This window comes from Rhinolophus sinicus, linkage group LG04 (assembly GCF_036562045.2).
Source record: "Rhinolophus sinicus isolate RSC01 linkage group LG04, ASM3656204v1, whole genome shotgun sequence".
Classification (NCBI taxonomy): Eukaryota; Metazoa; Chordata; class Mammalia; order Chiroptera; family Rhinolophidae; genus Rhinolophus; species Rhinolophus sinicus.
The window spans coordinates 174,220,170-174,292,258 of NC_133754.1; the positions used below are offsets into that span (position 1 = coordinate 174,220,170).

At 42.5% G+C, this 72,089-nt stretch overlaps 1 pseudogene; it reads left to right on the plus strand.

Moving 5' to 3' along the window:
• The first annotated feature begins 29,052 nt into the window (after window positions 1-29,052).
• LOC109447132 (BOS complex subunit TMEM147) lies at window positions 29,053-56,303 on the plus strand (annotated as a pseudogene).
• Window positions 56,304-72,089: the final 15,786 nt, after the last annotated feature.

Genomic DNA, 72,089 nt, shown 5'->3' on the forward strand with positions numbered 1-72,089 from the left:
GAATTAAATAAATGGAGAGATATTTTATATTCACAGACTGGAAGATTCAATATTGTTAAAATGTCAGTTTTTCACAACTTGATCTGTAAATTCAACACAGTTGCAATCAAAATCCCAGCAGAGTACTATGTAGATACTGCAAAACTCATTCTAAAGTTTATATAGGCAAAAGACCTAGAAAAACCAACATGATACTAAAGAAGAACAAAGTTGGAAGACTTACAACCTGACTTCAAGTCTTAATCATAAAACTTACAGTATGAGAAAGTACATCTACAGTAATCAAGGCAGTATGTTATTGGTGGGAGAAAGATACATCGAGTGATGGAACAGAAAAAGCCTAAAATTGACCCACGCAAATACAGTCAACTCATCTTTGACAAAAGTGCAAAGGCAATTTAATGAAGAAAGCATAGTCTTTTCAATAAGTAGTGCTGAATTAATTTGACATCTATATATGAAAAAATGAACCTAGGCACAGATCTTCTGCCATCCACAAAAATTAACTGAAAATGTATCATATACCTAAATTTAAATGTAAAATTATAAAACATCTAGAAGCAAGAGAAACCTACATAACCTTGGGTTTGAAGATAAATTTTTAGACCCAATAATAAAGGAATGATCCATGGAAGAAAAAATTGATAAGTTGGATTCCACTAAAATTAAAATTTTTTCTTTTGTGTAAGACTTTTGGAAAACGAAAAGACACACCACAGCCTGGGGGAAAAAATATTTGCAAAACACACATTTAAACTTGGATCCAAAATATATTTAAAAAAAAAATCTTGAAAATGTAACAATAAGAAAACAAACGGATTTTTAAAAAGCACAAAGATCTAAATAAACCTCATCAAGGAAGATATACACATATCAAGTAAGCATATGAAAAGATGCTCAACATAATTTATCATTACGGGAATGCAAATTAAAGCAGCCAGACACCACGATACACCTATTAAAATGGCTACAATCCAAAAAGCTTACAGTGCCAATCTCTGGCAAGAATGTTGAACCACAGAAATGCTCATTCATTGTTGGTAGGAATGCAAAATCATACAACCACTTTAGAAGACAGTTTGGCAGTTTCTTACAGAGCTAAGCAGTCTTGCCATACGCTTCAGCAATCTCACTCTTGGTATTTACCCAACTGCTTTGAAAACGTATGCCACCCAATGACTAGCATGTGAATATGTGTAGCATCTTTACTGATAATCGCCAACAACTGACGGCAAGCAAGATGTCCTTCAGTATGTGAATGCACAATCAAACAGAAGCATCTGTACGATGCAGCAATCTTCAGCGATGAAAGGCAATGAGCTACCAGCCATTCAAAGATATGGATGCATCTTAATACTGACAGTCCAAAAAGGCTACATACTGCATGATTCCATTTATATGATATTGTGGAACAGGCAAAACTACAGAAACGGTAAACAGATAAGTTGTTGCCAGGGATTTGAATTAGGAGGAGGAGCAAATAGGTGCAGCACAGGATGTATTTTAGGACAGGGTAACTGTTCTGTGTGATACGCTAATGGTGCACATATGACTCTAGGTATTTGTCAAAACATATAGCACTTGACAGCACAAAGAGAGAACTTTAATATATGCAAAATTTAGAAATAATGTAGGAATTCAGAGACTCCCAGGATGGAATGCAGAATGTGACAAAATAATCTAACTATATTATAAATACACGGAACAACCTCACCGAAGGAAGGGAGTGCGGGAAAAAGGTGCTGACCTCAGTAACTTTGGAAACGAGTGGAGTCCATAAGACAAAAGGCAAAAGAAGCTGTAGGACGTAAGCACTCCTACATCAGCACGCCACTCTGGTTGAAAAAGTTGTTTCCAGTTTAGATACAAATGTACAACTCTGAAACCACTATATGTGTACACTGGAACTGAAAAATTAAAGACATGATGGAAGATAGCAAGAGCCTGGTTTCTCACTGTTGGTGGGGCAGATGATGGACAAGCAAGGAGAAAAAGCTAGAAGGATGCAAGTGGTAATGGATTAGAGCTGGCAACGCTAGGATGAACCCATGCTTTGTCTCATGTAGATACAGATAGCTACATACAGAACTATTTATAGATGTGTGTACATACATGGGTTAGTCACATATACATTTCCTGGCTGTGTCAGCTGAGGGGCTTTATAACAAATGGCACCCAAGTAATCTGGCAATGAAGTTCGCGAACGTTGTGCACCCATGTTGCTAACCTTTTTTGATATCATAGAGATTATTCATTATGAATTTGTACCAACTGGACAAACAGTTCACCAAGTTTACTATTTGGGAGTGCCAAAGCTGCCTGAAAAAGTTAGACAACCTGAATTTTTTGCCAACAGTTCATGGCTCTTGCATCACGACAATGCACCAGCTCACATGGCACTGTCTGTGAGGGAGTTTTTAGCCAGTAAACAAATAACTGTATTGGAACACCCTCCCTACTCACCTGATCTGGCCCCCAATGACTTCTTTCTTTACCCGAAGATAAAGGAAATACTGAAAGGAAGATATTTTGATGCCATTCAGGTCATCAAGGGTAATACAACAACAGCTCTGATGGCCATTCCAGAAAAAGAGTTCCAAAATCGCTTTGAAGGGTGGACTAGGCTCTAGTGTCAGTGCATAGCTTCCCAAGGGGAGTATTTCATAGGTGGCTGTAGTGATATTTGGCTATGAGGTATGTAGCACTTTTTCTAGGATGAATTCGCAAACTGAGTTGTCAGACCTTCGTGTGTAGTGCCCACATCTTGGTTTCTAATACCATTCCCCAGCAAAAGTAACTGTGGCTCCTTGGAGAAAAGTCTGATTGAAGCCTGAGGCAGGAAATACAGAAGGTGAAACTGGAGCATCTCATAGTACCAAAAATGAAAAAACACACACACACACACAGAAATGGAAATATGTCAAAGGGACAGAGGAGCTAATTGCAAGAGCTCCAAATGATCAATGCTGGAAAAATTTGAGGAATGCAAAGTTTTAAGTAGTATTGGATTATAGCCTAAGGTATAAAATAAACATCCATGAGTCCACACTGATTTAAATAATTGAGTAGATAAATAAATGGGAGAATGTAGACGAATCTCCCATGCAGAAGAATTCAAAAGAATTTTGGTGTTTACTCTGTCATTAATTATCCCCTCTTCCTTAAAGGTGGGCTGTGTGTAATGACTTCCTTTCCAAGATGCAGTATGAAAAGGGGAAAAAGCAGGAAACTGTATAATAGAGAACCTGAAAAACACTGTCTTCACCGTGTGATCAAGCTGAGCATTATCAGTAATAAGTCATGTTGATAATACGTCCTTGACATGAGGTGATGAAAATGACATTTTTGTGTCATTGTCAACTTCCCCCCCCAAAAAAAAACAGATAATCCCAGTCCAACCATGAGGAAAATAAGCATCACACAAATCCTGATTGAGGGACATTCTGCCAAATATCTGCATGGTATTCCTCAAAACTCTCCAGTTCATCAAAAACAAGGAGAGTCTGAGAAATAGCTCGGGGAAAGGAGTCTAAGAGAACCTGAGGAAGACATGTCATGTGGAAACCTGAAACAGAAAAAGGATATTAAGTAAAAACTAAGGAAGCCTGGATAATATTACAGATGTTAATTAATAACACTGTATTGATATTAGTTCATTAATTCTGACATACTAATGTGAGATGCTAAGAGTGAGGCAACCTGGGCGTGGCTTGTATCGGAACCCTGCTATCTTTGCATCCTTTCTGTAAACCTGAAAGTATCCTAAGATTGAACAAGTTTATTAAAGAAAACACTGGGCGCTGCAGCAAGCGTGGTGAGAAGAATATTTTTAGGAAGAGGAGGAAGCCAAGGAAATCAGCAGAGTGTATGGATATTGGGCGTTAGCGCTAGAAAAGTCTGGGTTTCAAAATCCCTCCTGCTACTTTCCAGATGTGCTGTTCAGCATCTAAATAACCTCTGTTGCCTTATATGCTAATTGGATGTCAAGTAATGATTACAGTTGAATTAGCCACATGGCACACACGCCGAATGCCTGTAGCTGTCGCTGGCACTGCCGTTCTCATTATGACACGAGTCTTCTTGGTTTGATGACTACCCTTGATGACTACCAACACCCACTGGGTAGAGGTCTGCGGTGTGTTTGGGACATTACTGCACTCAGGTCCTTCCTCGTATCCAACTCAAATCCAGCCCGCTGTCATTCAAACATGCCTCCTCTTGGGAAGACAGAAAACACATGCTCTCCTGCCACAATTATTCAGTCAGAGTTCTCTGCAGACCTGGGGCTTCTTTTCTATCTTTTGTGTTTATATAAACTTAAAAAACATAGTATTACAATTGAAGGAGACTTGAGGCTGGGATGTTCATTATGCACTTTATAAATAACTTCTTTATTTTCCCTTTGTACACTATTTTCATTATAGAAAACTCGTAAAATGCTAATAATAAAAAATAATTAAACACCACCTCCAAAGCCGATGGTCACAAAGTTTTATAACCCACTTTAGAAAACTATACGTCTTGTGAACATGTGGTCATGTTTGTCTCCCTACATGTTGTCACACAAATGATTTCCAATTGCTGCATAGAATTGCACATATAATGACTGTGTCATCGTTTATTAGTTCAATTGCCTACTTTTGAGTGTTTGGGGGGCTTCCTTTTATTTGTTTTTTTGATATTATAAATAGTTTGATGATGAACATTCTGTAGTGCAATCTTTGTGTTTGCTTTTAATTATGTCCTTGGCGTGTTATTTGTCATTGTTGCTAAAGCATCACAAGAATCGTAAAGCCAGGATTGTTCTTAGGCCAGAAGAAGCGGGAAGGGGTGGGGGGCAGAGGGTTCAGAATTAATACTGAGGTAATTCCACATCAAACAAAACAAAACTTGAATTTATGCAAAGTTGGACTTTGTGTCTCAGTATCCACACTTCTGCTTTATTCCGGAGGCAAAGATTTTAATAGCTGGGTTATTCCTACAGAGCCAAGTGCCCTTTGTAATTCCATGTACTTGGGTATGAATTCCAGTTATGCCAAACAGTAGCAGCATGACTCATTATATTCATCTCTAAAATGGGGGTAGTCTTACGAGAACTGAAAAAGCGAATTCATGTAAAGCCCCAGCGCCTCATAAAGGCTCAGGAAACAGTGGACTGCCTCCACCCAAGAGACGCATGAATTTTGCCACAGCCTACAGCAAGGCATTTTTTCCCCCTCAACTGTGGTCAATTTATCATATCCAGCCAATATTTTCCTTCTGAGAAAAGCACAGGATGTATTTCTCCATCTTCTTTCTGTCTCCTCACAGCCCCAGGCCTTTCTGAGACTCCGAAGGCCACAAAGTCGCTTCCATTATAATCAGGACTAGAAGAATATCTGTTTCTGACAAACAGGGTTTTGATTCATCAGGGGTCCCCTGATACCTCCATGTCCAAACTGCTTTATCTGGCATTTTCTTAGCTCAGGTATGGGCAAGAAAGAACAAGGCAAGATGCTATGAGGGGTGTAAATCTAATAAGACCTACACCATTCAACTCCTGCTTATCATTTCCCCTCCACGCTGCTCCTTTTGGAGTATCCCAGTTTTCAACAGCCTCGCTTTTGCATCAGGAGGGGCCTGAAGAGAAGGACGGAAGCTGGGTCATCTATCTTATCAGGGTTCCATCCAATGGCTCTGCTACTTTACCAGCTTTGGGATCTTGGGCGAGTTCATTCATCCCCCTCAGCTTCAGTTTCCTCGTGCACAATAAGGACAAAGGCAGCACAGTTTCATGATGAACGTAAAAATGCAGAAAATGGTGCCCAGCACATAGTAGCATTTCCCCATTTATTGGTCCTCTTACCCATCACATTTTTCCTTACGACACCTGGGTTCAAGTGACCCTAGGAGAGAGAGAATTATTCATCGGTACATCCCTCCATGGTGTCTTCCAGAGTGCTTTGGCTATAACAGCTACCTAACAATCTACCTCACTACACTTATTTCTACCCAACCAGGCTTCTTCATGTATCCATTCACTCATCTTGTGCCAGGAAGTATGCTGGGCACTGAGGATGCCAGAATGAACAAGACATTCTCGGTCCTCAGGGAGCTCACAGCCTAGGGTGGGAGACAGACAAGTAAACATGAAATTATAATTGAGCAACAGAGGATTCATGTTACGGCAGAGGGATGTGCCTTAAGGGCTTGCTAGGACACAGAGGTGGGACACCTGACCAGGGCTTGTGGGGGACGGCATCCCGAGAAAGGGGACAGCTGAGCTGTTGGAGGAGTCCATACGAATTAGGTTGAAATGCATCATTTAGTCTTGACGCCCACTCTGAAAAATAGATATTTCTGTTTTACAAATGTGGAACTTAAGGCTCAAAGAGATTGAGTTATCCCAGATCACCACGAAGCATGACAGCCCAATGAAAGGTAAGGAAACATGGTTCCCAAGCTCATGGTCTTCCCCCCACACCATGCTGCCTCTGCAAAGATTGAGAACATATCCTTGATCATGAAAGTTCAGGCACACGTCAGGGTAGCTGCTGCCTACTTAAAGGCATATGTATGCTTTTCGGCTTCCTCTCCAACTCCCCCCACCCCCTTTTTTTCATGTCGAAGCGCTTCTTTTTCTCCAGATATGCTGGGGATTTAGAGAAGGCAGGGACAGGGACGCAGCTTTGCTGCCACCGCCCAGCCGCCGATGTGGGCTCCAGGAGCCTCAGCCACCCCCAGTCATCATTCTTTCTTCCAGGGACAGAGTTATGGCCCCCGGGAGAGGTCTGTTCCACCAGAGTAGTCAGTTACTAATGAGCTTCATGCTGCTTTTCCGCCCCCAGCTCCCCAGCCAGTCTCCACCCCCATGTCTCCTTAGTCACCTTCGTCTGGCAGCTGCAGACTGCTGGGAGTGTGTGTGGGTGTCTGTGTATGTGTGTGGGGGGGTACTCGGCCCAGAAGTGAGGACATGTCCCTAGATCCCTTGTGTGTCCACTGGGTGTGAGCCAACGACAGAGAAGAGGGGTTTCGCCTCTTGGATCACGGCCAAGGACGGACAAGTCTGGCCTCAGTACATCAAGCCTCGTGGCTCCCTCCCTTCTGGGGAAAAGCCAGTTTCTCTGATGCCCACCAAATTCTGGTCTTTCTCTGCCAGAATCTGCTAAGCCTATTCTTACTGCATGGTAAGGTTGCATAATATTACATGGATTTAAATTGGGACCATCAATATCATAATAGCTTCCGTCTATCAGAAACTTGCTACTAGATGCCAGATACTCTGATACACTTTATCTGAATGACTTCACGTACTGCTCATCATAACACATGAGGTAGACAAAATTATTATCGCTACTCTATACATGAGGAAACTGAGGCGCAGGGAAGTTAAGTAATTTGGCCATCTTCCCACAATTTAAAGTGATATATCTAAGATTTCACCCCAGCATCCTGATGGCAGGGCCTGTACCCCTAACTACCAAGATGTGGGGAAGGGAGCTAATGTTTGAGCACTTGCCTTGTGCCAAGCATTGGGCTAACTCCTATGCATAGATTATTTTAGTGGCTCCTTCTAACCAGCTAAGGAAATAAGTACTAATATTGTCCCTATTTTACAAATGAGGACACTGAGATTCTGAGAGGTTAAGACATTTTCTAGGTCTCAAAGGGAGCAAGTGGCACATCTGGGGTTACAGTCTCAGGAAACCTGCCTCCTGGGTCCACCCTTGTGGCCATCACACCATATTGTCTGTGTCGGGTTGAATTAGTGTCCCCCCAAAATTCATGTCTCCTGGGAACTTCAGAATATGACCTTATTTGGAAATAGGGTTTTTGCAGATGTAATCTGTTAAGATGAGGTCATACTGGCTTACGGTAGATCTTAAATACAATGACTCACATCTTTATGTATAAGAGAAAGGAGAGGATAATTCAGACACAAAGACATCGCCACACACAGTAGGATAAAAAAGACAGAGGCAGAAATTGGAGTGGTGTAGCTACAAGCCAAGGAATGCCAAGGATTGCTGGCAACCACACAAATCTAGAAATAGGCAAGGGGGGATTCTTCCCTAGAGCCTATGGCAGGAACGTGGCCTTGCCAACACCTTGGCTTTGGACTTCTAGTCTCCAGACCTGCGAGAATACATTTCTGTTGTTTCAAACCACCAAACGTGTGATATATTTGTTATGGCAGCCCTAGGATACTAACATACCATCAGAGTACCATGTTGTCTCCTTGAAAACAGGACACTGGGCTTCATGCTTCCTTGGAGTTCTTTTTGGCTCCAAGAAGCATGATTCTATGATTCTTAATTAAACCAACGGAGAGTTCTAGAGCTCCTGAGGTGAAAATCGGGGGAAAACCATGGCAGCCAACGGGGCCTGGTACCATGAATCATCCTTTCATCAATAGTTGCATGGTGTTCTCTGGAGCAGGGGAAATGGACCTGAATTTTCCAACAGCAAGGCCTTGGATGGGTCAGTTAACCTCTTAGCCTAAATGTTCATATCTATGAACAATTATATCCTTGACATTGTGAGGACTGAATAAGGTAGTGGATATATAGTGTCTGGCACATGGAAAAGCAAAAACTATATGCATTAGTCCTCACCCCCACTGCCAGGAGTTTCTTTGAAGGTGGTGTTATTTTTGTAAGGATGTTTCTAACAGGAGAGGGGCTAAGGCTATTTGGGGTAAGAAGTGAGGTGTCCAAGGCAGCGTCAGTGGGTCTTATGGAGATGTCTGCACAGCAGACCTTTGCTGGTGGGGTGGGGGTGTTAGGCAGAGTTCAGAGGTCAATTCATCAAAACATTTGCTCTCTCTCTACTATGTCCTGGGCACTGGGCTAGATGCCACGGTAGGGGAGGAACCCCCAGAAGCTGTGTGCCAGATGGGGCTGCTTGCTCTGTGGTGGAGTCTAGCTGTATTTTTCTATATTTAGATTCTCTTTGTCAAACAAGAAGACTTGTTTGACAGGACTATCGTTTTTCATGTCTGAAAAACCACTCATCCACGGAGCTTGGGTTTGGGGGAGAAGGAAGGGGGAGGAGATCTGGCTTCTCCCCCACTCTGAACAGATGGGATCAGAACAGGACCCTTCCACATCCCCAGCCAAGACACCCAAGTCTTGGCAGTTATCCCAGGACACAGACAATGGGGTCTGATGGTGGCTTCTCAGGCCTGGCTTTCCCCGGGCAGGAGGCTTCCTTTGGGGCTGGCAACACTATTTCTTCAAACTCAGAAAAGTGATTTGGGGAGAGGGAAGAGGAGACTGTATTGAGGCAACTCCTGACAGGTTACCCTGGAAAATTGGGACACAGCTTGTGGGATGCCCTCCTCGGGTCCCTGCCATCTTACCTCTCTGTCTCTGCCAGGACCATTGTCTAGGGAGACAGAGGCAGAAGTGGCCTAGGAACATTGATCTTCTGTGTGCCGAAAAGAGAGGATGGCACACAGGGTGAGGGGTGAGGTAAGGAGGGTCAGGCTGCTGAGATGGGTCGCTGGTTAGAATCTGGCGTTTCTCTTTATTGGTCAGGCAGGTTATGGAGAGAATGGGTAAGAACAGTTGACCTCTGAGGACAGCTAAAATAGAAAAGATTTAGCATTTGGTAGGGGAAAGGGTCCCTCTCCCCATACATCTTAGACACAGACCTGTACAATGAAAGAATAGGATCCTGAAGATGTTTTCAGAGCTGCTTGAGCCCAGACTTCTGCCTTCAGAAAGATGAATTTCGAAACCACCCATGGAGGATGGTTGAACATAATCCCCCCATTCATCTCCTGTTGGCTCCTATTGCAGTTTAAGCCACTTTCATTCCACATAAGCCCTCGGCTTCCTCCCTTGCTAAGGAGATGACTTACTCTGTTCTTTATCAAAATTAAGTTCCTCTGGTTCCATCTCCCTCCACTTCCTTCCTCTGAAAATGTGTCGAACTTCCGCCCAGACGATTGTAAACTCCTCAAGGGCAGGTGACCTGTCTTACTCTTTGTCTGTGTCTCCATCGTCTGGCATAAAAGCAAGGGGAGAGAGTGGAGAGGGAAAGGGAGGGGGAAGATATACAGCTACACAGAAAGAACTGCAACAGAGTGGCAGAGAGGCTTACTGAAAGACAGACAGACGGAACACTAGGTATAGAAAATCCTGTTAGGGGCCCTGCTTGGGGCGCAGTGCTAGGCACATCAAATGCATTTTGGGGGAAAGGGGGTCACTTCATTGGGTTTTCTGCTCAAATTATGAAGGGCAATAAATGCTGGTTTGTAAGAAATCCACCAAACAACTCAGTTATGAAACCGGCAATCTTCCCTTCCACGTGCATCTCCTACCTCCCCGCCCCCCACACATCTGATTTTAAATAAATGATTTTTAATAAATGTCAACAATTAAGTGTGTTAGTTTTTGTCCCACCTGGCTTTTCCAAATGCTTGTATAAATAGAAGCTTCTTTTTATTCTATGTCTGTACAGTAAAACAACATCCTCCTATACCTATTTACTCTGCATCTTGCCTGTTTCACTAACAATATATCACAGGCATCCCTTTCAGTCAATACGTACAGATGTAATTCATTCTTTTAATAACTGAACAACTCTCCACAGAGCAGGCACGTAAGAATTATTCCACTACGGGTGGACATTCAGCTTGTTTCCAGACTGTGTTTTATGTTATGATAAACACTTATCTAATAACCATTCTAGGCTATTTGTGTAGAGTGGTGTTTTTATTTCTATATGCTGGATGCCTCTAAGTGGGAAAGCTGTGGTTAAGGTACACAGTTTTAAAATTTTTATTAGATACTTCCAGCTTAATTTCTAAAAAATGCTACAACAATTTTGTTCTCTCCAGCAATATGAGACAGCTTTGATTTCCCTACCCCCTCGTCAGAAAGTAAATGGAATTAATCTTTAATTTTCATGCATCGGATGGGCGAAGATGTTATTTCATTGTTGTTTTGATGTGTATTTCTCTAACAACTAGCGGAGCCTGATCCGAGTATCAGCTTGCATTGGCCATTAGGGTTTTCTCTTCTAATATTTGGCTGACACATGCTTTGCTTCCTGAATGTTCTACTTTTCTCTTTTTCAGTCAATTTACAATTGATTTTTTAAAAATGCATATTATATAAATATTATTTAATTTTCAGAATGATGGTTTCCAAAAATGTGCCAAGGTGGCCAGGGGCCCACAGAAAACTGAGAGAGTCACCAAGGCATCTTTCACACTTAAAGAGAAACTCAGTGATGTTTGACATCTGCCAAGCACCCCCAAAGCCCTAGGATGAGGGAGTTCACTTTCTCAGCATCGGAGCACACTACAATCCTTTCAATGACGTCATATATATGTGATGCTGGGTCTTAGGGGGTTGCTGTAATTTTAAAAAACAGAAAATGATCATTGTGAAACAGGAAATGAGGATTATGGTGTTGAATCTGGTCCCCGGTTTCGAGAAGTTGGGCAGTGCCCATAGGCCAATACTTTTTAAGAGTAAGTAATGGTGCCTATTTAAGAATGAAATGATAACATGATCTTCCCTTCAAATACTGTGTATTAACTGTTAAAAAACAAAATTCAACCGAGTAAATTTGATGATCTAATTGGCCTTATTAAGAGCGATTCGTGAACCAGGCAGCAGCCTATCTCACAACTAGAAGGGCACTTGGAGGAATTGTACAACATGGAAGGTTCTCCGAGGTAGAAGGGTGGGTGGGTCAAGGGAGCTTTTCACAAAATAAAAGAAAGCTTTCTTTTTAGACCAGGACATTTTTGTCCTTTTTTGGGGGGAGAGGGAAAGGTAAAGGTTTTTATCATGCCGATTGTCTCGTCTTTGGGGGGTAAGGGGAGTACAGAGGGTCCATGTGAAAGATTACCTCATTGGTATTGACCAAAAAATCCCACACTGGTTGATTAGCAACATATTTCTGGGAGAGGCTGAAACAGTAGTTAGGTCGGGTATTAAATCTAGGTTTGGTATCATGGACTTTAGCACAAGGGATACTATTTGGGGTTTTATCTTTAACGGGACATACATACTGCCTACATTATTTGAATCCAGCGATGCAATAAATGGAACTGCTGGGTATCTTGTTTGGCCTAGGGGTCATGTGAAAAAATTACTAAGACACTAAAGAATCTGTGAATCAAGGAAGTTTGGAGATCTCTGCTTTGGAAGAATCCAGTGAGTTGGGTGATGTCATCTTCGTTTTGCATCTTTTTCACTAATGCAGAAAGTGCGGCTCAAAGAGGTGAATTGATTTATTCAAGACTAGAGAATTAAAAAGGGACAGAATAAGGATCTGATCCAAATCTGCCTTGCTCCTATCCTGAGACTTTCCCACTCTAGAAACTGGATATGATTCATTCATTGATCCAAGTCTTTATTGTGCCTGGGGTCTTACAGAAAGGTGACCCTTCTTTCTGAAGGGCAACCCAGCAACATGGCCTTTGGTCTGCGAGTGATTTGATTACCCCTCCTCTCTCGTATATCTGTGACCTCTCTTTCCCTCCATAACCCATGAAAATGTTCAATTTTTATCTTTAAAAAAGTTGGGGGCAAAGTCCCTGTACCTCGATAATCCTTTAAGCCATTTTGCTACCATGATCCTTTGACCACAAACTTCCCCAATTTTCTGTTTGATATCTGTCCTTCCTCACTTGCCATTGTGCTTCTACCACTCACTGTAATCCAGCCTCCTGCACCTCTGCTGAAATGGAACTCACCAAGGCTATGGAATGATTTTAGAAAATTACTATGATGTCCAAGGCTTTTTTCAGGATCTCCATCCCATGAGCCTTGGCACATAATGGAATTGCATGCACGGGACGCTCAATGTGTGCCTGGGACATAACTGGCACTGCAGGTCTGCCTCCAGCATCTTTTCTCAGCTCCAGGCGCCTGCTGGTTTCCAGTTGCCTTATGTGCCCCCCTAAGTGAATGAAGTGAAAGGATTATCTTTGTATATCGGTTTACCCAATTGCCTCTGAACTCCACACATCCCAACCCTAATGCTCCTTCTTACCCACCTCCCACTCGTTTCCTTTCTCTGCTGTTTAGTAGAAGTGGAGGAATTTTAAATCTATTTACAGCTTACTTTGAATAAGCACTTATGTGACCGCGGGCAAGTCATTTTACCTCTCTGAGCCTGTTTGTTCATTTGTAAAATAAATAATAATACACTGTATGGCTCTTACAAGGATTAAATGGTAGATTTCATGGAAAGTATCTAATAGGGCTTGGCACTTAGTAGGATTTGAAACATGAAAACAATGTGTTAATTTATTATCATCATCATCATCATCACCATCATCACACGATTGTGGCAAATAGGTCTTTTCCACAATAGACCCATTCCTCTTTTTCCTATTGAAAGAAAATGTGCGTTAGTGGAAAGAACAGTGGGTTTGGAGTCAGGGAGACCTACATTCAAAAAACCAACCAGACACCTGCTCTATGGCTTGGAGTAAAGGACTTCATCTCTCGGAGGGCACCCTCCTCCAAAGAGGGGAATTGCATTATTCAGCCATAATGCAGTGTCCAATGAGACAATAGGCGAGAAGACACTTTATAACTTCATATATTGCAATACAAAGGCAAGTTTTAGCTTATGGTCTGCTGTTGTGTCCAGAGGGCTACCATTCTCACAGGAGAGACACTGGAGGCCATCTTTGACATCCAGCCTCTGCCCCTCCCACCGCCCACCTTCTAGTTCCTCATCTTGCTTGTGCTGGTCAGAGACGAATGTGCGCTGGATAAAGAAGCACTTTCCCTGCTTTGTGTTTACTCTGGGCTCCAATTCCTACTTAACCCCCAGCAGGGAAAGAGTGAGCCCCGCTGGTGCTATCCCACCATTTCTTCCTGACACCATATGACGTCTACTTGTCTGATAAGGTTTTCTAACAAGGTTCGTATACATTCCGAGTATCTCCATATCTTAATGGAAAATTCTCCTGCAACTTTTCAGGCATTTTATCTGTGATTAAATATTAACATTGCCAACCAGCATATTTTTCATTGGCGTGTGTGCAATATTATAAGATCCTCTCATGTTGTCTATTGATGTGTCTTTCCTGAAGCTCCTGCCAGAACAGGAAGCTGATTGGAAACACAAAGGGCATTAAAAAGAGGACAAGGAAACCTTGAAGATGGGGGTGGGGAAGGAGAAAGAATGCAGACAGATCCCTGGACGACTGCAAGAGCAGCTGGGAGCTGCTCTTCTTTATTATGGCCTGACTGGTAACTACCACACAATGTTCCCAGATATCCCTTCTCCAACTGATGGCCTCCAGAGGTTTATTTATAGGATTCACAACACAGGGGGAGCAAAATGCAACTGTCAGGCAGATATTATAACCAGAATCTCTTTTTAATGCAAAATCTTTAACTCACAACTTATCCATCTCCAGAAAAAGGTTTCCCTGTCCAAATCCCTTGCATTAGAACTTGGTGAAATGTACAGAGGAGAGGAAGGAGTTCGCTTTAACTGATAGCATTCACCGCTTTTTACGGTGCTATTCGTCTAAGTGACAAAGCCAGAAGGCAAACCTATACTTCTTTTTGACTTTTTATTGCTTTTCATCCCAATGGGAACCAGCAGACAGACAGAAGAAAAAAAAAATCTTTCAAATGGTGAAATGTGCTTAAGATTTTGTTGTTGTTTTTTTCAGAAGGAAGAGAAAAGAAATGACCAACAAAGACAATTCAAGTTTGTTACAGTCTAGAGAAAAATGTCATTGAAGTTTGGCTTCTGAAAATTCTGTGTGACTTCTGTGGATCCACCTAGACCTGAAGGGTACACGTGGAGGAGGGGCAAAAAGGAAAGCTACTGAGACTTGCATTTTGCCTTAATATATTTAGCACACAGAACTATGTACAGAGAGAGCTACTGTACACGGTGGTGAGGTCTCCATCACCAGAGAGATTCAAGCATATGCCACTTGGTGGAGATATTGTAGAAAGAATTCAAACACTGGAGAGAAGTTTGGGTAGATGGCCTGTGAAAACCTTTCCAGGCCTGACAGGCTATGATTCCCTAAGGTCAACTGAAAGAAATAAAAAGGTGAGGGGCCTTTGGTAATGAAAGTACAGGAATTTTCTCTCTCTTTGATCCAAATAGAACTCAGTCCTGATCACTTGACCGAGTGAGAGGGCCTATAACCCATTTTATAATGGGAGTGGCTCATGGTAATAATATAAGTAACAACCATAGTGATAACAGCTGATTTCTAGTTAGTGCTGGCTCTGTGCTGTGCATTGTCTTAAGCGCTTTCTAGGCATTATCTACTTTACTCCCCAGAATAACCTTATAAGGGAGAAACTGATTATTCCTCCCAAGTTGGAGTTGAGGAAACTGAAATTTAGAGAGGTCGTGTAAGGTCACTAGAACCTCCAGTACAGATGGGAAAACTGTAGTCTCAGAGCATGTCTGAGGCGGATGACTCCAGCGGATAAGGGGATTTGCACTGGGACCCTTACGTTCTAGTATCAAGTGTCAGTGTGTGTCCATTACTGTCCTAGGTACATTATTTTATTTCGTCTCACAACCCAGAGAGAGTATAGTATTTTTGTTTTCCTCTGAGAGATGAGGAAATGGAAGATCAGGGAGTTTAAGTAACTTGCCCAATATTGCACAGCAAGATAGTGGTAAAGCTTGACATTTTCAGATGAATTCCTCTTAGTACGCAGAGACCTTCCATACTTCAGTAAGATCTCAGGAAAGCCTCTTAACATCTTTTAACCTTGGTTTTCTCATTTGAAAGAGAAAGATTGTGAAGCAAGAGGCATTGTAGGTGTCCCTGGCTTGTAAATTGTTCAGGGCTTTTAGAGGTCCTAACAATCCCAATTAAAGTCCATTGTGAATTCAATGTATTGCAAGCACTGGGTCTCCTAATCATAGGCCCGAGGGGATCTTGTTACTATCTTTCTTGTTCCTTAGAGAAGCAGCTGGAGGCCAGGGCTCAGAGACTCTGAGGGAGGGTAAGTATTCGCCAAGTGCCAAGGCCTTGGTGGCTAACAGCTCTGTACCTGTAAGCAGCTGAGTGTACATGCTGGTCTCTCTGCCTGGCATTGTAGTTGATGGGTGTCAGAAAGCAGAGTCCAGAGAAACATGCCCTTGGAGTGAACCTGACATAATGAGACCAGGGCTCCCAACTCACTGTCTGGGTTTTCTCCAGCACAGATGAGGGGGTCTCTCTGTCCGAGTTTGCACCTGCACAGTATTGGGGGTAAAGCTGCTCTATGTGCCTCAGCCTAGAAGACGCTTCCATGGTGGCCTTTTGCCCTTAAACCTCTCCTGTGTGTTTCCCGTCTGGAGGACACAATCTGATTGCTGAGGTCTGTAAAGACATGGCTTCTTTTCTGTTTGGTAGACCTAAAATTGTTCCTTAATACATTCCATGTTGGACATTTTTCCCCCTCAAAATATGGGGTCTGTGGAGGGAAAAGCCAAGGGCTCGAGGTTTGCAAAGTACTTGCAATGTTCTACAGCACATGGGACCCTTGAGCCAGGAGAAGACTTGGCATGAGACCTTGGGAAGTCATTTTTATTTAATGATCCCTTTTCTAATGAACATATTGAAATGCATTTAGAGAAGCACCTGCCAGACAGAAGCACAGGGAACTGACATGCCTACAGCAGACAGTCAAGCCATCCTGGAGTGAAGGAGCCAGGCAGAGAAGCCTTCCTGAAGGAGGTGTGATGAAACTGAAACTTGAAGGATGAGTCAAAGTTGACAGGTAAACAGGTGGAGAGAAGGGCATTCTGCAGAGAGAACAGTTTGTTCAAAGACACGGAGGGACAGTGAAAAGGCCCAGTGCTTTCAGGGACCAGACTCCATTATGTACAGTAGGGCAAAAGGGATGGTGAGGCCAGGTCACGAGGAGCCTTGCTTGACAACAGAAGAGTGTGCCATATTCTAACAGCAGTGGGGAGCATCAGAGAATGCCAATCAACCAGGGCGTGGAAGGGGTACATATGTTACTAGAAAGGCCACTTTGGTTGCAGTTTGAAGGGCCGATGGAAGGGGGCGTTAGAGGCTGAGACCAGCTAGAACTCTAGTGAGTAAGTCCAACAGAGAAGAGATGAAGCACAATCTAAGGCAGCAGTGATGAAGAAGAGGAATTACAGGGTACAGCTTGCTTCTGAGGGCTCCACCTTCCTCGTCTGTAAAATGTGGGGATCTCTGTGGTCCAAATCCTTCATCATTTCCCTACTAAGTTTTCCTTCTGCAACTTTCTTTCCGTAGACCCCCAATGTTTTAGGAGAGTATGTCTATTAAGTTACGTTCACGAAGGGATAATTAGTTTTCCAATAAGTACTGATTTTAGTTGATATAATTCCCACCAAAAGCAATTAAAGGCTGACTTTATTGGGAAATATATGATTCCCGTTAGCATTTTTGAAATATTGAAAAGAGTTCATGGACTGCCGTTATACCTGCTGGGCTCTTCTTGCCAGGGAGTGTGAATCAGAGAGTTTGGGAACCACTGGAGATTTCATCTGTAAGGTTCCCCTCTGAAATTGTACGAGTCTAGGAAATAACCCTCTTCAACAAGTACTTTGCAAGTTGTAAATCATTCTGTAAGTGTGAGGGATCGTTATAACTCATCAAGATTATGTAGATTGTTCCAAAATATTAAGACTTCAGACATAGGCGGCAATGAGGTGGGAGTTACTCTCATTTAACTGGAGAAACTGGAGGCTGAAAGAGGCTGAATGATGGGTTTTCAGACGTCAGCAAATTAGCAAACATAGCAGCAATTGCTCCCTCTGCTTGATTTCCTTGGGCAACTCCTGATTTTAAAGAATGTTTGAAGTTATGCTCTGTGTACCTTCTAGTAGGAAGTGATTCATTTCTTGGTGCAAAGGAACGAGGAATCAAATACTGGTGCTACTAGGACACTCAAAGGGGCCTTGTGGGGACTCCACAGTTGAACTGACCTCAAGGTTGGAAAGAGAAGATATTGCCCTGCACCCCATCCCAAAGGGAAGGGCAGAGACAGGAAGGAGTTGGACAGATGCTGACGGAGCACAATCATGGACCTTTACAGAATGGTATTCAGCCCCCAAGTGGGAGGAGACTGAGGATGAGATTAAACACCAGTAAGTGGAGAGAGTGACATTAAAGCCCTATACTAACGTGAAATGGTTATGGAAGAAACAGATGGAGTCTGAATTTAAGTACCCAGGGGTATCTACGTGTGTACAACATGCTTTAAATGGAAAAAGGACATCGTGGGCTACTACATCTACTATGATCCCATTCATATGTTAAAGAAATAGCAGCTTTGCCATAGTTTCCTTATCTGTAAATTGGGGTAAAAATAACACATATGCAATAGTGTTGTTGTGGAGATTAAATGAGGTGACACACATAAGTGTTTAGAACCCTACCGGGCATGTAGTAAGCACCACGGAAGGGTTTGCTCTCATATGTGTGACTGGATCTACACATTTCTATGCCTGTGAGTGAAGACTGCAGACTGGAAAAACTATGCAGCTAAGAGCAAACCGTGAAAAGAAGTGGGATATGGGCACTGCAGGACGCCCTTTCTCTGCCCTGACTATTTGCATATTTTTATTTGGTATTTCTTGTGGTGTGCATTTCTTTTGAATGAGGCAGTATTCAGGTATGACATATTAAGAAACAGGTTTGGCGTATTAGAAACTGACTGCAGAACACATGGTTCTGGAAATGGAAAGCCAACAAATGAAATATATTCATTCATTCATTCATTCATTCATTCATTCAGCCTTCTTTTAACAAATACCTATCACTTGCCTATTTTATTCCGGGTACTCTTTTAGGCACTGGAGATAAAGCTGTAAACAAAACAGACACACCATTCCTGCTTTCTGGTGAAATGTAGAGACACAGTGAATAAATAAGTAAAATATGACTAGGTTAGATGGAGGTATGCTCTGTGGGAAAGGGAATGGGAGGGCCAAGAGGGAGGAGGGTTAGGATTTTAAATGGGTTGGACAGGAGAGGCCTGAGGTGCTGGAAGGGGCTACCAGCTCTTTGGGTGAATAGCATTCCCAGCATGATTTCATTTAACCCTCTCAATACCTCTCACCAGAACCTGGGAGGAGGTATGATTAACATCCTCATTTCCAGGTGGGCGTCTGAAGCTCACAGAGGGGGAGCTGGCCTGGCTAGGAAGTGCCAGACTCTGGCCTCAGCCTAGCGCTCTTCCTAATGTGCTTGTGGTTTTCTTTCCCCTGAACCAGTCTTGAGAAAAATATTGGGAGCTGAGTGTAGAGCAGTTTGGGGACGATCTAAGCCTGCTCGGGAGCTGTGGCTGTGGTGGAATGAGTCCTCTGGTGCCAGCTTTCCTCTCTGGCCATATTAGAAGGCGACACAGAATTTCTCTTTCCCTCTGTCTCCTCCTTCCTTTTTTATTTCTGGCCTCTCTGGTCCTGAGCATAGATAGAACACAGAGGTACAGATGGACCATAACTCACTTCAAGACTTCACACAGGCCTCTGTCTCTTACGTCTTGGCTCTCCCAAAGTCCTCCTGACACACTGATGCATGAGTGGGAGGCAGGGGTGACACGGAACAGCATGGGATTTGCAGACAAAAGACCAGGCAGCTTTCCATCTGTATGGGTATGGCCAACCCACTCTAAGCCTCAATTTTCCATTTTACCTGCCCTAACTCATAGATTTATATAACAGATAAAAAGAGAAGCAAAATAACTGAATTCTGGTTACCGGTTCTAACGTGTGTGCTTCTGACTGCCTGGCTAGAGATCAGTGGTGTGGTTCCAATGACTCCCTCCCTGGGTCCGGTTTCTGTGCTGGAGCGACTCACAGAACTCACGGAAACATCTAATTACTAGATTCCTGGTTTGTTATAAAGGATATAACTCAGGAACAGCCATATAGAAGCGACACAGAGCAAGGGATGGGGAAAGGGGTGTGGAGCTTCCATGACCTTTCCAGGCCCTCCACTCTCCCTAAATCTCCACATATTCACCAACCCAGAAGCTCTCTGAACCCCCTCCTTTTGGATTTTTATGGAAGCTTCATTACATCAGCATGGCTGATTAAAACATTGGCTATTAGGGATTGATTTAATCTTTGGTCCGTCTCCCCTCCCTGGAAATCCAGGAAAGGGTTGGAACCGTTTATTTGTGGTTGGTTCCCCTAATAACCAGCCCCATCCTTAGGTGCTTTCCAAAAGTCATCTCACTAACATAAACCCAGTCATGGTATAAAGGGGCTTGTTATGAATAACAAGACACCCATTTCACCTTTAGGGCTCTGAAGTGATTTCAGGAACTAAGGACAACAGACCAGATATCATGACAAAAAGTTCTCCCATTGCTTGTATCGCCCAGGCAATTCCATGGTTTCGAGAGCTGTGAGCCAGGAACCTTGGACCAAATATATATGAGAAATACATTTTGGTCATCAGAACGACCAAATATCTATTTCTTACAAATCACAATATCGCTGCAACTTTATTAGCAATAATATGATATACAGATATTAGATATTTAGATGGCTAATAAATGTTCCATTTGTTAGAGGTCTGCACTAAGGATCAAGGTCTAGACAATAAAGATAGCAAGAACAATTGAAACAAGAGCTCATTTAGAAATCCAAAAGCCCAGATAATAGCACGACCATTTCATTTTCTAAAACAAAAATCTAATGCTGTCTGGTGAGAGAGAAAACAATAAACGTTGTATTTCCCTTGGAAGCAAAACACAGTAAATGCAGTTCTAGATACACCATCCCACGCCCACTCCGCTTTCCTCAGCCAGGACACCACCAGTTCAGACTGGGGTTCATCAGCGCTCCAGTCTTCTGTCATTCACTTGTGTGCAGCCATAGAAAAGTAGCCAGAACGAGGTTCATAAAATACTAATGTAAACATGCTACCCCTCTGCTGAAAACCCCGCCCCTCCATGGGGTTTTCAAACTTCCCAACATGGCTCCAAAAAGCTCTTGATGATTAAGTCCCTGCAAACGTCTTCAGACCTGTCTCTTCTCATCATTATTCAGCCCCATTTTCTCCAGACCAATTACCAACTCCAGCCAAGCTGAGCTCTTTGCAGTTTCCCCAATGGGCCGTGCTCCTTCTCATCACCCAGATTTCCCCACACGCCACAGCTCTTGCCTAGACACTGCCTCTGTCCCCGCCCCCACGACTGCCCAGCATTGCCAAGGCCAGGTGGGTCGCCCCCCTCCTCTGTGCTTTGCCGTCCACAGCACTTGTCACCTGTCCTAATGGTTAGCCTCAGTACCTCCAATTAGAGCATAAGCTCTGTGAGGGGAGGGGTCATGTCTGTCTGCAACATTTTGTAATACCCAGAACCTACCACAGTTTCTAACATAGAGTGGGTGTTGGTAAAAATAGGAAATGGATATAAATAACCATTTATTGACTTCTTCCAGTGTAGCAGCTACTGTGCTAAGCATGTGACACAGTTCCCATTTAATTGTCTTAATAAGGGCACTGGTCCTTCACAAAAGACCCTGTTCGGAGAGAGAAAACTAGGTGCTATGTGGTGCTGGCATTAACCTTTTAGTAGCTGGACTGTCTGTTGGTCCAGTGGGTCCCAGAGAGGAGGCGGGGCTGTTCAGGCGTGTGTGCATGTGTGTGCACGCCACCAGCCGCTATTTAACAAAAGCAATGGGATTCTTTAACAAAATATTTTAGCTAACATAGGTATATTCAGTGTGACCATATCATTTATTGTCCAAACTGGGCCATTTGGAATTGAAAGAGTGCACTATTAGTAAGGAACTAAATCAACGATTCAAAGTGAAACTTTAGCATATGCCTCAGACTCACTTTGGAGGGCCTGGGAAACGTAAACTGCTGAGCTGCACTTCGGAGTTTCTAGGTCAGTGGGTCTGGGAGGGACATGAAAATATGTATTTATGGCAAGTTATTGAATGATTCTAAAAAGGATGAGGGGGCTGCTGAGAGACAGAGATAAAAGGAAAGAGACATACAAAGAAAAATAATTACCGAGTCCAGAAAAAAATGAAATGATTTCATTTCTCTGTTTCACTTTCTCAGATTTTCCTGCCTTAATTCATCTAGTTTTAAAGCAGTTCTTACAATGCACTTGTCTTACGAGGAGGTAGTGTAATTGAGTAATTCTTAAATTTTATTTCCGGGTAAACTAGTTCCAAACTATGATAATAAGTGATTCCTGAGGGAAAACAAGAACTTCTGTGGGTCAGATAACATTTCTAGTTTAAAGGCACTGAGAAGGTCTGCATAACGAAAGTTGCATAATTAAAAACTCGATTTTATTTGTTCTGTGCACACTTTTTCATTTTTTTTCCCCTAGAGCACATTTATTACCATTTCACAGAACTAGACTTCCCTGGCACCTAATTTGGGAAACGACTGTGGAAATGAAAACATTTTACAAAAGGTAAAGAGACATGTAGGCCACAAAACACTAACATTTGTGTGATATTTGTATAGTTTGTAATGTACTTTAAAATGCATGGGATACTTTGATTCTCTCAGACACCCGGGAACCTGATGAGAAAGCATAATAGATCTGCAAATCAAGACGCAGAGAAGTTGTCCAAAATTACCCCACGGAGAAGTGATGGAAGCAAGATTTGAAGTGAGGTTCACCAGCTCCCTGATACCAGGCAGGATGCAGAAAAAAGCATGGAATCGAAAAATTTAAGTCAAAACATCAGGCAAAAGAGAAAATATGTACATGTTTGTGGCAAAAGAGACTATTTTGAAAAAGCAGGCCCCGTCATAGCCAAGCGGATGCCAAGAGAAGTTATAAAACGTTGATCTGATATTAGTGGGGTAATGAGAAGAGGGGAAAAAAAGACTGTTCTCAGTCAGAGCCCTGTGAGGATCAGGGAGCAGGTTGTGGCTGGATGAGGTTTGAGTGATATTCTGTAATGAGTTGGCAAATAGATGCTGATATTTCTTTTAACTGCCTGGAACACGTCCCCGGCTCTGTGCCCCTATCCTGCTCAAGCCAAACTTGAGGTCCCAGCTGCTGTCACACTTTGGGCCTTTTGCTGTCTCTCTTGTCATTTCTGATCAGGTTGTGCAGACACCTGATGGAACCATTCGAGAGCTCAGGTTGCCCCAGTAACCACATAATGTTGATGAGATGCTGCAGCTGATGCTTCCCCATCTGAGTGCCTGCCATCGGGTCCCCTTGGGCCCTTGCTTTTTTCAGGATGAAAGAAATGGGACCAGAAGGTAAGATAAAAGGGAATATTGCAAAAGGAGGAAGACACAGATGGGTTACATGAATGCCTCTATCATTTGTTCATACTATTACATCGGGTTGGAACATTTGATATTATTCCATCTCTCCCACTTTAGAGATGGGAAAAGCAAGGCATAGAGAAAGGAAGTGACCAGTCTGATGTCTCAGAGTGAGTCAGAGGCAGAAAGAAGGCCAAGCTGAGACCTTCAGCCTCCTTGTACAGTGCTCTTTCAGCTACACCAAACTTCTATTCAAAATATTTATGGCCAATTCTTTTCAAGTTGTATTATCCAGAGATCTAAGGTTTAAAAAAAAAAAGTTAGAAAAAGAGAGAGTAGAAGAGACAGGATGGGTGGGACGGGCGTCTATGAGAGCCAAACTCCTTCTTTACCATCATGCACACACACTTCAACCAAAACAGGTCCTATGTTGTGTAATATGATTTTGCATAAGATTTCATTTGGCTAGAGTGACCTCAAAGGGAATCTGAAAACAGTTGCTCCAGAGGAACTCATAGAAAACTCATTTTCCAAGTTTGGATAGGTTTGGATTTCCTTGTGTGATGCATTTAGTGTGAACACGGGCAGAACTTATCCTGGCATTCTGAGCTGGCCACTGGAAAAGTAGAACCTTCCATTACCGTGTTTCCCCAAAAATAAGACCTAGCTGGACAATCAGCTCTAATGCGTCTTTTGGAGCAAAAAATAATATAAGACCCAGTGTTATGTTATATTGTATTGTATTGTATTGTATTGTATTGTATTGTATTGTATTGTATTGTATTGTATTGTATTGCATTGCATTGCATTGCATTGTATTATACTGGGTCTTATAGTATAGTAAAGTAAGACTGGGTCTTATATTAATTTTTGCTCCAAAAGACACATTAGAGCCAATTGTCCAGCTAGGTCTTATTTTCGGGGAAACGTGGTATTCATTCAACAAGGCTCTGGTCAAGCATGGAGCACGGAGCAGTGGATAAAACAGACACAATTCTAGCTCTGGAGTGCTTACCATGCACAGAACTGGTGATATTCTCCCTGATTCTGCCACCAACAGCAATCCCTTACAAAGACTGAGTGACTTCTGAGATTACAAAGGACCCCTACTCCTCATATCTCACTGGAGGATATTATGCCCACTTCCTAAAGAGAAGCTCATGGTCACAGAGCCAAAATCGGCAGAGCACGCCTCTGAGTCTTATTGAGAAATGATATCTGACCCTTATAAACCTAGAGTCTAGCACAGTTTTTGGCACACACATCTGACTGAACAGTGTGGGAACAGAAGTGATGATGGCAATGATGATTAATACCTTGTGTCAGTCAGGGTTCTATGGAGAAATCAAACCCATTTTACAGGTGGAAAAACTGAAGCCTAGAGAAGTGGAGTTATATATCTGAGTGTCATATGTGGCCGCCACTATGCCATATAAAAAGACCTAGCAGTGACATGTGTACACGGGGGGGTTTTGGAAGACTTCCTGGAGGAGGTGATATCTAAGCTCAGATTTGGGTAGATGAATCTGGAGTTTATCATGCATGATAGAGAGAAGGGTATTCCTGTCAGAGGTAACAGTGTTCAAAGCACAATGATGGTGTGAGAGTAGAGGAAGAACTGAAGCACCAGGGAGTTAGACAAGGGTCGCATCCTGAAGAACTCAAGTACGATAGTAAGGAATTTGGAGGGTGGGCATCCAGGGCGGGTCGGAGGTTTGAGACAGGGCTAACATGATTTTCCTTGAGTAGCAAAGGTGATTGTGAGGTGTTACAAATCCAGTGAACATAATATTCTCTCCACGCAATGGATTCTGACAGTTACATATCTGTTATCAAAGCACTTAGCACCAACTCTCCCGACTCATCATTACTGCACCGCACAGGTCAGAAAGGATCACGGCCGGGGCACACCCATGGCCCCATCATCCTGGACAAATACAGGCATGCTGGGGAGATACTGTGGGTTTGGTTCCAGACCCACCGCAATAAAATGAGGATTGCAATAAAGCAGGTCATAATCTTTTTGCTGGTAGAGGTTCTTTCCCTCAATTTGTAAAAAATGCAACATCTGTGAAGCGCGATAAAGTGGAGCACAATTAAACAAGGTGTGCTTCTAGAATAATATCCTCCTTTTGCCGGTGGGAGCTTGGGCCAGAGAGGACAAGGGACCTACCTCAGGACACTGAGATAGATGATGTGAAAGCCTGTGTTACTTCACCAGGGGTTCTGCCCGTCCTCCTCCACAGGAGGCGTTTGACAATGTCTGGAGGCACTTTCATTTGTCAAAACTAGGACGAGCTGCTGGCATCAGATGGATAGAGGCAAGGATGCTGCTAAGCGTGCTGCGATGCACAGGAAAGAATTATCCATCTCATGAGGTCCACCATCTTCCATGGGCCCTTAGAAACATCTGGTTTCCTTTCAGTTGAGTAAATCGAAATCCAGAGATGAGTGACTTCTCCAAAGTTACACAGTGGAACTGGGACTGCTGTCATAGCTGCTCTAATGTCCAGTTCAGCCCTAACATTGAGTGCCTCTCATGAGACTGAGCATAAACAGGTAAGTAGGCAGCGTCTGACAGGAAACGACAGAGATGCTACCCCGAATGGCCAGAGGAAGTTGTCTTAGCCAAATCTGTATAGCACTCACTGATACCTTGAATTAGAGGGAAAACAGGCTCTAGAGGAGCAAACAGTCATATCACACATGAACTCAACAGGTATTTATGAGGCGCCGGTTCCTGTGGAAACACTGAGGATCCAACAATGAACACGACATCGTCCCTGCACTTTCAGGAAACAGAACGGCAAAGGAGCACACTCCCCATGACACAAACAGTCGGGATTCAGTACTTGAGCATCTAGGCTCTGGACTCAGGTTAACTGATTTCACGGACTTCCTCACTGTGTCCTAGCTGGGGGAGCTTAGGCCAGTAACTGAACCTCTCTAAACGTCACTTTTCTCACGTGTAAAACAGGAATAATAGTGGTGCCTCCCTCATCGGATTGTCTTGAGGACTGAAGGAGGCAATCAATAGTACACATTCAGCATGGAGCCGGGAAGAGCAAGTACTAATAGAAGTAACTCGTGGCGGTAGGAGGGACAAGTACTACAGACAGGAACCCTGAATTCTTGTCTGGCTTCTCCCAGGCTCAGCTAAGTGATCCGAGATACGTTAGTGTCCATTTCTGGGTCTCAGGGAAATGAGCAGATTGGACGGGCTCTTTGTGGGCTCTGCAGCTTGTCCTCCGTCCCTAAGTAACCCCTGGGTCCAGCAGTGTCCTTCTCTTCTAGGACCCAGCCATCCTTCCCACCCCATGTTGATGTCATGCAGGCCCCCACCCCACCCCCAACCCAGCCAAGGTGGGCTGCCTGGATTCCTGTGATTGAGCAAAGCGGAGGCGGTGACACAGCTGTGGTTCCAGCTTCCCCATGTCCCCGGCTCTGGAATGCAGATCTGTGCCAGCCTGCAGGGGGCATGAACAAAGTCATCAGAGGGAAGAGGGTAGTGGTTTTTGTTTTGTTTTTTTAACAAAATGATGCATTGCCCCTCTAGCTGTGAGTTCAGGACACTTTCACCCCATGCTAGCCAATCACAGGGGATGCCCATGCTTTTGCCCAGCTTCATAGAGCTTAGAAAAAGGTGCTGAAACCAAAGAGGCTGTCTCCGGGCTATGGCTTTAGGGCAATGGAAAGAGGGCGATGACACAGGCAGTAAGTGACGGTGGCAGAATTAGAACTTTGGTTAGGATGGAAAAGGTGCTGATGGAAGCTTAATGCTAGGTGTGACCAGGGACTGTGGACTTTCTGGAAGGTGGTTTTCATATGTACAATTAAATCAGGAGCTTTTAAATTGTGTCCTGCAGAGTCATGGGGTTCCCCTGGAGCCGCTCCACAGCCTTCCCACCCCCACCCTCACCCTATGCAGTTCTGGTTCTCTGCCCTGCTTCAACTGGAGTGACTCTCCTTGTATCTATTTCATATATTAAAATCTCAAGAGTTAACATAATTATTGTGTTATTATTATGAGCCAAGCATTGCACTAAACACTCAATAGGTGTGAAGTCTTTTAGCTTCGTAACAACTTGATGAAATATTTACAATTATTACTATTTTACATTTTATTAAACGGAGGCTTACAGCCAAGATAAATCATTTGTCCCAAGTCACAAGGCTAAAAACAGCTTTGCCAGAACTAGAAATCAGACCTGTCTGTCTACAGAGCCCATTTTCTTAACCACAATGCTACATGGCCCCGCATGCTGGGTTTCTGCGTAAGCTTTCATTTTCAAAAAGTGTTCCATGGTTATTTTAAAAGGAATAAAATAAAAGTTTAAAAGTGACTGATTAGATGTTCTGAGATCCCTTCCAGCCCCAAATTTCCAACTTTTATGATTTATAGAAGGAAGGAAGCATAAGCCTTTTTACAAAGGTTGGTGGTGGGAGACAATGGACGAGCTCTGGGATAATAATAGTAGCTAATACCTGAGCACTTAATAGGCCAGGTGATGCTCTAAATCCTTCATACACATTAACTCTTTTAATCCTTGCACCGACCCTCTGCAATAGGTATTGTTACTATTATTCCTACTTCTAAATAAGAAAACAGATAACAAGATTATAACTCACCCAAGATCACACAAATGGAACAGGCCAGGTTCCAGAGCCTGTGCTCTTTACTCCTATGCTCTGTTGATATGACTGGGGGAAAACCACTTTCTTAATATCAGCATTTATTTTTTTTTACCATCACACCTATGCAAATTTATGCAAATATACATGCAGAACAGCTGCTGCTCTGGCATCAGTGCCAACTTCCCATCAGGAATGTTGATGCAACAAAATTTGGCCATTGTCACTGATTGAGCTAACACAGTGGTAGACATTTCAACAATTCTTCACATTTCTCAGGCTGGGAAGAAATAAATACACATTATATATGCCTATATAGGCTGCAATTTTGCCTTTTCTTTCTTAGAGATATTTTTCCAACTATGGATCGTTGCTAGCCATTGAAAACGAGGTAATGTCTAGTACTGCATTTTCTTACTGCTTGCTGCATTTGGGCCCTGCCGCAGTCCTGTGAAGAAGGTAAAACACACTTCCGAGAAGCAGCAGGCAGGGTGTAGGGGCTTTTTTAGGGTACCTCCTGAAGTGGTTGACATGGTTTTCTTTCTATGTCTCCTAGCCCCCTCACCATGGATTTTACCTAACACGAAAGTACTTCTTTCTTCATTGGATGCAGGAACGTTAGTGTTCAGTTTGTCCCACAGAAAGATAGGAAAAGAACACTGCCTCACCTGTCCCTTTAAACACAGACATGGAGATTCACAGTGGAAGCCCAGCAGCCTAATAAAGAGAGAAACTGAGATTCACTGAGCAGCTACTACACCTGACAGGGTGCCCTGTGCTTTGGAGAGGCTGGCCGTCTCATCCGTCACGCAAAGAATGAAAAGGGGTTCTATGAATAATTACCTTCGGACCACAGGCATACACTGAGACCATCAGAGTAAACTGGGATGTGCGTTCACCTTTGCTGAAGAGCTGTTATTCATTTCATATTCACCATCGCCCCGTAGTGGAGGTGACTTTCTCTGTTCTTAATCTCAGGAAGGTGAAGCATGCTCAGGGTCACAGACCAAATGCATGGCAGAGCTGTCTGTCTCATTTTACATCCCTGCGTCAAGGCTGACATCAGAGACGGGGACCCCGGACACTCTAGCCACACAAGAGCTGACGCTCGAGGTGGCTTAGTCGTCAAGCCTTTCTTCTCCCCACCATATTCCCAGCCATTGTCCTTGGCCGTCTGATCTGGGGCGGGGCGCGATGACAGTACTGCTCCAGCAGAGGGCAGTGTTGCCATGCCGGCCAAGGTGGAGGGCTCCAGGAGCCAGGAAGGAGGCCCAGGCTACGCAGGCCCCCTGACCTGTGCAGTACCCCTAAAACAGAGGGCCTCAAGGGCTGCTTGGCAGCCAGCTGCTTCCCTGACTCCTATTCCCTTAACGCTCACCATGGATAAACCTGTTGTCCCCCTCACCTGGCTATTGGCTCCAAATATACAACACCTGAACAAATTCAAGAGCTCAGTGCCACCTGGGGTGGAACGACACCCAGGGAGAATTTCCAGATTGGAAACAGGAACTGTTGCCATTTTCTTGTTTGCTCAGAATTACTCCTGAGCTAGGAGCGCTGTTGACATATGTGTTACCACTTAATCTTTCATAAGAAATCTTTTTCATGGGGGAGCTGAATTCTGGATCCATGCCAGGTTTAGATAATTACATTTCCTCAGAAGACTAAAGTTATGAGCGTTGCATTCTTTTTCCAGCAAGACTTAGGGGTTTGAAGGATGCAGGTTAGGGGCTGGTAGGGAGCGTGTGTGACAAAATGGTCCATGGAAAAAGGAAGACCAGGGTTTGATGTGGAAAAATAAACCTCAAGTGTCATCCACTAATAGTTTTTTGTTTTCGTTTTCCCCTTCCCTTGGCCTTATTCAGAGTGGCAATCATTTGTCTATAACTAGGAATTCGATTTTTGCTCTTTAAAAAGAAACCTGATTTACTGGGGGAGTGAAACAAAGCAGAAAATGATAAGGGAAAGGAAAAATAAATAACAATCTAAATGGAAAAAGGAGAAAGAAAAAAAATGCTTTTAACAATTTCTCTCATCCATAATAGATGGGACAGCATTTTTCATTAAGTTCAGTATTTTGTCAGGAGGGGTGAAAATGCCTTGTGATCCTCAAACTAAGAATTGCTGGTGAATTTATACCCTCCTGCTGGCGTAGATCTTAATCAACTGGAAAACCTCAAAATGACAAATAAAAGACAGCTTTGCTCTCTGAGGTTCATTAGCTCAGGCCAGGATTGAGAAGACAGGCTAGAAACAGAGGAGCTTTGTGGGTCATCCTCCCCCGCCCCCTCCCTCGCCCCATCTTCTCCCTGTAGTAGCCGGTGGCCTTTCTCGATTGTTCCCTGGAGTTTGTGCTTCTCGGAGTTGGTGGCTGAGGCTGACAGGGCAGGTGGGGAGTAGGAAGAGGCTCTCGGGTGTGTGGGCTCAGGCAGAGCCCAAAGTTCCTCATCTCTGCTTTCAAGGATGTCGGCTAGTGTCATGAGAATCACAGCAAATCCAAGCCGAGCTCCATCTCCTCACCGTCCTTCTCAGCCCAGCTCCACTTCCCATGCTCCCTCCTCATGTTCAAAAGGCACAACCATCTTTTGGACAGCTGATCAGAAACCCCAGAGACACCTAGTCTTCCCCTCTCTCCTTCTTTGACCAGTTTTCAAACCCTATCAAAACATCTTCCGACTCTCTTACACATCTCTTCTCTCAAGCTCCAGGTCTGGTCCTCAGTATCTTGCCCCTTAATAATGTGTTTGCTGTTTCCTCTGCCTCTCTATGCATGACAACCAAAGTAAATAAACCGCTTGAAGTCCATTTCTGATGTTATCATCTATCTCTAAAACCCTTCATCAGCTCACAGCTGCCTGCAGAATCAAGTCCAGTTCCATAGCTGGGCATTCAAGGTCCTCTGTGACCTGGCTCGCACTTGCCCGTCAGGCTTCTGTCCAGATCCTGTGTCTCTGTAGTCCCTGTACCCAGCCCTACAGAGCCTCCCTCCCATTAATCCCCAGCACCTTCTTCTCCATAACCATTGTGTTTTCTCAACTCATTGAACATCCTCACATGCCTCCCTTGGCCAGGCTGAGCCTGTCCAAATTCCATCTACTCATCATGCTTCAACGTAAAGGCCATCGTCTCCTGAGCAATCGGCTTCCCACCCTCCAGGTCTCTGCCTCAAATGGAAGGAAATCTCCCCTGTTGTGAATTTCCATAATGCTCTACTTGTAACACATTTTCTAAATTGATCTAATATTTAGCCTTTTTAACGCTCATTTTTTTCCTCCCCTCTTATGTATTCCATGAAGATAGGGGATCATCTGCATTCCATACGTAGCTGTTTGTATGGTGAGTTTTAAATTATAATTTATTGAAGAGATTAATAAATTCTTTCAGAACCCCTAAGTGAAGGAGTGAATCAAAGTTACATGGATGCATGAATACATGACTTTGTGCAGGGGTGAATAAATGAATTTGTGTACTTATGCATTCAAATATATCTTGGAAGCCTGCTATGCAAATTAATCTAGACACAGATGAACACTTACATGCGTAAACAAATAAAAGCACACATGCATGAAGCTGAATGAATGGCTGGATTACTGGATTCCTGATTCTTAGGATTATGTCACACGGAAAAGTTGCCTAAGTTACCCTTACTTACTTACTGCTGCTGTGCTGTACTTGAATTGTTTCTTGAGTACGAGTGAGTTTTTACTAATTAAAAGCCTTAACTATGTTCATAACTTTAACCGAACAAATCGATTTTCTTTCTTTACAGTGAGGCGTTAGGTGAGGCTGGCCTCCCATTGTTCCACACCATTGAAATTGGGCATAAACAATAAAAGGAACTCGAGACAATTTCTCAAGACTTCTCCCTCTACATCTTGGACAGGCTTTCTACTCAACTCTCAGATCTTCATTCTTTCTTGATTCCAGCACCCACTGGTTTCCCCTGAGGATGGTGTCTACCGACCCCACGCCAAGACGTCCCACAAGGGGATGGCGTCCTGATCACACTTGTACTGAAGTAGTTCGGCTGTGTCTCTGGGGAGGCAGTAAACAATTTGTTCTTAAGTGTTCCCAGAAGGATGGCAGCATTACCTCTCTGTATTACACGGTGGCCAGTCTCCTTTACTTCAGGGCTTTACTTTAATCCACAATAGAGATTATCTGCACTCTAAATTCTTGTTAGAAGATTTGATTGTGAATCGAATGAGAGCGAGCACTTCTCAGAAGCTCATTTACGATATCTGATGCGTGATAGAGAAAGTCTAATAGACATGCTAACTATCCATTCATCTGCAGCCTCCACTGGAAAGGAAATACCTGAGTTACATTATCTCAGCCTGTGGCAGAAATGTTTTCCCCGAGTTACGACTTAATATTTTGATCTTTGCCTTTATGAAGGGTCGATAGGAAAACTGATGAAAAAATTATGTCTGTATTTTTTCTGAAAGTGTAATTGAAGATCGGATCTGCTGTTTAACTCAGTGGATGTCTACGTCTCCATTTATATTATAGAAAGAGCCCTAAAATTAAATAATGGGTCACACCGTGAAGCTAAGTAAGGAGCACGCGGGCTGTGTTCTACCAGGATGTATGTGCCCCAATGAAAGGATATGGCATCCTTGAAGACTGATGTGGCCACATCTGACACAAGAAATGTACAGTGTAAGATTTAGCACCTGGAACCAGGCCTGGGTCACATGGTATTTATTGGACAAAATGGAAGCTCAGAAGCCATTCATGTTTATTTGCCAGTTTACCCGGCTTACCGCCAAGTATCAGGGGTGGGAGTCCAGAGAGCACTGTGGAACAGAGGTCACAAAGCTATTGCCCATGGACTGGCTGCCTGCTTTGTAAATAAACAGTGGGACATTATTGAAACCAAGCTCCCTTCATTCATTTGTGCATTCTCTGTGTTTTGTTCTCATTGTAACCGCAGAGTTGAGTAGTTGCTACAGAGATCTTATAGCCTGCAAAGTCTGAAATGTTTACTATTTGGTCCTAGAAAAAAATGGCATTGGGACAGAGTCAAAGGACATAAGTTAGAACCCAAAGTTCTTCCATGTTTAAAAGTCCCCACACCATCCAAGATTCAGTGTCCTCAACTGTAAAATGGGACTAGTAATTCTGTCTGTATTCTAGGTTTTTCAAGATGGATAAGCAACTGTGCATATAAATAAATAACATGGTGCCATATATGGCCTCTATGAGGGAGGCATCATGCTATTCCTGAGTGAGACTTAGTGCTAGGACGAGAGAACATCCGCTCTCGGGCCAGATGCAGACATGATCTTTTCCAAAAAAAAAAAAAAAAGAAAAAATGTCAGTGCTTCACTTTCCAGAAGAGCCACTCAGAAGCATTTTCTCCAAAGCCCTGGCCTAGAGGAAGACCACTTTCCTGCCAGGAAGAAAAAGGGGCCAAGTGATCACTTTCTGTCAGTTCTTATTGCACAGTAACTAGACAGAGATAATCTCAGGTGGGAAAAACACAATGCATTTCTTCCAGGGCTTCATATGTCAGGTATGATTTTAATTTCAGATAATGTCCAAACTAGATAAGAACCCACTGGTAGTGGGAGCTGATGGACGGGTGCTGCCTGCATGGAAGGCTGGCATCCTCTTCCCTCCCTCACGCCAGCTCCAAGCTACGGAAGACCCCACCAGGAAGAAGGTGCACTAACCTTGCTTCCCCCATTGTTTCCTGAAGCTGGAGTCACTAATGGAAATCACCATTTGAGACCCAAGTTTGCTTCAGGCCCTGAGATGTCTTCATCTCCAGGGCTTACTACCATGTTGCCCCGAAAATAAGACCTAGCCGGACCATCAGCTCTAATGCGTCTTTTGGAGCAAAAATTAATATAAGACCAGATATAATATAATATAATATATAATATAATATAATATAATATAATATAATATAATACTGGGCCTTATATTAATTTTTGCTCCAAAAGACGCATTAGAGCCGATGGTCCATCTAGGTCTTATTTTCAGGCACAGTACCAGTATATCCAATGCACGCAGACCATTCAAATGGACGTGGTCCACCCAATAACACAAATGCAGAGGACAGAACCATGCGATACGGCACACTGCAGAACACTCTAAATTCGATTCAAATTGAATTGAATACAATTGGGTTTGAATCTTGCTGAGGATGATGGTGATGATAACAGCAGAAGTCCTGGTGATGCTAGAATGATTTCAGCTACAAATAAGGGATCCGGGTAAGTTCTGAAAAACTGAGATGTATTAAACCAGGAGACGAATAAATGCTCAAAGCCTAGTCTGTCGCTCACACACCCTGGTGGCTCTCAATGGAGGTGAACATAAGGGGAAATACCCATATGGGAGACAAAGCTCTTCTCTATTAATAGCTGAACCAATACCCAATAACCACCAACAATGAGCTCTGATAAAAAACCACTTGCCGCACAAGCCTTAGGGGTCTGAGCTGGTTGATTTAATCCCTTTCCTTAAATTTGAGGTGGTTGAGTGTGCAGAGGAGGGTACAGCACGGGCTAGTCATCTATAGGCACGCATGAAATAGGGGCAACACAGAGATTTGGCTTATCTGCCTCCAAGGAGATAAAAAAATGTACCCAGATGTGCTAAACACATGGGAACCGGAAGTAACCCTGAACATGAACACGGCCAGTTCAGTGTCCTGGGCAGACCTGATTACATTGGCTACTAAAGGGACTGACAGAGATGGAAGCATAAAGAGATGTGATAGACAATGTCCTCTCTTTACAATTTACCATGCTAGAACACTTTGCTAAGCATTTACAAACATACCTTTTCCCCTGTAATCCTTACAACAATTCTACAAGATAAATAAAACCATTTTTCCAGGTGAGAAAATAGGTTCAGAGTAATTCAGTAACTTGTTTGAAGTCACTCAATTAAGAAACGGCTCAGCTGGATCTGAGACCCACGTCTGCCTGACTCCACAGCCCACGCTCTTTCCATTGCACACTTGCTGTTTGGAAGGTGATCCATGGACCAGCAAGTCAGCACCACCTGGAAGACGGGACACCTTTCAGTGGTGGATGTGTCTCGGGCCCACGCGAGACCTACTGAATCAGAATCTCCATGTGATTCACCTGGGTGTTGAAGGTAGCGAAGCACCATGCTACACCACACTGCCTCGCTCCTGACATTCTTTTTCCAGAAAGCAAGCCCGCTCATTGTGGCCATATCATACATAGAAGGATGACCTGTATTTGGGAGCCTGGACTTCTCCTGCCTGCTGGGCTGGAACCCTAAGTCCTGCCAGACCATGCCTGAGTTTACTGAGGCCCGTGAGTGCTTCGTATTGACTGGCCAGTGCCCTTACTGCAGCCAATGCCCAGTTCTCACTCTACCTCCCTTTACTGCCCTTTAATCTGAAGCCATGGAATCCCAAAAGATGTTGGGCAGGTTTTTGCCCAAACATCCCGTTATGTAGCCACTGCAGACCCTCAAAGGAGGAATGAGTCCGTTATATTTCCCCTAGAGGAAAAAGAATACACAGGCATATATGTGGATTCCTGCATAAATGAAGTCCCAGGGTAACCTAAACCAAAGAGTTTGTTGTGACTTTGGAGCCATTTATTTTCCTTTTCCACTTTTGATATAGTTTTGTTATTTCTCAGCATAATTTCCTGTGGCAGATTAAGACCCATGATGCTCCATGGTACTGTCATTCATGCATAAGAGAAATTTAAAATGAAAGATACATTTGTTGACACTTACTGCTCAGGTGCTTAATAAATATTCTTTCACAATATCCTCAAACGGAAACCGTCCAAGGATAGGGGAATTATCCCCATTTCATGCATGAAAGCAATAGGCTCAGTCTCTGGTCATACAACCAAAGCCAGTGTTCAAGAGTAGGCAGCACCATTCCCAAGATGCATCTGCTTCATGTGGATAATAGGTAACGTGACAGGGGTAAAGGATGCCAAAAAACGAGTAAGACTTAGGGTCAAAAATCAACCATCTGACTTGAATATTTGAGGTAGGGGAAATTAAGAAATTTAACTGGCATGTATTTGCCTATTTTTGAAAAGAATCATGTATATAGTAATGAGTACAATGCAAGTGTTGAAATTTTAAATGAATTTAAGACAAACAGAAGAGCTGATAAAAAATGTTGAGAATATGGATGGCTAACTCTTCAATTACGTTCTGCAACCCTGGGGAGGGGGTAGGTTTTTATTCTTTTCTCTATTGTTAACAATAGCAGCAGAAGCAGCAGAAGTAGCAGAAGCAACAGTAGAAATACACTGGAAGCGACTGTATCAATTATCTATTGCTGCATAACAAATGATCCCCAAATTTAGTGACTTAAAACAACACACATTTGCATATGCTGCCTACAAGAGACCCACTTCAGATCTAAAGACACACACAGACTGAAAATAAAGAAATGGAGAAAGATATTTCATGAAAAAGGAAAAAAAAAATAACTGGAGTAGCAATACTTTACCAGGCAAAATAAACAAGAAAGACCCAGTAATTGCACTTCTGGGTATTTATGCAAAGAAACCCAAAACACTAATTCAATAAGACATATGCGTTTGTATGTCCACTGCAGCACTATTTACAATAGTCAAGATATGGAAGCCATCTAAGTATCTATCAATGTATAAAGGCTAAAGAGGAAGTGGTACACATACAATTTTGACTCTTTCTGTTAATGTTAGTGGTCAGATCTGACACCGTGCACTGTGTTAGGCTCTGTAGGAAGAAAGAGAACCATACCGACAGTGGGCCCTGCTCCCGTGGAGTTTCCAGTGGGGGACAGAAGCTATATGCAGACAGTATTATTACAGGTTAAATATTGCATTTGAGAAAATATGAATGCTATGAGAACACATAAAGGGGGGCAGGCAGCACATACTTCAGGGAAAAGACATGTCAACTGACATTGGAAGGATGACTTCACATTAGACAGTCCAAGAGGTGAGGGTAAGAGAGAGCAGTTCAACAGGGGGAAGCCATTTAACAACTCTGGGCCTCAGTTTATGTTTCTGTAAAATGGTCAGAGCCTGTTATGCTAAGTGAACTTGAAGTCTCTCCCCCTTATAAGAGTGTAATTCTGTGTTCTGGGATAGTGGCACAGAGTCAAGTCAGGATAAGATCTATTATTGTGATGACATGGGCACCAGCTGGCAGCTAAACACCAGCAACCGTGGTCTCCACCTCCAACTGGCAATGAAATGGACAGAGCCAATGACAGCAGTTTGCAAAGTTAGAGGCGCAAGAAGTTTGGAATAAAGCATGTGTGCATTTTTGTAAGTGGATGAGAGGCGGGTTATCGTGGAAGGAAGTATTACGCCTAATTGCCCTAAAAAAGTGAAGGACTTAAGAATTACAGCTTTATGTCTGTCCCTTGACATTTCCATTGGTCCTTCTGCCCTAGGACAGGGCAGGAAGACACTACTTCTCTGTAGCACACAGAGTTCTGCATGTCTATAGATGTCACCTGGAAAAATGTGCTGTGTCGAATAACAGGGCAGATTCCATGTTAAACAAAGATGAGCAGGTTTTTTAACGAAGGTCTCCTCAGAGCCTAAGCACCAGGAGTTTCCTGGAGTGGGGATTAGTGCGATGCATCTCTCAACATATTGGGCCACAGAGCCCTTTGTTCAGGTTTCACCTACGACTAGTGTACTGTGCAAAGGACTTTGGGAACACGTGCCTCCCTATGCCCTAAGAGTTTTGGGGGGGCTACTTCTCATGGTGTAGCTTTGTCATAATGGTGACTATGTGGTGGTGGAATATCTGGTCCCCCCTCTCTAATGTAAATACCATGTGCTTATCTTGCCCATCACGATATGGATGCTTATTTTCGATGCCTCCCCAGTAGGTGTTCAATACATTTGTGAATAAACCAATGCACAATTAAAAGTCAGGAGGTCTGGATTTTTCAGCTCCAAGTTGGTGGCTAACTTGGTGTATGCCTCTGGGAAAGTCACTTCTTAGTCTGTTTTTGTGACGAAAGGGAATGGAAGTGAATGATCTTTGAAAGCCCTTTTAGCTCTTAGATGCTATGATCTAATTGATTGTCTCTTTCAAATGTAGCAATTCCATACTTTCCCTATTAATAGGATATTAAATACCTTGGAATATGTGAGAGAGTGTGATATTGGCAATAAATGAAATAGGGGCGATAAAGCATTTCACATGGCGTATTACCAGACCCCTAGTAAATGTTTAGTAAGTGGAAGCCTTTTCTGCTCTTGTGGCTGGTGATGGAACTCAGGTGCTCTGTCTTTTTATCTCACACTCTCCTAAATTCCACTTGAACACAGCCAAGGTTTCTGATATACACATGCTCCATAGAACAAAGTACCTACTAGGAATTCAATTAATATGACAGCTGAATGCAAAAATGTATTTTGATAATATAAACAACAAATCAGACAGCATCAGTAATCAAGACACTTCCAAACAGTGCAAGGTGCCATTCCCAAATTCCAAGCCACACTTCCCTCTTTCCTGTGTTTAGGACTATCACAGCTTTAATCCTCAACTGTGACTAAAAACACCAACCCCTCCCATGTTCTTCATAAGGGCTGTGGGGTTTAGGTCAAGTGCAATTTTTCTCAAGTACAAATTGATCAAATTAATGCCGGTGACATCAGATTAGGATGGAAATGAAAGACATTTTTTTAAGAAAAGATAATTAAATAGAATGAGTAGATGTCATGCAGGGTCTCTGGTCCTGCTCCCTGCACAAGAACGCAGGACATGGTGAGGCCAAAAAGGAACACCCATGGAGCCATAGATAGGGGAGTCATACTACTATAGTCTCGCTGGCGGCTGGTCAAGACACAAAAGTAAACATTCGCCAGTACCCCAACGAGGGGTCTTCCTACACCCCATTCTCTCTGGCAGCCGGGTGAGACACAGGAAGTAGGATCCACACGATCCGCAATCCACCATCCACGCTTGTTAACCCCACTTGCTAGCTGCAATCCGCACTCGCTAGCTCAGACACGTTATATCAGTGGCCAGTGGCTAACTGGTTACAGCTGATGGCCATCTACTACCCGAGCCAGCACCTTTCCACGTGAGGCCAAGAGCCTGGAAACTGCTCTCTGGGACTCTGTCCCCACAGTAGAGCAGAACAGGATGGTTGGCGAGAAGTCACGAATGGCCACACGCATGTTAAGGAATGTGTGAGAAATCAGGGACAGTGGATGCCCAGGTGCTGATAATGGGAAGGGACCTTCTAGGCTGAATGTAAGTGCATGAAACACTGTGTTGTTTTAAGTTAGTCAGAGAAATACAGGATGTGGACACCATCACATTTTAAAAGGTATTTTCAGTGAGCCTCCATTAAATACAAAACCACTCCAACTGAACTAAAGCATGCTCTACGACACTGGAGAGTGTGGTGACAGCATGATGGGCAGGGAATGACCTGTGTTGATGCCAGTGTGGCTCAGGCCACTCCACAGCCACAGCATAGTGTGGGCTTTAATGGGCAGTGACCATGACATTACAGAAGTCTAAGTGGCAGGGGTGTGTGTGTGTGTGTGTGTGTGTGTGTGTGTGTTTTCCAGAAAGGTTTGGCTGATAGCAGTTTTCAACCATTAACTTGCAATTATGCAAATGTATGTATATTATATTTTAATTTGAAAAACACTTTTAAGAGAGCCAAATTCCATAAATACAGTTGCTTCAAACAGAGTAAGTCCAAGACATTTCTTGTAAATCACCACTTGTTTTTGTTTGTTTGTCCTCTTTCCTTCTCACCTCTACTCATTATTTCTCTAAGTCTTTGGGAAAGGGTTTCTTAATGTGGGGTCAGGAAACTCCCTGAAATTTCATCAGATTTTGTATGTGGGAGGAAATGTATTTTTGTTTCTGGAGAGAGTATCATATTCACAAGAGGAAGTGAAAGAGCACATGTTCCCTCACAACTCCAGTGGTAAAGATAATTACGTTAATTGGAAGGAATAACGTTGTGTGAAAAGAACTGCAGGTTTTAAGAGTAAGATAGATTTAAATTCTAGCTCCATAAATTTCATAAATAAATTACTAAACATCTCTATGCCTTAGACCCCTTCTTTAAAAAATGAGGTGATACCTGCTGTGCAAGATTATTATTAAGTCGGGTAATTAAATAAGCCAAATACATGTTTCCGAGCATCTAATCCAGTTCCTGGCACATAGTAGATATTCAGAAAGTGATCGCTAACATTATCATGATTATTCCTGAAAACACTATTTCCAGCAGCAAGAGGCCAAATCAAGTCCCCTGATTGCCCTTCCAAAGGCTCTGTTTAGCACAGACTCTGCTCTTCTTTTATCTGTGTGCACCTGCACCTCACCACCACCACCCACAAGTACCCTTGGCCATTCCTATATTTCTCCCTGCTTGGCTGCTTTGTTGAAAAAGTCTTCAGTTTTCTGTCTCCATTTAGCCAGCTGGCTTCACCTAAACCATTTCTGACAAAGAAAAACAGGATTGGGTTTATTAAAAAAAAAAATCTTCTTTGATCTTTAATCATGGCTGAAGATAATTCAATCTGGGCTTCATTATTACACTGGTTTATAACCAGCAGCTGCAGCCCCTGACTCAGATAAATGCTTGCCCTGTATTGTTACAATAAAACCAACATCACAGAGTGATATTTTATTCCCCCATTCTTGATATCATCACAGAAAAAAATTAATGTTCTTTTTTTCATTACTGCTTCATCGTATGAAACACAGACTAAATCAAACCTTTGGTCAGATATTTTCATCTATAATATTGAGGCAGTGGGGAGGTGGAAAACTCCACCACTGAGTTCAACAGGTGGATGCTACAGTGTGTGTGGAATAATCAGCGGAGAATGTTTGGTGTGTGTGTGTGTTCGAAAAGCGAAGACAGAGCGTGTTTCATTTAAAGTTTTCTCCTTAATCTAAGCTAATCTGTGTCCTCTTTTTGAGTCGATGGCATTTCTATCCTTGCTAGCATGGAGTTACAAACTTCATCTTAATAATGGTTAAGTGTTGGAGCGTGAACAATTGGGGCTTGGCTAGGAGACGCATAGAGCATCTGCGTCCTGCCTTTTCCCCACAAGAATTCCAAATGGCAATAAACACATACACAGTGACAGCAAATAAGAACTCAAACCTCCACTTTATTTTTGCCAGAAACCTGAATTTCATCTATTTGTGTGGCTGGACAGGAACCAAAGGCTACATGGGGGGCGGGCAGGAAAAAAGGACATTATTTCTCCCAAAATCTAAGTCCTACCTTGAGCCCAGTGCCTTTTAAGTTTGGCTGCATATCGGAGTCACCTCGGGAGATTTTAAAACACAGCTATCTGGGTCCTAGCCCTAAAAGGTGTTGATATAAATGGTCTGGGATGCAGACTGGAGAATCAGGATGTTTAAAGTTCTTCCCGTGATTCTAATATACAGCCCAGGTTGCCAAGCACGCTTGTAGCTAGTTGTCTGACACCGAAGTAATGATTTCCTAGGGCAGTGGTACTTCTTAAACTTTAATGTGCACGGGGTCACCTGGGATCCTCTTAAAATGCAGACTCTGAGTCGGTAGCACGGAAGTGAGCTGTGAGAATCTGCATTTCTGCAAGTTCCCTGGGGCGGCTGCTGGTATCTCATGGACCGTGATTTAAGTGCCAAGGTCCTAGAGCCCTTGACTGGAGAAAAAATAAATAAGTTTCAAGCTTGATCAGCTGACTTGTTGATGAAAGGAAAACGATATCACAGAAAAGAGCATGGCGATTTTGTGCATACCTCAGTGACCCTACCCCATCTCTGTCCCATCCCTGTCCTGGAATCTGACCGAAATGGACTAGTACCTCTTCTTTTAAAAGCAAGGTGGGGCTGGGAGAGAAGGTGCAGGAACATCCCTTCTAAACAGTGTCTGCTATGATAAGTGGGATGGTCTGCCATTCATCTGTGCCTCTTCACTCTTCTTCCCTCGTCTAATTAATCCATTGCCAAGTTCTGTGTTCGTTCTCTAAAATATTCTCCAGTTTCTTTTCTTCATTTCAGCTATATCGATTTCATTTTGGTATCTCATCACCTAAAGTAGTCTCTCTACCTCTAGTTTCTCCCCTGACAAAAGTTTCCACACACCACTCAGATTAATCATCTTAGGAGATGATTCTGGTTACTTATATGATCTTATACAAAATAAAATTTAAATTCCTTAGCTTGTCATAGGTAAGCCAGTTCACTACATCCCCAAATAGGCTATGTACCAATCACTCCAGATTTGTCATTTTTAAAATATATTATACATGATTCAATTCATTCATTCATTTACTATGCATTCATTCAACAAACATAACATCAGATATGCAGACAAAGAGTTGCAACGTAGTGTGATATCATCTGGGAGTGTCTGGGAGGCTGCACAGAGGAGGTGATATTTGAACTGAATCTTCTAAGAGAATAGTTTTTCAGGTGGAAAAATAAAGGTCGAGTCCAAGAGACAGCGAATGCAAGCTTACAGAGCCATGAAACACAGGGCATGAGGTCAGGCAAGGTTCACATATTTTGTAATGTAGTTTGAGGAGGCGAGGGTGGATAGGAAAATACAGTGAGTAGACTAGACTCTCAGGCGGAGAGACTGGAGCCCCGAGATGACCTGTAGGCAGGATTTGATGCTACTAGCGTTATACTGAGATACGCGTTCGCTCACCTTTTGGCATTTGCTCCTGTTGTACCCTCTTCCTGGAATATTGTTTTTCCTCCATTTTCTCTGGTGAAGGTCTATTCATCTACACTTTAGTTGAAATAACCTCTCCCTACCAGAGAGAATCAATCTTTCTTTATGTACTTTGGACTCAAGTTATTTTGGCGACATATGTCTCTTTGCCCATATTTTGAGATATTTAAACAGCAAATATGATGCTTTATTAATCTTTGAATCCCTTTACCTTTCAGCACCTAGGCTTTCTCCTGACACATGTTAGCCATTCAATAAACAGCTTGAACTAAACAAGCTAGGAAAAGCCATGCCATCACTATGGCTTAAGCATTCACCATCTCCACCCTTCTTGCATTTGCCTTGAGTGTTGATCAAAGAGGATTTACTGACACACCACATATTCCCTCCAGTACTGTCTCCAGAGACTTTTCCGGGAGGCAAATGGTTGGCAGTTACAAGGCCTCTTGTATCACAGCCAAACTGACGGCTCAACTTCCCCTGTCAGGATGTCAAGTCCAGATGTCGAGTCCCAGCGCAGAGCACAGCTGGATCATCTTATGCCAGGTGGAAATGAAGGAACAAAATGATAGCAATGGCCCGAGCCATTCCACCTGCTTTTGCCACTCGCTGTTTGGAAACAAAGCTTTCTCTCAGGCCCTTCGTGAACCCCAAGTGTAGAGGGCATCATAATAGTAGCTGCCATTTCTAGTGTGCTCACCGGAATTCACACACTGTGAGAAGCATGGCCTGTGAAGTACTGCACACAATCTTGACAATGATCCTGCGAGGTAGACATTATGATACCCTTTTCAGAAGTGGAGACTGAGGCAGTGAGTAGTTAAATAACATGCCCAACATCATTCAAATGGTATTGATGAGGGTTGGAATTGGGAATTAGTCCCAGGTTGTCTGATTCGAAAGCCAAGGCATTTCACCACTCTATCATTTCAATGTCTCAAGAAATTAAAGGGATGCTCTAAGAGTCTGGGAATGTTTTGACAGGCGCAGGGAGGGCAGGAAGAAATCTATGCCGAGTAGGAGCCTTTAAATCTATGGCCCCACTGTCATCATCCCCCATTGATGCGACAGCAGTGGGACACATAAGAGCATTTCAAAATGTTTCTATTGACTGGAAGTGAATAATTATTACCTTCTCTATATTACGGATTCACTATCAGAAAGAAACAGCAGAAATGCTAAACAAGATTAATAGCTGCGTTTCATTATTTTTAATGTAAACTATTGATTTTAAAGGGATACAAGGTATGACAGTTTATTACAATAAAACAATAAAAGAGACTATATGAAATAATTGAGAATAATCTTTTCCCTCTTTGCTGTGGCTATGGGATATGATGTGCCGTGCATGTGAAGGCATTTATGGCAAGCTCTATCCAGAGATGGCAGCTTAAGCACTCTATAAAGAAGCACATACGAACCAGAGTATTATAAATAATCAGCAATAAAGCTGGTAAATGGGCCTTTAATTTGATACTATTATGTCACAGGATGGCAAGGACCAAGGGGGGCCCAGCATCAAAAACACTACCTGCTTAGCGGAACACAAAGGTAAATACAAAGGATGGCCCCTAGATGGTCTTTCCACCTGGGGAATTTCCAGGGTCACGCTGGGTCACTGGCATCTGAGTGTGGGGTCATATCTTACCTATGAGCTAACGTATCCACAGTGAACAACTTCCCATCACAAGAGCCTTCTAACAGGCTTCCTCGCTAGGCACTGTTTCTCCTAGTATCTCAACTTCCGTTCACTTGGTCCATTTTCACAGTTAGAAGTAGAGACATTCAGAGGCACTTTCCTTCTGGAGTCATTTCTGTTGATTGGGGTCTTAGAGGCTGTCAAAATAATGTATGACTTCATTGCCAGAAATAGACCATAAAAGATGAAGGAGGTGACAGGCCAACTATACATGTTGTGCTAATCAGACCACATCTGGAGAAGTGAATACAGGTCTACACTAAACTCTAAAAGCAGATCAACACTGAACACACTGAGAATGATGAGACGATGAAGGTGAAATCATGGCAAAGGAAGAATGGTGGCTGGAGCTGTGGTTGTTGAAATTAGAGAAGACTCTGGGAAACATAAAAACTTCCAGCTAATATTTAAAGAAGTAACACACACTGGAAGATTTAGGCTTGTTCCATGAGGACCTAGAAGCCAGACAAAGGTTTGGATTTCATCTGACCACTGACAGCTGTGTGACCCAGTGCAAGTGACTGAATCTTGCTGAGGCTCCACTCCTTTGTCTGCACACTGGAGTTAATAATTCCTACCCCATAAGGTTTAGAAAGGGGTGGATTATGGGAAACAAAACAGATCGAGCGCTTAGCACAGCGTTTGGTACAAAGCAAAAACCCAATAAACACACACAGACAATAACAAAAGCAAAACTGGAAGGCAGATAGCACTGCTTTTTGAGGGGCTGGAGCAGACAGAGTTGACACTGAAATCTGGGTCCTGGGGGCTTGAAATGGTCCCATAACATTTGCCAAAGCACCCAGGGGATCTCCTTTGAGGGCAGGGTGGGAAAGTCAATCGTTATCCTTTAAAAGCACAGTAGATTAAAACTGTGAAAGTCAAAATCAGTCCAATTAAGGGGCAAGCATGGGGCCAGAGGCAAAGCCAGGAGAGGAGATAAACAAGGGAATAGAGAGAAAAGTGAGAAGAAAGGCTAGAAATGAGAGGTGACAGCTGGTTCTTAGCTGCTTGTAGGTTGTCTGCAGCTCACTTTGGTGGCCTCTGGTTACACAGTGGATGGGATGGTTGGCTTGTAATAGTTTGGGGTTTAGAGTGAGCACCAAAAGACAGAATCCAAGTGGGCACGAGGAAGCAATTCCTAATTGGGAGGCAAAATATTAAAACGGGTTTCTGGAAGGAAATTGCATAGTAATTAAAGACATAGCCTCTTAGCCAGACTGGCTCATGCTAATCCCGGCCACTTCAGTTTGACCTGCCTGACCTCCCTTTGCCTCCACTTCCTTATCTGAAAACTGAGGGTGATAATGAAATGTACCTCGTTAGGTTATAAGGATTTCATGAAACAATGTGTGTAATGGTAGTTATTATTATAGTCAGACTTATCCAAAGATGGAAGGGCTTCCCATCCAAGTACCAGTCTAGGGTCAGGAGCTGAAAGTAGATGTGCTTTGATTAATTTCACCACCCACGTTTCTGAGCAGCAAGGCAGGTACATTTTCCTGGGGTGAGAGCCTATTTTCTATTCCACCACTCACAGCAGAGAGGAACTTGATTAAAATAGGCTTTTGTTTTTCTAAAGTACCAGGGACATCTGAGGATAGAGTCCTAATACGAGCATGTGGTCCAAAAAGAATCATTTGGAGGAAGCGGCCCCTTCCGGGATATACATGTGCGCCAATCACAGAGGAGGCTGAAACTATTTAGGGCAGAGCTTTGGATCCTCTCTTTCTGGAGTTTCATCTTCTTCCCAAACTCATGCGGATATTGACAGTGGGACTGGAGTTATGTTCTTTGCTGTCTGAAATCCTTTTTTACCTTCTGCGTACCTAAGAAAACCTATTAGGTACCATGCCCTCTAGGGTCATCCAAGAGGTCTTTGCCCCGCCCCCTCCAGTCCCCTACTTCTCTGAAGTCCTTTAATTTTATAGAACACCATACACTCAGGAATCTAGTCAGATGACTACTGTTTGGTATTTCACAAAGATGTAAGCCTGTGCCTTTTACGTTCTTCCTACATCCCCATGCCCTCACCTCGTTGATTGAGGAGTGGCAGGTGTTCATTGAGCAGATTAAGACATGTGTGGTAGAGGTGTTTGTTGTCTAAACAATAGCTCCTTCCCCTATTCCTTCTAACAGAACCCAACACCAAGCCCAAGGTGATGGAACATGGTCAGTCTAGGCCAGTCGTTGCAAACCAAGCCTTTGCTCTCTCAGCTTCTGTTGCAGCTAAGATCAGCTTCTCCTACAGATATGGCCAATGAGACACAAGAGGAAGCCACCAGAGTTGGGCTTCTAGGAAAATAACTCTCGTTTTCCTGATGAGCGGGACCTGAGGCTCAACATTCTTCCCTGTTTCCTGCACTGAAGGCTGACTTGCCAGCCTGGTATTACTGAGCCTCTGAACCAATGTCAGCAGATACCTTGTCACTTTAATATGTGAAATGTATTGGCCTCCATTTATTTCAGCCATTCTTCAGGTTTTACTTACTTGCAGCCCCAAAAAAATCCCACACATGGGGGAAGGGGGAATTGAATTTTTTTTTATTTATTTTTTTGGAATTGAATTTTTTAAGCTGGCGAAACCCAATAAATGGAAATGAAGAAGTAGGGAAGTGGTTAATGTATAACAGGAAGAGAGGATGTTACGGAATAGTGTTAGAGAATTGATGGGCAAGGCAGAGGTGAAATTGTGGATGGAGGTTGGGCTAATTGGTAAATCCTAGCTGCACAGTTGAATCACCTGGAGAGCTTTACAAACTGATGCAGACTCAGGCCCCTCCCCATGATATTCAGAATGAATTGATTTGGGGTAAGGACAAGGCATCCATAGTTTCTTAAAGCTCCCCAGCAGTGACCATCAGGGCTGAGGTCCACCACCTCATAAGGTCTCACACAGTCAAGCCCCTCCTACCTGTCCCCATTCACTACTCCCTTTGAGCAGCGGGCTGTAGCCATACTGTCCTTCAGAAAGTCCTGAGGTTTCTCACCTCCGACTCACCGTGTTCTAGGCGTTACCTAAACTGTCACTCCCTCAGACTCCAGAGACCTCCTGCGGCCTCATCATTGCAACCTAAGTTGGATGTCCTATTTCAGTCTCTCTTCTAGTAGTATTTGTTTCCTACATGGAGAGTTCACTACTATATATTTATTTTTGTGCTCTTTATTTACTTCTTTAATGATCTATTGTGAGAGCCAAAGTTGTTGCCTATTTTAATCACTGCCGTTATCTCCCAATACCTTGGAACAGCATACCTGGTACTAAATAATTATTTGCAAAATGAATTAATAAACTAAGGCTCTATTTCCCAGTCTGTGCTGAATGATGACAATTTCCGCAGTCACAGGAGGGAAACAGTCACATTAGTGCTTTATCAAAGTGCTCCAGTGTGCCGCGAGGAAAGACCAGAGCAAAACGGGGTAGGGGCACTAGTCAGAAGATGATTGCAGCCTCATAGGAGAGAGATAGGGATAGAAGCATGGACGGCATGTACCCCGTGTCCTGCTCTGCGTATGGCACCAAACAACCCCAGGATATTGGAAAGCAAAGAATGGAGGTGTTGAATGACTGATGGAAGGGGTACTGATACGGAGCAGATTTCAACAGAGTGGAGGAGAATGTTGGATGTTCACAGAGAGGAAAGGATGCAGAAAGCGTGCACAGTGGTATGGTAGATTAACTTTGCTGACTTCACATCACATTCTGCAGACATTAAAGATTTTCTAAGAGTCCCCAGCTAGCGCATGCAGTCGAGGACAGCAGGTTAAGACAGCTTGTGGCATTTTGTTTTCTTTCTTTGTTAGTAAAGGGAGAATTTAAATGAGTTTAACCTTTGATGATTTGGTGATTATAAAAAATCAACCTACCCAAGTTCAGGAGTCAGATGCAGAGACACCCTTTCTGAACAGCTCATCTTCCCAGACCTTTCTCTGTCAAATGTCAAAGCCCGAATGAGCTTCTTTGGAAGGCAAATTACATATTGCAAGCAATCATTTCCCATAGCCAGCAACTTCTATTCTGAATTCTTAAATAATGCAGCCATAAAAATGCGCTGGTCTTCAAGTCTAAACATAAGGCTCTATATATTTAAAATTGTCCAGACATTTAATATGTCTCCGGACATTGCGGGAGTTCAAGTCTTGAACCAGACATCGATAGTCGTCTACCCAAAATTAACTATTACTTAAGGACTGCAATCTGCTTGATGTAAAGGCTGTGTTATAAGCAGTTTTAATGGGACAAGAGAGAGAGAGATTAATTCTGGAAGGGAAAGGGGGTCAGGTGAGATACTGCAAGGGGTTAAGTGGGTGGAACTTGGTCTGTAAAACCAAAGGAAATGGTTTCTGGAAAGGTGTGGTTATCATCATTCTCATCTTTGTCCTCATCCTCACTCTCCTCTTCCTTATCTACATCCCACAGCCCACAAGAAACATCACAGTTTAATACATATTTTTATAGCACAAAAGTAAGTTGACCTGTTCTGCGTGTAAGCCAAGCAGGTCTCATTACCATCATTTAACATATGAGGAAACTGAGGCTCAGAGTCATAAATTGGCACATCAGGTAAGCCTGCTGGTGAGTGGTGAAGGCCACGGGGTGGGGTCAGTGGTACCACATGCCTGCTGATACCTGAGAGACACTCTGAAGTCCAGAAGGCAGTAAAGACTGTAGACTTAGAGAGAGTACGCATCTGTCCAAACTCGTCAAAATGAATGCATTAATTATGGGAAATGTTTTGTATATTAAGTATACCTCAGTAGCTAATAACATAATAACAGACTCCGAATCTAGCTGCGTGGCTCTCTGCAAATTAATCTGTATGGACTCTTTCCAACACTGCTTCCTCATTCAATTGCACAAATCTCTCCCCTGGACACCTCCAGCAGCCCGTTCGCTGCTCTCCCAGCCTCCAGTCTGAAGCTCATCCCTACCCCCTCCTCCACCATGCGATGAGAATGACCATTCTAACCGATGTACTTGATCAAGAGCAAATCATGCCCCTCTATAACTATCCATCATCCCATTGTCAAGCCCTAACCCCCTCAGCCTACTCACACTGGTTTTGCGAAACCAGTGAGATCTGGAACCATCTACTTCTGAAACTCGCCTCTCCCAACTCCTTTCAACCCCCAGCACCCTACATGCCAATTGTTCCATAAGTTACAATATGTAAAATGCAGGGTCTGGTACATGGGGAGTGCTACAGAAGGGTTAGCTAGTGTATTTCTATTGCTGTTGTTACTACGATTATTGTAATAATCACCACTCTCGGTGAACTGCTTGGATTTCCCAGCCAGCATCCTGTTCTCACCCTCCCTGCTTTTGCACATGCCTCTCCTTCATCTGGTTAACTCTAACTCTCCTGAAAAACCTGGCTCAGCTGCTGCTCCCTCTGGAAAACCTGCCTTGACTCCACCCAGCTGAAAGCAGCAACTCCTACAAGGCTCTGTGTGTCCCACATGGTCACATTTACCATATTGTACTGTAATTCCAGTTTTTTTATTCTGGCCCCACTCCTTTCCTTACCAAAAATGAATTGTATTTTTTCTCTATAACCATGGTGCTTGGCACACAGCACATTTTCGGCACATGTTTGGTCAGAGGTCAGTGAGATGGCTGAGGCAAAATGAACAGCTCTGAGTGCCTACTTTTTGAAGTGTTGTGTGTTGGAATTCTAAATATCCTGTCTATGGCCTTCATTCTCTGTTCTTTTTTTAAAAAATATTAACTATGGATAGGCTGGTTATTTATTCTCCTCAATTAACCACCATTTTCCATGCTCGTTAGTAAGCTCATGTACTCAATGCCCCCGGCTCTGATCCTGTGGGTCTGTGGGGATGACGGTAGACAGGCCAGGTGGCTTGGGGAAGGGACTAAAATGGAGTGGCTCGAGAGAGTCGCCATAGCGCCATTCCAGCTGATGAGGCTGTGGCTGAGTGGCTGAGTTACCTGTGCAAGTAGAGGAGAGAACTAGAACCTTCAGGACTGCAGGAAACACATGCAGAAACACACTCATCCATTCACACACATGCAGTCATGTGCACACACTCACGTATGCACACATTCACATCAGACTGTAAAAGCCTGCCCAGCTTCTGCTTTTCAACACTCATTTCACAAATATTTTTTGAGCCCATCTGTGTACCAGCCATTGAGCTGAGAACCAGTAGTGAGCAAAATCGAGTACTGATCTCCGGGAGCTTGCAGTCTGGTAGGGAGATAAACTTGAAACAAGTCGATACATCCAGAAGTAAAAGCCGTAAGTGCCTGGCGATGATGCAGACGACGATGATAAAATCCGTGCTCCTTTGTGGAGTGCTTACTATGGACCAGGCCCCTGGGCTAAGTACATTGCATATCTTTGCTTGTTTAATATTTCAGGTGATTGTATAAGGTATATGCCACTCTCCTGGTTATATAGCTGAGGGAACTGAGGCTCAGAGAAGTGATGTAACACAGGGAAGTTCAACTGCGACTGAAATCATGCTTATTCTCTCCACAAATCAGGCTTAGAGGAGATGGGGTAAAGGGAAAGAAAAGAAAATGCAGAGGAATGGGGACTAGGAAAAAACAAGGCCACCATCCTTCTGGAAGGTTAGCTAATAAGGAAATGCTAGGAAATCAGAGGTGCCCTTCTGGTCTGTGGGTATAGGTATGCTTGGGGAAATTCATAATGATGACTGTTATCTGGCCAAATATGGGAGAGGGGGACAACACAGTCATCTAAGAACCCAGCCCCGTAGAGATAAGGCCTGGGGTTAGGCACGTGGAGATGGCAGTGCTGTGCCAACGGCGACGGCCCATGGCGAGATATGCACCAGCATTGGGGGTGGAGTGGTTATTGGGGTTGGCAGAAGAGTCAACATCATGGTTAAGGGCATTTTTCAGAAACACACATCCACAATGGGTAGGTTTTTGACATGCATACAGTTCATTGAAATCTTAGGCTTTTAATGGCAGCGTTCCCTTTACTTTCGGATGGAAGAATCCATAGGGGCCCAAGGCTGGTCCAGAGTCTGAAATAGTAACTGTGGCAGAAATATGAAGGAGCCCCATCCATTGTGCCTTTTCCCCTCCCTCTCCAGGAGCAGGTTTGCATCTGCTTGGTGTCCTGGCCCAGCACAGACAAGAGCGGCTCCTTAGGGGTCGGCCCACAGTTGCTTTCTCTCCTGTTTTCTCTGCGCTGGGTTGCTTTGCTAATGCCTGCCTGGCGGCAGGTGCAAAGACCATCAAAGAGCCTGCTGGTCACACCTGCTCAGGCTGTACCTCAGGATGGGACATGGGTCTCCCTGTCCCAGTGATTTTTCTTGCAGTGGATCACTGGCCAAAGCAAATGCCAACCCCGTACTAAGTGGGACCAGCCTTTAGGGTCCTGAGTGGCTGGTCCTGCTCATTTTTCTCTTTTCTGTCCATTATCCCCTACATTTTTGGCAGACCAGGAATTCCCTGGGAAGAGACTCCTGCTCTGGGCCAGTGATGATTTACTATAAAGGACGTACATTTTTAAATATTATTTCTTAAAAAGGGTTTTATGGTCAAAACTACAGATATAAAACTATGAACTACCATGTTTTAGGGGAAGGTCCTTTCCCAAATAGCTAGGAAATAAATAAAATTTACAGTTGCCTCTAACTTTAGAAAAAAAAATATCTTCCATGATGCATTTTCAATATTTATACATGCTCTTTAATTTTTACTTTTCTTCACCAGTAATTATAAAGTCAATTGGATTCAGTGCACTTAAAGCCAGAAATAATAAAACAATCATCAAACCGATAAAAACCACCAGGTACCATGTACTAAAGTCTTGCTATATGGCAAGTATATGCTTTTTATTTAATTTTCATTACAAATAAACATGATGCTGTTTTAATTTTACAGATGAGAAAACTGGGGCACCAACTGGCTGTACAATTCAATTTAACTGTGTTAATTAAATTACACAATTAATACGCGACAGAACTGGAATTGAGTCTAGAGCATTTAAGTTCTGAGCCTGCTTTTCTCCATCATAGCTTATAGCAGCGTCAGCATCTGGTACGTCAGAATCACCAGGATGGCTTGGTGACAAGTGGGGTGCTGGGCCCATTGCCACAGTTCCTGATTCATCAGATGTGCATTTTTAAAAAGTTCCCAGGTGACACCAATGCCACTGGTCAGGAAACTCCACTTGGAAACACCACCGCCTTATCGGGTCTGTGAGTCACATTTTTCATGATCATCATACAGCAAGTGAGAAAGGGATTTTATTCTACTCCCCACTTTACAGAAGGCGGAAGAGCAGTTTGGATAACTAGCACGTTATCCAGCTAGTAGGGGATGGAGCCTGCACGTAGAGCCCTCACACAGACTGAAGCATCGTGCTGGTGTGATTTCCATCTTTCCCTTGATTGCATTAAGCTGATTATGGCTCCACTTTTGCTACAAGTAGCAGCACTTGCATTTTCCCACTTTCCATTCACAATTATAAGGCAATAAGGTCAAAATGCAATAAAAGAGGCAATAAATAAATCACTTGGACAAAGAAACCCTGCTGTACAGGGGACGTGGAAAAGCTGGCCAGCCTGAACTGTTGGCTGGCATGCAGTGCCACTAGGTGGTGGCTCAAAATGTTGAACGATCAGCAAAGGCAGAGAGGCCCAAATTCAATTTTTTTATGCTGTTGAGCAAAGTTATAAAACAGTAGTAGAAGATCACTTCTATCGGTTTCTCAGTCGGGGTTCTCCTAAGTCCTGCCATCAGCCAGACTGCCGCACTTGCACTGTGAGAGACTGAGTGACCACGTCCACAGGCTAGCACGCAGTTTGCACAAGCGAGGTCCAGTCTGACATCTCTCCCCAACCACAGACCCACTTCTCTTATTGCACAAATCAACTGAACTCAACCAAAGGAAAGAAAAATGGGGAGAGGCATTAAGAATTTCAAAGTACTTACACTGGCTATTTATCAGGAAATCTAGGTTAAAAATGAGTAGGCAAAGCACTTTTTCTTAGCCATAGAGAAGGAGGAAAGTTGTCTTGAAATTATGTGTGTTTGTTTTGTTGATGAAGATGAGAGAAGAGGAAGTTCTACCGTGTTTCCCCAAAAATAAGACCTAGCCGGACCATCAGCTCTAATGCGTCTTTTGGAGCAAAAATTAATATAAGATCTGGTCTTATTTAACATAATATGAGACCGGATCTTTATAATATAATATAATATAGTATAGTATAGTATAGTATAGTATAGTATAGTATAGTATAGTATAATATAGTATAATATAGTATAATATAATATAATTGCTGGTCTTATATTAATTTTTGCTCCAAAAGACGCATTTGAGCTGATGGTCCAGCTAGGTCTTATTTTCGGTGAAACGCGGTAGGTATTAGTTTATCCCTCTATTGGCCTTGATGGACATTCCTCCTTTTCCACTCTCTCAGGCTTGGATTAAGTGAGGTCATGCTTGGTAAACTCTAAAATGTAAGGCCAGGGGGTGAGAGTATTATGATGAACACAGTTGAGTGAAATGGTCAATTTTCTAGCTTTCAAGACAGATAAATTGAAGCTTAAATGCCAGTTATGCTAATAGCAGTGTAATTTTGGAATGAAAATTAACCTCTCGGAGCCTCCTTTTTCTTAACTGTAAAATGGAAATTATAATCCTATTTCATGCATGTAATTGTGGAACAGAATTAAGAAATAAAATATGGTCAAGAAAGTACTACAGTTGGATATATCTCAGGGGGGCAATACTAGTTTGGGAAGTCTTTTTCTTTTAAAGTCAAACGTATAGAAAAAAAATGGATACAAAGGCCAACATGCTTAAAAATGGATACAGATTTGCTAAGCCATTCTCGTTTTGCACCAACATGATACATGAAAAATGGTCAATAAAATATTCACTTTTGGCCAAAATCTGACCTTAGCTAAAATTTTAAATAATCCATCTAGTAAGAAATTGCCTGATGATATCAAAAGTGAGGTTTTAAGACATCCAGAAGATTTAACGTTGTGCCCAGTAGACGCTCTCAGTCAGACAAATGGCTTCTCAGAATCTTAGAGGCATTTTTTCCAAAGCAGCTTAACACACAACACATGGCCCAAGCAAAGAGCGGCATGTCAAAAGAATTGCTGCGGTTGCTTCTGTCAAATGAGCTGGACATTTGATTCTGCATGTCTACACTGATATGGAGAAAGCCCATAAAACTTTTAAGGGAGTTGTATCAACAATGGGGCAGCAGCTTACATTGAAAGGGACGAGACTGCTGATGTTTCTACGAGTCCTCTAAGCCCCCAACTTCCTACAGGCATGAAACAGGCTCAGAAATTTACTTGGTTGTAAACAAGGGCTGTTTCTTATAAAATAGTAAGAACACAATATAGTCACAGGGATATGAAGTACAGTCTGGGGAATATAATCAATGATGCTGTAAAGATTATGTGGGTGTCAGATGGGTACTGGCCTTATCAGGGGGATCACATCATAGCCTGACCACTGCGCTGTACACCTGAAGCTGAAGCAGAATAATATTGAATGTCAACTATAATTAAATATATTATATATATGTATATATGTGTATATATACATACATATATGTGTGTATATATGTATACATATATTATGTACATATATAATGTGTGTATATATATGTATATATGTATATATATATATATATATATATATATATATATATATATATATTATATATATATATATATATATATATATATATATATATATATATATATATTAGGTTGGTGCAAAAGCAATTGCGTTTTAAAAGGTCAAAAATAATTGCAAAAACTGTAATTGTTTTTGCACCAACCTAATACATATATATGGTCACAGGATGTAGAGTACAGCTTGGGGAATATAGGCAATGGTATTATAACACCTGTATACAATGTCAGAGGGGTAGTAGATTGGGGGGGGGTTATCACTTTGTGAGGGGTGTAAATGTCTAACTATTACATTGCTTTATTGCTTTGTACACCTGAAACTAATAAAAATAAATAATAATAAAGTGACAGCATGGTGACAACAACAACGACAACAAAATAGTCAGAGCACCTCAGAGGGTAGAGTCCAGACCCCAGAGGGCAGAGTGAAGAGATAAGGAGAGTCAGAGATTCAGGAGCCACTCCCATGGAGGAGATCCAGGCCCTATTCAAAGAACATCACCTGTTCCTACATTTGGGGAAATGTGACGTCTACCCAGAACGGTCACACCTCCATTTCTCCTTCCATTTCTCCTTCTTTTAAATAGAGTTGTTCTTCATGGTTACCCAGTCTCTATCTCATCACTGCATGCGGGGGCAGTGGGGGACGATGCTGCCTTTTTAGGTCATAGGTTTTTGGATAAAGAAGAGTGAGATGCAAGGAGATACATCTAAGGAGCCTCGGCCACATCTCGGCCTGATTTCAATGAGAAGATTCTGGGAGGAGTCCATGCGGCTGGGCTGTGATGGAGGGAGGGCGCCAAGCCGGTAAGGAAGCGACTGGAGCTCCAACAATGGAGGCCTGACCTTGTCTCACTTTGGGAACTGCTTAGCCCTGGTCTGCGCCCCCTACTTCATCACCTACCAGTGCATCACCCGTCAGAACACAACGCCTTCTGGAAGCGTGTCCAGGCTGGGGACATGACCTCTTCGTGCAGCTGTGCAAGCAGTAGTTCCTGGCCATTGTTTCCCACCTAGGAAGGCGACATCTATGACGTCATTGGGGGGCTCATGAAGGCCAGCGTGGATGTGGCCAACCTGATAGGCCCAAACCTTGTCATGTGCCAGGATGCCAGCAAAGGAGAGAACAAGACCACAGCTGCTGCCCTGGTCCGGGCCATGGGCCAGACTGACTATGTCCTGTTGCACTTCCCTTTGGGGTGGAGCCTGGGGCATTGAGTTCAACTGGAAATACTCATATGAGTCCTTTGTCATAGAGATCTTCATCCACCTTTGTTCACTGGGCAGCTGGATGTCGCCGCTGGCCTGAGCCGTGGTAATGGGACTGCTGGCCCTCAACACCGTGGCCTTGTATATATGTCACCACTGTCAACATGAACTCTTAGGCTTGGTGTCCCAGACATTCCCATATCTTCTTCTTATCTCCATGTTGTAGTCAAGTAAACAGTATTTGGAAAATTAAAAGAAAAAAAAAAGATTCTGGAATTGGAGTCTCATTGCATAATGGCTTTAGTCAGTGGCTCCTCCAATAGCTTCAGTAGAAAATAAAAGGAGAAACCAACGCTTTCTGGGAGGAGAGGATCTCCGATGGACACTCTGGCAATGCTGCTAAAATAGATCGTGGTGGATCTGTGTCTTGCTGCAGTAAAACCTCCAGTATGGAGATCCCTCTGGGACTGTCTTTCCATTTAGTAAAAGTTCTTAGATGACTGAGGGTCTGCCACGTTAGCTACTAAGGGTTGCCTTTCAACCATTTTTCAGCAATGTGATTCTAAAATGTATCACATGCTTCCTTGACTCTTGAAATAGCGAATTCAGAACACCAATTTCGTGTCCTCCTGTGACAACACCTGGCTCATGCTTTCCCTTCTCCAAGAACTGATTCATCTGACTTCTACCTGTGAAAATTCTCCTATCCTCCAGAAACTGTTAAAAAATACCACTTATTTCATGGAAAACTTATTGATTCTTTCTCTTCAACTAATTTAATAATAACATATAATTATCATGATAACAGCTATCATTTACTGAGCAGTTACCATGAGCTAATTACTTTACATAAATTATATGATCTAATTTTTGCAACAGTCAGATAAGGGTTGTCCTATTATTGTTTTATTCACAGATATGAGTTAGAAAGCTACAGGATTTTGCAAGTGAGGAAACTGAGGTTCAAAGAGATTCACTGAACCTCCCAAAGTCATAAACCAAATGGCACCTGTAAGTAAAAAAAGAATCAGGAATGGGTCTCAAATTGCACTGCTCCTAAATCAGACTGCTTCCAATCCCTCACATAAAGATCTGCCCGATCATAGGAAAAGATGATGTTCTTTTTTCTGTTCTTCCCTCTCCTGGGATATTTCTCCGTTTCGTGCGAGCTTGCCTCATGAGTCTATACAAGGTAAGGATTTAAAGAGCCAGACTGGCTGGGTTAAATGCTGACTCTCCCTCTTAGCAGCTGTTAGATTTGGTACAAATCACTCAATAGCTCTACAGTTCAGTCCTTACCTATAAAATAGGGACCACAACAGTAACCTCCCTGTAGAGTTGTTGTGAATAGTAAATGTGCTAATTCATGCAAGACACTTAAAAGACTGCCTGGCCCATACTAAGAACTCAATAACTGTTAGCTGTTATTGTTGTATTCCCTTCCCTCTTGCTTTCTCCCCAACTGTCTCTCTTCTCTCCTTGTTTTGAGGTGTTTTTTTTTTTTTTTTTTTTTTTTTAAATAACAATTTGGCCTCGACTGATGAAGCTGAAAAGTAAATAAATAGCAGGTGCAGGCAGAAAGCAGATGGAATTCACTCTGGGTTTTCTTTCCTGTTAGCTTTGGAAATGTTTGGTGTTTGCATAACTTGTTCTCTGCCTTCTTCTAAACAGCTCCTTATTGAATTCAGAGATTCTTTCTACTTCCTTTCTTCCAGCTATCCCACCCCATCCTTTCCCTCAATATCAATAATAGCTGCCATCTGTAGAGTCCTTGCTATGTGTCAGGCACCCTCTGTTCTCTCTTAGGTCTCTAACACACAGGTATTCTTTCCTTTTTATAGATGAGGAAATTGAGATTCCACAGAGATAATCTCTTAAATCTCTGCTTGCATTTATCTAACATTTACATGGCATTTAAACAAAAAATAAGGCAGGCTTCAAATTGTTTATGGAAATTCTTAACTTCAGAAATCCTCTCTTGTAGAAAATAGAGAAAATGCCACTGTTTACTGAATGTGTGTGTTTTAACGAACATCGTGACTGAGTCGATAGATAACGTTTAGAAAACGGGGTCCAGGCTGAAGGATGCTTGACTTATTGGAAACACTGTCCTCAGTAAGAGAAAGGAGTTGAATCAATTGTAGTGAGATGCCCTCTCCTTCATCTGGTCTTAGGAGGAAATAAGCTAAGTGAGAAATGGACCCCTCGCTTACGATATAAGGGCCTTGGGGAGAAGGCCTGGTGTGGAGCTGCTTCTGCTCGGATGACACGTCGGGATGAAGTTACAAGGTCTGAGTTCTGATTCCACATTGAGGCTAATGCATGTGGCATAGCACCCATCTTACCCTAGTGCTGTCCTGAGACCCAGCTCGGTCCCTTCAGCTCTCCCCAAGACAGAAATGTTGAGATATTCTTTAATTCTTTCTGCACATTAAATTCCTTTGATTTTTTTTTTTTTTTTTTATGGGTTCGTTCTCTGTTCCCTCATATCTATAGTTGCACGTGGCTTGGCAAACTCTATTGTTAGCTCCAGGCCTGACTGGGAGTGGATTGGTCGGCTTGTACGTAGCTTATGCTGTGTAACAAACAACCTCAAAATCTTATCAATGCATATTTAATTCTCATTCACATTTCTTGAGGGTTGTGGGGTCAACCACAGCTCTGTTAGACTTAGCTGGATTCCACGTGTCTTCTCATTCTGCAACCTAGGCTGAAGGAGAAGTCACTGTTTGCGACATGTTCTTATAGAGGGGGCCCAGAATGAAAGAACTCAGCCAAGCAAATTACAAGCTCCTGTCCATGTGAGACAAGCATCACATCTGCTTTTATCATATTGGTCAGGGTACGTCACGAAGCAAAGACTTAAGGATATGGGGCAGGGAAACACTGCGATGGTTGGTAGGGAACAAATAATTCTGAACAAACAATATACAACAATAAGAGACATTGAATCTGTTATTTTCAAGAGCCTATCATCAGCTGACTACAACGTGTACTACAGTGAAAATTCTTGGTATAAATTCTTATTCATTTAGGATGACCCAAACTATGGATTGGTTTTCTTGGATCAGGTGTTCATCCTTGAGCCAATCAGCAGTGGCTAGGAAAAGGGGCTATAACAGCATTATATAAAGAGAAAAGCAAGAGCTGTGGCCAGGGCCAAATTATTTAGGAAGGATGTGTGGGATAGGCGTACAAATTCACTGAATATTGGCCTCCTGCTTTTCCCGTTATTATTAACCTCATTATCATCGTCTTCTCCATCACTATCATCATAAATGTTATTGCCCTGATGGCTTTACCACCTTCAGCAGCGTAACCACCTTCACCGTCTTTATTCTTCACCGCTACTTTGTCATCTTTATCACCTGCATCACTATCAGCATCACCTTCACCCTCAGTATCGCAGTGTACATTGTGGTATTCGCTCCAACCTCCATTCTTCCTCTTACCCACTGTGCAGTACCCATGGAGTTTGGGAAGGAACTACATTCTTTCCCTGCTCAAGGAGTTGGAAGTGATTTCAGTTAGCCAACAAACATAATGTCACCATGATGATCGTTGTTATATCTTATTATACTTATTGGTTCAGGATGGGTAAGCGATCCAAGGTGGTTCAATGAAAGTTAGGTTCAGAACTGCATGGGTCAGTCAGAAGGAAAAGATGCCTTGTTTCTCACTGGACATGTGTAAGGAAGGATGTAGCACAGATGTTGCTGGAAGCCTCCTCTTGACTGAAGCTTGGCCTACCTGTCTAAATTTTATGTATTCGGCGCAGTAAATTTCCTTCATTGCCTGCCTGATTGTTTTTGTACTACATAAATTATCTGAAATTATATCATCAAACTAATGACCTTCACTAACTTCACCTACACCAATATCACTAATCTATAGCGGCTACCATTTCCATTATGGCCCCCACAACATCTCTGGAAATGCCTACTTGGAAGTCAAATTACAGATATGAAGAAAAGTGATGCAGAAACATGGTGAATAGATCCTTTGTTGTCTATTCATATGTTTGGCATTTTGAAAAAAAGTCTTCCTAAATTTCATGCATCTTACATACCAATAAACCTGTTGGTTCTAAAAGTAATCTTGAGCATGCATACTGCATTTTATGTTCCAAAACTCATAAAAGTGATTTCATATCTATAAAACTGTTCTGAAAAATCCCCAGTACTGCATGCGCAGGCAGCAAAGTGGGGTGGGAAGTGCAGGGAATCAGCTTCCTTCTTCACAAAGAATCCAGAAGCCTGCCTCCTTTGCATATGATCTTGGGAAAGCGCTTTTCCGTCTCTAGACTTTAGTGTCTTCATCATTAAATTGATAGGATTAGTCCAGGTTCTAAGGAGCCTTAGAACCTAAGCCAGTTTTCAGATTTTTTTCTGACCAGTGGGGAAATATATTTTATAATAGATTTAGACCTATTAAATAGATCCGGACAAGTCATACATCTAATTTAGTAGCTTATAAGTTTATAAAAATAGAAGTAGAATCATAGGCTGTTAGAGCCAGAAAGGAGCATGGCGATCACCTAATCCAACTCCTTCACATTTGAGATAAGGAAACGAGGGTACAGAGAGGTGTAGTGACTTATCCAAGCCTGCCCAGGCAATTTCATGGCCATGCCCTTCGCCCACTACTTACAACCTTAATTTTATCTGATTTTCCGGACATAATCCTGCCCTGTCATTTCTTCTAAATTGAAAATTTACCGGTGGTACTTTGTTGTGTTTTTTTGTTTTTGTTTTTTGTTTTTCCTTCCTCAGAGCACATGAATCAAAAGACCGCGAGCTCTTCCCAAATGGGACTGTTAGTTATTTCTACAGCTTCTAGTTCTCTTGGCCTAACGATCAAGGCAAGTTGAATGAATGAACCTCAGTGAGAAGGGAAGTCATTTCATCATTCCTGTGTCTTGGTAACACTTTCCCTTCACTATTTCAAATGCATTGGTTGGGTGAGTTTTTAACCTTCAAGAATTAGGTTGGAAATACTCTGAAGATGTGTATCTTAGCTATCTAGAAGATGTTAGGGAAAGACCAAGAAAGAGTCTCCTAAAATCACCAGTGTTTGTATACTACTGACCCATTTTACCTGTCTCAACGTTGCCTTCCACTTCTGACACTCCTGTCAGGTAATCAATCATTAGTAATGGACATAAATAGTTATTTGATTTTTCACTGTGAAAGTGTCAGTTCTGCCAGCTAATAATCTATTCGCTTTCTTTGTCCAAAGTGAGGAGGGGCAAGTCCTCTCTGACCTGTGCTGATCTCCAGAAGCTGAGAATCCAACGGGAGACTTTATTTTGCAATTACAAGAAGCAATACAAATGAGGACCATTTGAAAGTGGCTCCCTGGAGTCCTTCCTTTGGACTGAGGTCTGTGATGGATGTCATCAGCTTGCTCTGCTTTGAATGACCTATAGGGATCATACTCAAAGTCCCATGTTCTCCTTGAAAGAAAGAGAAAAATATCTGCGAATTTTCTGAGAAACCACACTTTGGAATCTCTGCAGGGAGCTGGAGACCCATCTCCTGCTCAGTTTCTTCTCTGAAACTTGAAGCTAACAGACTGAATATGGATGAGCTTGCATCTCTGTGACCTCTTCTCCTTCAGACACAGGCAAGGTCGTGGTTGCAGACGATGAGTCTCACAGAATGCCCTTCCTGGAAGCCAGCATGTCAGGAAAGCAGCTGGGGAGGCTTGGATTGAGTCAGGAAACCCGAGTTCAAGCCCTGATCCTGCCATTCTCTGGCTGTGGTCCTTTGCCACTCAGTGTCTGTTTTATTCATCTCTGAAGTAGGGATAATACCTACTTCACAGGGTAAGTGTGACTGTTGCAGATGATACAGGTAAGATGTTTGTCCAGTAGTTGGTGCTCAATAAATAGTATCTGCCATTATTATTATTATTATCATTTTAGTAGCCACCTGGTTGGGAGGAAATCCTGTTTAAGGCTATTAAACTCAAGAACAGCATTTGTTTAAGTCTAGGGTGCACAGAAATGCCACTTGGGGAGCTTATTATAATACCAATTCTAGAGATAAGCCCCAGAGAGTCAGATTCAGTAGGAGTGAGTCTAAAAATCTACATTTTATAACGTGAGCTCCAGGTAATTCTGATGCAGGTGGTTTATGATCCACACATTGAGTAAAAGAGGAAAATGAGCAGCAAGCAGGATTAGCAAATGTTTGTTGATTCATTGATTGACGCATCGGGGACTCTAGTTCTCACCTATAGAGGAGACTGAGACTGGGCATTATTTGTCCCGTAGTAATGAAGAAACCTCTCCGTATATCTAATTACATCCTTGCCTGCAGTAACCAAAGCCCACTCCTCTTCGTAAAATAAGAACAAGTGATCAGTGGCCCCATCATGAAAACTCTTCAGATATTTGCAGAGAGCAGTTATGTCATCGCTCTGTCATCTCATGTTTTCACCAGATCACTTCTTTATTTTCTTTAATTTCAAGTCACTAATAAGACACAATAAATGATCTCTAAAGAATAAAGTCCTGATAAAACAGGGGTGTAGATCAAAGAATAACAGAACTGAATGGGACCCTGGAGTTTCTGTCACATAAATCTCTCACTTGACAGATGAGTAAGAGCTAGAGGTCACATCACAGGTTGGTGACAGGGTGGGTATTTATAGCGCTGGTTTCTGGCATTCCCTTTCAGTACTCTTCCTGCTACATGGCTTGGGCTCTAATTTGTTTTAAACTAATGAACACCTACCCTTTCCAAAGCACTGTGCTGGGCACTGTTGGCAACTGGGAGGTCTATTGACCTAAGAAAACAATCTCTGCATTAAAGAATATCACTGTCTGGTGGAAGAAATGTAAAACTAGCAAGCAATTGACAAACAATATAATACTTGTGAAGTGGCCTAATTGTCCCTGTTTTACTGAGGAGGAAATTGAGGACCAGAATGAGTAACCTGCCCAAGAGCTCAGAGTATCTGAAAGAGCCTAAACTTGGTCTTCTAATTCACTCAATGAACAAAAATGTATGGCCGGCTTACCTGCTATGCACCAGACCTAAGCTAGTCATTTGGTACTGAATGGTGAGCAAGACCTCCACCACGCCAGCACACTAAGTCAAGCATGGAGCTCCTGATCTACAGATTTTCTGCTCTCTCTCCTTCTCTAGGCAAAGACCAATTGGCTTGCTGTCATCCTGGAAATTTTGAAAGGAAAAGAAGGCAGTTCCCAAGAACTCAGAGACAAGGAAAGCAAAGATTCTTTCTGGCCTAGCCAAGTGAAGACATAATCCATGGAAAGTCAAATCAGTGTTTCCTTACTTTGAGGAATCCCAATGGCCCAGGACCCCAAAGATGGACAGCCCAGCTAGAGGCTGTAATTAAATTTGCCAGTATTATATTCCCAGCAGTCAAATGCTGGGGTGATGAGGGAAGGAAACACATCCTGGTGGCCTCCACCCACGTTAAATGCTGAATTATCTTACAGTGGATAGTTCCCTAGATTCCTCGACCTTTAAATGCCGAACACTACATGCCTGTTGAATTTTAATCAATTTATTTTTTTCAACTGGAAATGTCAGACTTCTGTATAGAATTACTTGGTGCTGTTGATGTGGCAAAGACTCAAAGTTCAGTGTCTGAAGTCATGGAATAGCAGAGGAACCAGCATGCATCAAGAGACATAATTTGCAGGCAGCCAAATAAGGAAGCGAGAGAACATATATTTTTCATTAGCTTTCATTTACAGCTGTGGGGATCTGAATTTATTTTGTCGTCTATCCTCCAGCATGAATAAAACTAGTCAGGATTGCTAATGACTTGGAAAATGTCACTAAGAAAGCTGAAGAGAGAAGGGGTTTCTTGTTTATAAAGTACCTATTGAGGGTCTCAAAATGTAATGTCACTTAATTCTCACCCGAAGTCTGTTGTAGAATAAAAAAAATTATATGATTCTTGTTTTATAGAAGAGGAAACAGGCACAAAGAAACTTGCTAGTTACTGCAGAGCTTGTAAGCAACAGAGCACAGTTTAAACTGTGGACCGGCTAACTCCGAAACTCATGCTTCTGTCATTGTACCAACTTTCCTGAACTGAGTCAATATCCCATCATCCATTTCTTAGCACAAGAATCGATGTTCAGGTGTATTTAAGCTGAGCACTACTGACTGGATCCATCACCCAATTTTTCCATCTACTCTTGGTTTAACCGACCCAGAGCCTTCACGTTCATGTATTTTTGTATTCAGATAAATAACTTCTATAGTATTTGTCTTCTGTGAAAAAAATCACATCTAGCATGCTCTCCATCATGTGGTCACCAGTTTGACCATCAGGAAAGGTACGTGGCACACAGAGGGTGCTCAATACATATTTGTTGAATTTGTCTCTTTTTTGTAATTATCTGTCTCTGTTCCTCTCTCTCCCCCTTTATTTTTCTCTCTTACCCCGATATGTGTTTCAGCATTTATCTCTAGGTTAAGAAAATGCCAAACCAGTGTTAGAAATCCATGTGTCTCCCCCTTCGCTGGACCATTACCACCTACCTGCCTGGCTAAATAAAGCTAACATTGAAGTCATGGAATAGGCTCCGAGGTAATAATGAAGCAGGACTTCACTAATCACCAGCTAGTTTCACCTTGTAAGAAAAGGCTGTTTGGTCAGGTCCACAACTGCACACCCCTCCCAGATGTCCACTTTCTGTCTGGAGAACTATCCGCCCAGCAGGTTTAGCAGACTGTAAATTCCTGGGTGGGAGTGGACGTGTCCCAGGCTGTCACTGCATCCTGGCTCACAGAGGGAGGTGCAAAGAGCTGATTGAAGCATCTAACAGCAGACAGGCTCAGTACCTGTCTGACTTTTCCATCAACTGGTCCTCTGGGGCAAGAAACCTGCCAATGCCCTCATGTATCTTTCTGGCTTCATCTGTTTCCTCTTACTTTACATCTTCTACTCAAAGGGCTGAACTCAAATGCACACAGTGGTTGGGCAGATAACAGGAATGTTTACAGCGGCCCAAGAGAAGTAGAGTACATGCTCCCTCTGCACGGGCAGCTATTACGTAGCTCAGCAGAGTCTGCTCAGGGGGAGAGAAGGCCCTGTGCTGCAATAACTTCAAATTTTCAAAAGGCTTCCAACATTTAAGTATGTGAACTACGTCAATCTTCAAGATGCTTTCAAATGTTCTGAAATTAGGGGTGTGGCTGGGGAAACCTCTCTTCTTTAGTCTTATAATTCCCTGTAATCTGTGTTTTCTGACCTTTGGATTTTTTTCATGCTGTTCCCTCTACCTACAATGCTTGGCCCTCTATCCCCACCTATCCACCCTTTAAGATGCATGTCCTCTGTGAAGAGTCTCCTTGGCTTTGACTGACCCTTCTCTCCTCTGAGTTGCTATGCCATGTTTCATGGACTCAAATACATGCAATACTTCGTAGACTTACTCAAAGTTTCACTCCCCTTTCCCCGTATCATCTATCGCTAGGACTAGTACTCAATACATATCTTTTGAAACAAAGATTGAATGAAAGAGGGAATATACGAATAAACTAATGACCAACAAAAAAGAGAGTGTGGTGTGATAGAAAGAGCATTAACTTTGGAGACAGACATTGGTCTTTGGGGTAAAATGTGAGATCTGCCCATTACTTTGTGATCTTGGAAACACTACTGTTGCCTGTAAAAGAAAAACGAAGATGTCTACACTTCAAAGTTGATGTGACGATTAAAGACAAATGCCATTCAGGACCTGAACCTGTGCTCTCATGTCTCCTATCGCAGTGTTTTTTCAAACACAGTTGCTCACAAGCCTCACGGAACCACTTGTTATAAATCATCCCAACTCGAGGTCCCGCCCAAGGCACATGGAATCAACACCTCTAGGGGAAGAGCCGAGAGCCGTGTGTTCTTATAATCAGGAGAACTTAGGAAAACAAAGCACATTCATTGCTATCATTTTTCTATCTCCAACAGCAGCCTTCGGAATGACTACAAGTATTTCAGCCTGCTGGGGTCACTCTTACTGCTAATACTAAGTAAAAAAGGAAGAAAGCCTCACTCTTTTCCTTAGTCTGATTAGGAGGCTGTATGTTCCCAGTAAAAGCAGCCCTTGCGGATTAATCAATAGGAATCTTCCTTTGAAACAATTACTATTACATAACAATTTCATAATAATTGTTATTAAAATAATTATTTCCTGATTCCTCAGGACCCCATTAAGTGTTAGCGTCATAAAGGCAGGGATTTTGTCTGTTTCATTTGTTGCTATACCCCTAGAGCTTAAAACAATGCCTGAAACAGAAGTATTCAATACAGGGATAATCAGTTGGGATCAGATAATTCAGTTCACAGCACATATGCTCCACGAATAGGCTCCTATTTTGAATATCAAATGGTTCTTCCACCACAACTCTCACTCCGAAACAGCACCTGGAGTAGGACCACACAAAGGATGCTTCAAGTCCCAGCTCAAAACCTCAGTAAGTGAAACTTCAGCAGGATAGTTGATGGTTCTATTACTGTCTTCTCTTCTCATTAGTCACTTTATGCACGTCTGTTCAAGCACATGCCCTCATGATGTATAGGACCGAAGGATGGATAAGAAAGATGGAATATAAGTATTAGGATGGCCATTCACTGTCGCAAGCGACAAGAAATGTTTCTGATTTAAAAAAAAAGCTGAATCATGAATTTTTCTTTGTTAAATCACAATGGAAAGAAGTAGAGTGGAGATGACTGACTTACTGGCAAAAACAAAACAAACAAACAAACAAAAAAAACAACCACAAAAAATCAAAAAACAAAAAACAAAACCAGCAACTGCAAATTGGGAAAATCAAAAACATTTTGTGTTGACTATATGTTTGTTTATACAATCCCAGGGAATAAAAGTATAAATCACTAATTCAATCGGGAGTTACAAGTAATGTTACAATTCATAAAGAAAAAAGTCTGTATATAGTAAAATTAAAATACCCTTTGCAAAAGTAGGATGCAAGATAAGGATAAGCTGCCGGGTGACCAAGACACAAAAACCATAAATAAGGAATCAACAAACTAGTAAATAGATTAACATATAAATAAAAAACGAGAGCAAATATTTCAGGAAGGGAAATACAGAATCTGTAGATGAATAGTATCCTGGGGAAAGATAATTTATGATTTCACAGTCATTTGAAATAAAAGACCTTTAGTTAATTTTCCTGTTCCAGTATGATTGCTTGGTAAAATGACTTTTTTTTTCCTATTTCTTACTCTTTCCCTTTAGTAGAACTATACACTCATGGCCCCTTTTCCACATGATTTTGATTTGCCATTAAGTAGAGTAGGTAGAATATATATCCAAACCCCAATGACACCTCCATTCACTTTGAGATTAGCCATCTCGCTTCTTTGGCCAATGATATGTTAGCAGATATGCCATGAATAGAGGTTTTAAATGTGCTTGCTGAATTGTCTTGGTCTCCTGTGCTTTTTACACCCATCATGAGAAGACCATGCCCTGGATAACCTCTGGGTCCAGAATGCAATACCTGTAACATGAATGACACACAACCTGTGGCAGAGAACCCCTTACCCCTTTTGTAGGCAACTCATAAGCTAATGAGTGAGAGTCAGGATCATAAATAATTTTGCTGCAAAATGACAGATTTTATGAAACATTATCACAGTAATACCTGCCTACTATTGTCCCCTCAAACCTGTTACTTCTGATGAGGGTTATCATTGTTTAAGGGGACGTTACCTTCACCTAAATTGCTCCAGACCCTTGCATGAATGGAACCTGGATTTGTAGGAAGTGATGTAATTTAAAGAGTCTCTCATAGAACCTCATGTCACTGTTTGCAATAGACTGGGTGGTATGTGTAGAGATCAGCCACGAACCCTACAACTTAATGACGCCTGGTCTTGAACATTAACTGCAAATGGAAGTAGGGCCAGATAACATTGTGCCCGATTATGGAAAAAGTGTTTATTGGTAAGGAAAGGCCAGGTTATGCTGCAGTGGTAAACCAACCCGGAATTGCAGTGGTTTAGCAAACCACAGGTATAGTTCTCACTCATGCAAAGTCCAGGTAACTCTCCAAAGCAATAATCCTCCATCTGGCAACTCAGTGATGCTACTTGATGGGGTCCCACCATCCTCCAGCTGTGCCATCTGGAACACATGGGCTCCAGGATCAATGTGTCAGGTAAAGGAAGTACTAAAGGTCTTACATTGGCCATTAAATATTTCATCTCAGAGATGCTGCATATCAATGCAGCTCACAGCCCATGGACCAGTGCTAGACATATGGTCCTGTCTGACTATACGGAAGTAAGGAAGTGTAATATTACCCTTTACCTAGGAGGAAAGTGGAGCTAGTTATACGTAAACACTGGAAATCTCAACCACAAAATTATATTGTTCTATTTCATTACATGAAGTAGATAATCAGGGGGCTGTCAATGTTTTAATAATAATTACTGTGTCAAACATGACACGTGAAAACACTTGAGCTGACTGACTGATGTGTGAACATGATTTTTAAAAAGTATCCTGGTATATAACTAGTGATACATACAATTAAACTGAGTGTGTCTATTAACATAAAAGAATATTCAGTAAGTGCTCACTGGTATTCTGAGTGGAGGAAAGCTTCCAAGAAATCACGTCATGTACCTTGGCCTGGGGTAATGAACCTGTCTGACAGAATTGGAATCCCACATAGAGAAAGGCAGAGCCTTTTGAGCCCTTTTGGGAGTAGAAGTGTGGAGAACACAAGGTAGAGGGACAGAGTGTTTTAATTCTTTCCATAGATCTAAATGGCTTTGGGGTAGATAAAACACCCCCAAATTGTTCGGAAGCCATGCAAGCCTGAAAAATCCCATGCAACAGACAGCTGTGTTCACCTGAAATAAGACACCGTGCAGACAGGCAGAACCCCTGGGGGAAACAGCCAACTCTGCTCTCGAGGTCATGTTTCACAGGAGGGGGTTGATAATGGAAATTTGTAGCCATGGTTCACAACGCATGATCCAGGCAATGCTTACCTACTGTAAAATGAGCTAGACCCTCCAGTAAGACCTCAGTGCCCAAAGTACCGAAAATGTGAATTGGGCAAAATAAGCGGAGGGACAATAAAACTATTTTATAGGCTTAGAAAAATAGAAAGCAGTGTTTCAAAATGAGACATGTTATACAATTTGTAAGGTCCTCACAGGAAGAAAAATTGGTAATAGTTAGGGAGTTAATAAGAGAAAACTAGATGAAAACTGTGCCTTCATGTCTTGGGTATGATTTTTATTTATAACTTCTCTGTTGGTTATAAAATGTAAGTTCTGCCTCGGAAGAAACATTGTCCAGAGGTTACTCCCAGAAGTACCATTTTACTTTTGTTCTTCCAGGCAATTGTGTTAAATTTGTAACTACCCCAAACATCCACATTTCCAGAGTGTAGCTGCTGGACCACCAGGTTCCCTCTTTTCAGCTCAGCTCAGAATCCTAGCAGCCGGTTCACTGCAGCTTCTGTAAAACGATCTGATTTTGCTCTAAGGAACAGTGGGAGCCATAGACGATCATTTCTCAGATGGTGAAGCCATCTGAGGTGACTCTAATGTTGAGTAGGAAACCTGCGTGTGTCCATGTAAATAAAGGGACACACACTTCTATCGGTGCTCTTGGGAGGGCCACTGCATTCAAGGACATGGGATCCCTAACTGCTAGCCCTTCTTTATTGGCTAAGGGTAAATGGCATTCCTCAGAAGGAATCTACAATATCAAGGTCAACGTTATTAAGAGCTAGGCGTGACATTGATGCGTATAACATTCTGAGGTCAATTAGAATTTACCTCAGTTGTAGGTCATCATGCATAAAGTTGAAAACACATGAACCCAACACTACACACACACACACACACACACACACACACACACACACACTCCTATTAGTAAACAGAAAAAAACTAACCTACTTTTCAATATATTTTGCCAGAGAAGAGAGGAAGCCCCACTCACAGAGCCTCATGCGTAAAACGAAAATTTGGAACTGGATGTTACTACTGTGAGACATGTTGAGAATAAGCGAAAGGCAGGTCCCTCAGCCCCAGGAGAAGCAACGTGCAGTGCTGGTCTGCTGAGACGGACAGGGGTGGTCAACCACATCTGTTCACCTCTTCTAAGATGGAAAAGGAGGGTATTGTCTTCACTGCTTCCAGAAATAAAAAAAATTATAGAACCCACCCCCTGAACAGGCCAAGGAACCACAGTAAGTATTTTCTGTTTCATTTTGCATTATAATTTTTTTAGTGGAAACTAAAAGGTGCTGCTAAAGAAACAATGTTTCCTTACATGTGTTATGTGTGTGTCCTGGAACACATCCATTTACTGTCTTATGAAAAGAATCAAGTATGTACATCTTTGCTGGTCTCTAGAATAGCACCAGTATTCCCCTGGTATTCACAGAGTTCTTTCATTTCCCCTTGGTCACATCTTCCCCTTAGTCCATGCATTTAAATTATTTATCTCATGTAATATACAGCATAGGGAATATGGTCAATAATATTGTGATACGTGGTACGGTGTCAGATGGTTGCCGGACTTATCATGGTGGTCACTTCTTTAGGTATGTAAATGTTGAATAACTATGGTGAACCCCTGAAACTAATACGATATTGTATGTTAGCTACATTTTTAATAAAAATCTTTAAAATTATTGATCTCATTTGCATTTTACCTCTTGAAGATTTTCCTTTCTCTCCGTCATCAAATCCTGGGATTCAGACACTTTTCCTTGAAGTGTACAGTATACCACTCGCAAAGGGATCTGAGATCCTGATGCAACTTCAATCACAGCACTGGTAACCTAGAATTGAAAGGGACAGAACACAATGTTTAAATTTAGAAGGTTCATAGCCTTCTTCGTCACTTTCATTTCTCCTCGTCTAATGCTTTCTTCCCAGTGAGGAAAAGATAGGTGTGATTTATCCATCTCCCTCAAACCAAAATACAAATTCTATGTGAATGTAAACATTCCAGATCACCAAAGTCCCTTGGCCATGATACCACCTGGATTTTCTCATTGTTATCTCTTTCTCAGACTCAAGCACCTTGAGTAGCCCCTCTCCCAAGAGCGACTCCATCTCCAGCAACGCATGCTGATGCACACACACACACACACACACACACACACACACACACACACACATACACATGGAGTCTCTTTTTCTTTACCTGATACCTAATCCTCTTGATGTCTTTCTTGGTTTACCCAGGAAACTCAAAATCCCTCCCATTCTTTTTCTATTTTTTTTTTATTGTGGTAAAATATACATAAAGTATTTATCACTTTAACCATTCATAAATGTGTAATTCAGTGGCATTTAATACATTTATAATGTTGGCTAACCGTCACCCTTATCTATACCCTCGATTTTTTTCATTATCCTCAACAGGAACTCCAACAGGTATTTAAACACCTGTCTTCCCCCAGCCTCTATTCTACTTTCAGGCTCTGTGAATTTGTCTATTTTAGGCGACTCATGTACATGAAATCATACAATATTTATCCATCTGTAACTGGCTTCTTTCACTAAACATACTGTTTCAGCGTACATGAAAATGTCATTCCATTTGTTATACATTAAATAATATCCCATTGTATTCATATACCATATTTTGTTTACCCATTAATCTGTTGGTGGGCACTAAAGCTATTTCTATCTTTTAGTTATTGGGAATAGTGTTGCAATGAACATCGCTTTACAAGTATTTGTTTGAGTCTCTGCTTGTTTTCTTTTGGATTTATACCTAAGAGCGGAATTGTCGGATCATGTGCTCGATCTATGTTTAACCTTTTGAGAAACCGCCAAACTGCTTCTTCCTACAGTGGCTGCAACCTTCTACATTTCCACCAATAATATAAGAGGGGTGAATTTCTCCATATCCTTGTTAACACATTATTTTCCATTTCTATGGTTATAATCATCTTAATAGGTGCTAAGTGGTACCTTATTGTTGTTTTTATTTGCATTTCCCTAATGACTAATAATG